The sequence below is a fragment of the Gorilla gorilla genome, chromosome 1 (genome assembly GCF_029281585.2).
Source record: "Gorilla gorilla gorilla isolate KB3781 chromosome 1, NHGRI_mGorGor1-v2.1_pri, whole genome shotgun sequence".
In the NCBI taxonomy this organism is placed as follows: Eukaryota; Metazoa; Chordata; class Mammalia; order Primates; family Hominidae; genus Gorilla; species Gorilla gorilla.
This window is the reverse complement of record NC_073224.2, coordinates 121,990,129-122,061,882: the sequence shown is the minus strand read 5'-3', so window position 1 is coordinate 122,061,882 and position 71,754 is coordinate 121,990,129. Positions and strand designations below refer to the sequence as shown.

At 45.7% G+C, this 71,754-nt stretch overlaps 1 protein-coding gene, 1 long non-coding RNA gene and 1 pseudogene across 5 annotated transcripts; 2 read left to right on the top strand and 1 right to left on the bottom strand.

Annotated features, from left to right (window-relative positions):
- Positions 1-21,868: 21,868 nt before the first annotated feature.
- LOC101134393 (voltage-dependent anion-selective channel protein 2-like) lies at positions 21,869-22,725 on the top strand (annotated as a pseudogene).
- A 12,450-nt stretch (positions 22,726-35,175) lies between these two features.
- TENT5C (terminal nucleotidyltransferase 5C) lies at positions 35,176-57,601 on the bottom strand. 4 transcript variants are annotated; one of them, XM_004026430.5, is made up of 2 exons: positions 57,414-57,601; positions 35,176-40,716 (listed from the first exon to the last, which is right to left on the bottom strand). In XM_004026430.5, exon 2 carries the CDS (start codon positions 40,687-40,689, stop codon positions 39,514-39,516), a length of 1,176 nt encoding a protein of 391 aa, XP_004026479.1. In that variant the 5' UTR covers positions 40,690-40,716; positions 57,414-57,601; the 3' UTR covers positions 35,176-39,513. The 4 variants fall into 4 exon arrangements, with proteins under 4 accessions (XP_004026479.1, XP_018876439.1, XP_063551974.1 ...); XM_019020894.4 differs by lacking the exon at positions 57,414-57,601 and adding an exon at positions 56,393-57,283; XM_063695904.1 differs by lacking the exon at positions 57,414-57,601 and adding an exon at positions 56,619-56,788.
- Positions 56,988-66,750, top strand: LOC134756796 (uncharacterized). The gene is made up of 2 exons (XR_010129985.1): positions 56,988-57,137; positions 66,574-66,750. It is a non-coding gene; the product is annotated as an uncharacterized lncRNA (long non-coding RNA).
- Positions 66,751-71,754: the final 5,004 nt, after the last annotated feature.

Below are 71,754 nucleotides of genomic sequence, written 5' to 3'. Positions count from 1 at the left end.
CCAGCCCCCCGCAAATCTCATATCCTTCTCACATTTCAAAACACAATCATGTCTTTGCAATAGTCGCCCAAAGTTTTAACTTGTTCCAGCATTAACTCACAAGTCTCAAGTCCGAAGTCCAAAGTCTTACCTATGATGATGAGTTCTTTCCACCTATGAGCTGTGAGATCAAAAACAAATTATTTATACTCTCAATATACAGGAGTGGTACAGGTATTAGGTAAACATTCTCATTCCCAAAGGAAGAGATTGGCCAAAAGAAAGGGGTAATAGGCTCCATGCAAGTCTGAAACCCAGCAGGGAAGGCATTAAATCTTAAAGCTCCAACACAATCCTTGATTCCATATCCTGCATCCTGGTGTGAGAGGTGGGCTCCCAAGGTGTACCCTGCCACTGTGTTTTGCAGGGTACAACCCATGGTGGCTGCTGTCACAGGTTGGAGTTGAGTACTTGCAGCTCTTCCAGGAAGAAGTTACAAGCTGCTGGTGAATCTACCATTCTTGTATCTGGAGGGCAGTGGGCCCCTTCCCACATCTCCATTAGGCAGTGCCCTGGTGGGGAGTCTTTGTGGGAGCTCTAACCCCACATTACTCCTCTACATTGCCCTAGTAGAGTTACTCTGTGGGGGTTCGGCCCATGTGGTAGGCTTCTGCCTCAACATCTAGGCTTTCTCATACATCATCTGAAATCTAGGGGGAAGCTGCCAAGCCTCCTTTACTCTTGCATTCCAGGCGCCTGCAGATTTAACACCATGTGAAAGCCACCAAGGATAGCAGCGGCTTGCATGCTTCAAAGTGGCCACCCAAGGAGTGTCTGGGGCACTTTGAGCCAAGGCTGGGGCCAGAGCAACCAGGATGCAGGAAGCAGTGTCCTGAGGCTGCACAGGGCAATGGGGCCCTGGGTCTGGCCCAGAAACCATTCTTCCCCTCCTAGGCCTCTGAGCCTATGATGGGAGGGCTGCCTCAGAGATTTCTGAAATGCCTTCAGGGCATTTTCCCAATGTCTTGGAAATTAGCACTTTGCTTCCTTTTGGTCTTGCTAATATTTCTAGCAAGTGGTTGTTCCACAGCCTGCTTGGATTCCTCTCCTGAAAAGGCTTTTTATTTCTCTGCCACATAGCTAAGCTGCAAATTTTCCAAACTTTTATGCTCTGGTTCCTTTTTAAATATAGGTTCCAACTTTAAGCATTTTGTTACTCCCACATCTGATCACAGGTTGTTAGAAGCAGCCAGGCTACTCTCAAATGCTTTGCTGCTTAGAAATTTCTTCTGCAAGACACCCTATATCATATCATCACTCTTAATACCAACTTTCCACAGATCCCTTGGGCATGAATACAATGCAGCCAAGTTCTTTGTCAGGGCATAACATGGGTGACCTTTAATTCAGTTCCCAACAATTCTTCATTTCCATCGGAGACATTCTCAGCCTGGCTTTCACTGTCCATTTTTCTATCAGCATTTTGGTCACCACAACTTAACAAGTCTCTAAGAAGTTCTACACTTTCCTTCATTTTCCTGTCTTCTTCTGAGCCTTCCAAACTCTTCCAACCTCTGCCTGTTACCCAGTTCCAAAGTTGCTTCTGCATTTTCCAATCTCTTAATAACAGCACTCTACTCCTCTGTACCAATTTTCTGTATTAGGTTTTTCTTGCGTTGCTATAAAGAAATACCTGAGACTGGGTAATTTATAAACAAAAGCTCATTGTTCTGCAGGCTGTAGAAGCATGTCACCAACACCTGCTTAGCTTCTGGTGAGGCCTCAAGAAGCTTACAATCATGGCAGAAGGTGAATCAGGAGCAGGCACATCACATGGCAAGAGCAGGAGCAAGAGAGTGAAGGTGAAGGTCCCAGATTTTTAAACAACTAGATCTGATGTGAATTAGCTAAGTGAGAAGTTACTCATCACCAAAGGGATGGTGCTAAACCATTCATGAGGGATCCACCCCCATGATCCAATCACCTCCCACCTGGGCCCACCTCCAACACTGGGAATCACATTTCAGCATGAGATTTGGAGAGGACAAATGTCCAGACCATGCCACATGTTCTCAGTTTGTAATTGCAGAAAAAGTTGTTGGCAACATGCAGCAGCAAGTAAGGAATCTCAGTGGATGAATCTTGTGCTCTTCTTGATCCCAGGAACAAATATAGGCACCAACAGTGGTTCTGCAGGTCATTTCCCTTTCCAAAGGCTGTCACCTGCACCTCCCAACCCATTCCCCGGCTGTTCTTGCCCAGTCTTTTCAGAAAGTATTTTCCAGGTACCTGACATAGCTGATAGTGAAATGAGCTCCCTGCTGCAGAAGTAACTCCCTTCCTAATCCCTAGAACTGGTCAGGACTGGGCTGTACATTTAGAAGCTTCAATCTAATAGGGTTTTGCAACCCTGCTCCTGGCTGATACTTGGTGCTGATTCTATGTGTGGGGTACTAAGAGGATTGGAGAAGGCCAGGTGTGGGGGTGGCCATGACCTTTATGGCTCCCTTCTACTCTACAGTATTGAAGTTATCCTACTGGTTACAGAGGGAAAGAGGCTAGTCCCTCCCATGTGGCAGGCAGGAAGCATTGATTTCATGTATGTCACTTCTTTTCATCCTAACCACAACCTCATGAGGCAGGCATCAGCATACCACTGTTTTTTGTTTTTTGGGTTTTGGGTTTTTTTTGTTTTGTTTTGTTTTTTTAGACAGAGTCTCGCTCTGTTACCAGGCTGGAGTGCAGTAGCATGATCTCAGCTCACTGCAACCTCCGCCTCCCAGGTTCAAGTGATTCCCCTGCCTCAGCCTCCCGAGTAGCTGGGACTACAGTCATGTGCCACCATGACCAGCTAATTTTTTTTTTTTTTTTTTAGTAGGCACTAGGTTTCATCATGTTGGCCAGGATGGTCTTGATCTCTTGACCTCGTAATCTGCCTGCCTGAGCCTCCCAAAGTGCTGGGATTACAGGCATGAGCCACTGTGCCCAGCCATACCACTGTTTTACTAATTGGGAGACTGAGACTCCAGTGATTAAGTCTCTGCCCAAGGTCACACAGCTTATCATTCATGTCCAGTGAATGACATGAGTGACTTCAAAGGCCATGCTCATCCTGCCACACCACTCTGCCTCCAGAAGCAGGAAGAAGGACACATACCTGGGGAAGATTTTGGATGGCCATGAATTTGTAACTGAATGTATGACAAATATCTAGAGTAATGAAAGGAAGATTGAGAAAACAAAAATACGTTAAGGAGATGTAGCAGCTAACACTTATGTCTCCAAGCCTCACGTTGTGGGACACACAATTCTTTACAAACTAACCATAACAGAAGATCAGAAACTAGAACAAAAGGCTAGCGTGTGGGCATGAAGACGTGTGTGTGTGTGTGTGTACGCTGCACACTCACACATGAACATCTGCATAAGCACATGTGATGGTGGCTCCTTATACACATGAGGGTATAAATGTGCATGAACAAATCCACATATACATGTTTCAACAGGTAAGATTTTAATTTATTTAATTTTTCAGTAAACGGAATACAAAATGAAACCAAAAGTGCTCCTACTTGTATTTACAAGATAGTTGTAAAGTTATTTTGTGACTTGAAATATTAACATCTGCGTTTTCAAAAACACTTCTTTAACCATTTTAAGTGCATGAAATGGCAAATTCTGAGTTTTTAGGAGCTGATCACAAGGACAGGCACATCATGACTTACCCAAATGAGTGGTAATGAAACTCTTGCTAGTCAGGTTCTTGGAACATTCTTATCTAAGGATTGCATGTGCTGAGGACGAGAAACCAGACCTACCCAGTGGGCTTTGGAAGGGGCTGGCTGAGGGGAGGGGAGACAACCTGGTAGACTGAAGGCAGAGAACCTTCCGCATTCTTTATCTGCTTCTTCTGGAACTGCCGGAACTTAGCAGGACCCGGGGGCAACCAGCTTATTTTTGGGAAGCACTTCAAGTCATCTGCCAGTGTGCACAGGTGAGAGAAGAGCTTACTGGCTCAATGAAAGCTGCAAGCATCCCCAGAGGGAGCCCAGGAGGCCTGCAGAACAGTGGTAAAAAGGGCCACCTGTCAGGCCTGAGGCCAAGGTTCCCGCGCTCTGGCAGAGGACTTCCTCCCCAGCCCCTCAGCCACCAAGAAGCACAGACTTCTCTGACTCCTTTGAGCAGTGAGGTGCCTTCACTGCTCTCTACCTCAGCAAAGAGAGGGGGCCTCAAGTCTGTCCCCAGCTCCAGCACACACTGTGTATCCCCAGCACCCAGCCTCCATGGCTCAGCCCACAGTGAACACTCAATAAACAGCTGCAGAATGAATGAAGGCATCTAGCCCATCCTTCCTGCTCTGCCCAAAAATAAGGTTTCCAAGGATAACTCGAAAGGGATATTCCCCTTTTCACCTGCTAAGCCATCTGAGGAAGTACAGAATCTACTGGACACTCAAGAGGAGAGGCACTCTAGGTAGATTAAATTTCATTCACAGGTATTTATGGAGTGCCCACAAGACTGCACATGTAGGTCTAGGTAGCACGTGGGTCTACACAAGTGGGTCTAGGGAAATACAACTGAGTCATAGAGATGGTAAGTTGGTGGCATATCCCTGGCAGGCATCAATAATTGATCACAGCCTCTTTCCTGCAGGGCCGGAGGTGGCCTAAGAATTCTGTCTCAGCAAAGTCCTCCAGGAAGCTCCTGCATTGACCAGAATTGGCACTCAGGATGAAACCTATTTGCCAACCTGGTAGTTGGTACATGCACAGGATGGGCTCCTCCTGTACTAAGTTCAGCAAACTAGGCATAAGCAAAAAGCTCCTGGAGCTCTGGAAACTGCAACTGGGGGTAAAACAGACACCTGGAAGGGTGAAGGGCCCTTTCCTTCCTGCCTCACTGACGTGGGCCACCTGGTGCACTGGTGTTGAGAGCAGGATGCTTTGCAGCTCAGGAAACCCAGAAACCCTAATTGTCCCCACAGAACCACAACACACACTGAGGCCCCAGCACAGGGTCTCTTTCATGCCACGATTAGCTTCCTCTGAGGCCAGCTTCAATCCTCTTCACATCAGGACCTTGAGACCCTTCTCCAAGTCCCTGTCATGCAAGACTGCAGGCTGGTGTACCTCCTCCTCCCTCTGTATCCCCCACACCCTCAAACACACACAGAGCAGGCCCCTCCTTGGTGCCCATCCCTTCCCATCCTCACTCAACAAATGGCCTCCTTTCATTGACCTGGTTGGGTAGCCTTGCGCCCTTCCTGGAACCTGCTGGATGTGAAATTGTTTAGAAACTCCACACCAAGCTACTCTAGGGACTTATTTTCAGCCATTCCTCTCACCAGTACAGCTCAGCTTCCCCTCATGAACATGAAGCCTCCAGCAGTTTTCAATCCCTAGGGTATGTATTTCAGATTTCAAGGGCAATGTGAACAGCCAGCAGCCCAAGGGACATTTGCCAAGAGCATCTATCCAGGGGATCTTGTATTACCAGCAGAAAGCCAGAAGCACCGTGCAAGGAGGAGACAGGCGACACACTGGCTTCATTTGTGCTGTGCTGCCACTAATGTCCCCCAAATGCTCTCTATTATCCTTGTAATCATCCCCAAACATGCACAAAGCCACATGGTCAATGCAGCCCACTGGCATACGCTTTCGTCCCGGCAGCCATGATGTCCTGTTGGGGAAATAGGTTACCACATAAAGCACCAAACACCATCTAGCAGCACCTGTGCCCTGAGCCCAATCAGCAGCACAGACACTCCTAAGATGACACAAGTTCTGGGAAATATATTGAAAAATAAAAATTGATTGATGTCTTTTTCATCTTTGTAGCCCAATGCCTAGCACATGGTATGAGCTCAAAAATGTGTATAAAATGAGTGAATAATTTTGTGAAAAAATTTTTTAAAAATTAAAAAATAAAAATAATTAGTATTTGAATCAAACATCAGTTTAACTTTCTCATGTAGTTGGTATTTCTTATATTTTCTTTAACAAAGTAAAATTGAGTTTTTTGGGCCAAAAGAACAAGGAATAATTAGGTAAGATTTTTTCATTTAAAAAAAAACAGTTAAACTATTTTGTTTTAAATAAATATTACATTACGAACATTGAGTTTTAAGCGTTGCCTTAAAGGTAACATTCTATCTATTAGACTCTGTGATCTGGGGTGTTTTTTTTTTTTTCTAATGATCTGAGAGACTCGGCTCAGAGGTAAATCCAAAGAAACAAATGGAAATTTTGCATGGTTTTGTCTACTTCTGTGACAATTCACCGACTCACACAAAACATCAGCTATACCTTCCCCGTCTCCCAGTATGGAGACTGAGCCATTTGGATCATAGAACAGGATCAACAGCCTGATCCATCTGCCAGTGGGAAAAGTGGATGTTCCTGTTGTCTAAAAGAATCAGACCCTCCCAAAAGGGTCAATACAGCAATGCACATATTCTCTAAATATGGCATGTAAAAGCCTGTCACCTGATGTTTCTTTCCCTGCATTGATTACACTGTACCTTGTCTCTGCCCTCACTTGGATTCCCAGTCAAGGGAATCAGCTTACCCATTGCTTCTTCCGGGAAGTCTTCCCCAGCGCCCAACTAAGTCGTGTCCTTCTTTACACTCTTTGCTATTAGTCATCACATTGGCAGCCCCAGCAGTAACTGAGCTATAAGCTCTGCAAAGACTTGCCTGTCTGTCTCACCAAGGCTCAACACGATGCCTGTCACATGGCGGGTGTTCCAAACTAGTCTATGAATGAATAAAGGAAGGAAGGAACATTCCCTGAGAACTAGGCAGTCTCTTCCAGATTTTTAGGCACTAGGGTCTCAATGGTCAGACACCTTTAGGCTCTTTTCAAACACATGCCTTCCCAAACAGACTTGTCTTCTGTCCCATAAAGAGCAGAATCAGATAAAAATCTGCTCGAATAGATTTTCAGCATTTGAAAATTTCAGCATTTCAAATCCTCAGCATTCTTCTAGAACAGCGGAATGGGCAAACAACAGCTCATGAACTAAAGCTGTACTGAACCATGCTCACGCATTCACGAATTGTCTATGGCTGAACTAAACACACTGCAAAGGCAGAGTTGAGTGGTAGCAACAGAGATGGTCTGGACCCCAGAGCCTGCAAGATTTACTGTCTTCCGCTTTTCAAAAACTGTGCAGAGCCTGGCTGTAGAACTTCAAAGCAGTTGAGGGTCAGAAGAGAATTCAGGAACAAACAGAAGTGTAAACACAGTAGCACTTGGGTGTGAGGGGGCCCCCAGATGCAGACTGCCCAAAGAGGGTGAAGGTTCGAGCTGGGACAGCGGGGGTGAGACTGTCAGAAGAGGTAGTCTGTAGTTGGAGTCCCAGGAAGGAGCCTCTGAAACCGCCACGTGTGGTGAGGAGTGTGTGGGTTTGACACAAGATAGACCCGGGCTGAATCTGCCTTCATGGTTTGCTGGCTGTGTGATCTTGGGCAGGTTTTGTTGTCACTCCGGGCTTTGGCTTCTTCAACTCTACAAGACGCCGCCTACATCACAAGGTTTCTGTGAGCTTTTGATGAAATCAGCAACAGAATCAAGTGCGTCTCTGAGAGCTGACGCAGCACAGTGCTTCAGAGCCTGGGCTCTCAAGGTTCTAGCTGAGGTCCAGCTTCAAATTCTGCCTCTAGCTCTTGGGGCCTCTGGGTCCTGAGAAGTGCCCAGCCCCTGTGTGCCCATTTCCTCATCTCGCACGTGAGGAGGGTAAACACAAATGTTGTAGATCACTAAAATGTTGCTTATAAAATGAAGGGGTTAGTCTAGATTCAGTGTTCCAAAACCCTGAAGGAACAAACTCTGATGTGATGAGAATCTCTCAGGAACCTGGTAAAACATCCAGCTTCTTGAGAAGATTTTTAGAGATTCCCTTAGAATTCTGGAGACCTGGAATGGGCTGAGGTTAGAATTTGTCTTTTAAATGGGTACTTTGGGCGATTCTTGACATTAAGGTGGTCAAGAGCTCAATGAGCTCAAAGGTCCTTTAGAGCTGTAAAGTCCTGAATGCTCTGGTCCCACAATCCACATCAAGTGTGTGTGTGTGTGTGCGTGTGTGTGTGCACGTGTGCGCGTGTGTGTATATGTTTTGAGAGGGAGAGAAGTTGTGTCTCCGGACTGATTTAACTGTCAACTGGGCACTCAATTTCAAAAAGATTTGAGGCTGTTAGCTTGACGTTGCATGATCATCTCACGTCCTGGCAGCCAATCTGCAGGGGTGAGCTGTTTGTCTCTTTCTCCTGACTCATGTTTGCTTATCTCCAGAAAACTCTGCACCTTCCAAACGGGCACTGCCCCAGGGCCTGCAGCTGGAGTGTCCCAGGCAGCCATTCTCGTAGGCAGCGCTTTCACAAGTTTCTAGAAAATTCACCATTTTCCCAGCCCCACTCAGCATGGGTAGGGGCTCCACCAGGCCATGTGTGAGGGAGTCAGCAGCCAGAATGTGGAGTCCAGAGGCGGGAGGGGGCAGGGACACACACCAGAGGCAAGAGGCTGAGCTGGTAGGGGTGGTAAGAGCACTTGTCTTTGGAATCAGAAGCCTACTCCCTGAGTCCCAGATCTGCCAGTTACAAATTGCATGCCTTGGGCAAATTACTTTACATGTCCAAGTCTCAGTTTCATCATCTATAAATTACCTGCGCAGAAGGCACTTCTGAGAGTTCAATGAGATCATGGCCAGCCTGTATAGTAAATAGTGAAACTGCCCCAGCTCACAAGTGGTTACCATCTCCATACAGCATTGTTTCCCAGGTCTCTTGAAAGCTACACCTGCGTACCACCAAGTTTCTAGACTAAACCCAGTTTTTTTCAGACACATGGACTGTGGAAATGCAAATACTGTAACATCCGGAGAGCACTGTAAGTTACCCTCCCTTCCTGCCTGTTTTCAGCCTTATCAGTGAAATCACTGAATCCCCTAGGCCTCAGTGCCCGGCCTCAGGGTTTGTTGAGACAGGGAAGACCCAGAGGGAAAGGGTAAAGATTGACCCAGAGACTCAGAGGGTAACAGAGCTGTCCTGGGCTCAGGGAGCTGCAGGTGGGCTCTGCAGGGCATTGGCCGTGTGCTTGTGCACCTCTGGGTGTGTGTGTGCTTTCCTTTGTATGTAATTAGTTGTAAATGCACATATTGGTATGTGTGTGTAGCAGGTGTCCACACTGTCTGGGTGTATGTGACCCTACAGAGTATTTTTTCTCCAGAAGTCTCCTCCCTAGCTCATCGAATTGAAGCCCACACACTAAAAACGGGAGGCTGTGGTTTTGATTCTGGCTGTCCCCTAGTCCCTGCCTATCAGGCTACACGTGGGGACTGCAGGCCCCGTGGGTGGCTGAGGAAATGAGTGGGTGAGTGGGCCTCGTTGTGGGTGCTCCGCTGCCTCTGCCAAGCTCCCTAGCCTCCTCCCCCTCCCCCTTCAATTCAACAAGGCTCTCACTTGCATTATTCCGTGAAGCCTTATGAGAAACCTGTACAGACACTAGCATTAAAGAGCCAAAGATTGCCAGAGCCAAAAGAGATCTTAGAGATACATAGTCCTACTTCCTACTACAGAGGAGGAAACTCTAAAGCACAGAGAGGTGAAGTGACTTGCCCAAGGTCACACAGCCAGTTGCTGGTATTCTCCTTTATTCATGGACGAGCATTTGTTTGCATTCCTGCTATGCATCTGGAACTGTGCCAGGTGCTGGAGAAGATGCCAGGAAGCCTAACTCAGGTCAGGAGCCAGAGGAATTATTTAGGAAATGACATTTAAGCCATCACTTCCCAGAAGGGTGACTGACAACAACTAAGTCGGAAGAAAGGCCCACGCAGGGGAAACTCCGCAGGGAAGGGCTCCAAGGTTTGAAAGAGCTTCACATGTTCAAGGAGGACAGGAGCGAGGGTGTGACGATGGGGAGATAAGTAGAGGCCAACTCGTGCAGGGAATGTGAATGTTATCCCACACACTGAGGGAACATGTAAGCTGGGGAGGGCAATAGTTTTAAAAGACCATTTTTCAAGAAGACACTGGCGGGAGCAGGAGCAGAAGTAGAGATGAGCTCTGTGCTATTCCTCCTGTGCTGTCACAGGCACAACCTCACTACACCTCACAACAGCCCTAGGAGGGGTGCAGTGTGCCCTCTTCTTCCAAGAGGCCGGGGCCTGCCTAGAGGCCGCTCAGCTGGCAACCTGTGGAGCCAGCACTCCAGTTTCACACTTTTGCCCGCTAAGCCTTAGTCCCTTTTCTTTAAATTGTCTCCCATTTACTCTTCAGCCCCCTGGAATAGGGCTTTGTCCCCTCTGCTCCCTGCACCTGACTCTACAAAGTCACAGTGATGTGCGGCATCCATTCGCCTGTCTGTACAGGACTTGATGCTGCCAACCGCTCCTCCCCTGGCTCCTAGGACATTGCATTGTCCTGGTTCTCCACCCGCCTCTCTGTCCACTCCTCAGCCTTCTCCGGTTTTTCCACCTTTGCTAATTCTCTCTGGGTAGATGCTCCTCAAGGAATCTGTCCTGGCTGACTCTTGCTTGCTTGGGTGCTTTACACCACAGAGGAGGCTCCAGTTACCATCTCCTCACTGTGATTCCTAGCTGTCCATCCCTAGCTGGCCTCCTGGTCTGGAGCTCTGAAACTATACTGGTAATTATCTGCATCCTCTTCTGGAAAGCAGCATGACCAAAGACCCCAGACCTTCTATCCATGTTTTCTTCTCTTAGTTAATGACATCACCGTCTACCAAATTTCCCACTGCAGAAACGTATTCCCACGCCTCTCCCTACACATCATTTCTTCCACATCTAATCTGTTATATGTCATCCAATATTACTTTCTAAATCCTTTTTCAGTCTTTCTTTCCCATCCCTATGGCCACTACCCTAATTCATGTCCTATCAACCTCCTTGGCAAGGTATACAGGGCCCCAGGGGTGAAACTAGGATGAAGGGGCCTATGCCCATTCATCATGGCCCGTCATAACAGGAAGCCAACTCAGAGGCATCAGGCCTTCTTCCAGAGAAAGAATGTCATCTCTGTGCAGGGGCGGCTAAGAGAAAGCCAGCTCTCCCTAACCCAATGAGACCAGCATGTGGGTTTGCACAGATCTGTCCTGGGTAGGTCTCCCTGCCCCTCTCTCTCACCAATATGGCACTTCCCTCCCCAAAGGGACCCACCACTGCCAGCCATGCCCCATCACATGTTCACACAACTCACGGTTGCTTAACCTGGTGGACAGATTCTAAGATGGCTCTCAATGCCCCCTGCCTCCTGGCATGTAGGTCCCTTTGTCTGTCTCTCTGTTGACTGTGGGCAGGACCTATGACTTGCTTTTAACCAAAAGAACACTGCAAAGGTGGTAGGATGCCATTTCCATAATTATATTACATGAATTATAATTTCAATCTTACTGAAAGACTCTCTCTATTGCCTTCTTGGCTTGCATCCTTCAGTGAAGCAAGTGCCACTTCAGAGGGCTCCATGTGCGAGGAACTGAGAGTGGTCTCCAGTTGACAGACAGAGTTGACCCTCAGTCTAACAACCTGCAAAGAAGTGAATTCCGCTAGCAACCACATCAGTGAGCTTGGAAGTGGATTCTTCCACAGTCGAGCCTCAGATGAGAGCCCAGCCTTGACCAACACCTTGACTGCAGCCTTGAAAGCGACCCTGAAGCAGAGAACCCAGCTAAGCTGTACTCTGATTCCTGACTCTCAGAATATATGAGATAATAAATGCATGTTGCTTAAAAGTGCTGAGTTTGTGCTAATTTGTTACAGGACAACAGGAAATAAATACACTTGCTGTCACTTACGTGTGAACAAAAGGAGGTGAGCTCTTTCTGCTGTAAGCAGGGGCATATAACAAACAGATGTGCACCAACCTCAGCACAAACCTCAGGACCGCCTCATCTTACTGGCCTTACCTGTACATTTCCCCTCATGCCAACTTCTCTATCATTCCCTGTACCTATATTTTCTCTGCTTAGAATGAATATCTGTCCCCTTTTCTTGGCCTGTGAAGTCCCTTTTATCCATCCTGGACTGCCTGAAATGACATTCCCTCCAAGAAGCCCTCTGAGATTGACTCTTCCTATGGGATCTCATAGCTCACTAAGTATCCCTCCACCCTGAACCAGCTACAGGATCTTGTGGCTCCCTGCCCTGAGGTCTCACTCACCACTCAATGCCCCACACCTCATTGTATTCATCATTTTACACCCAGGGCCTATTAAGTATACGATGCAATAACTGTGCACTGAATGTGTGAATAGTTCAGCCTCACATACCTCCTCTACCAGGAACATCACAGCCTGCAAGGGAGCTGTGTGACCATCCTGAGGGGAAGGCAAGGCCTTGCTGTCACCATGGTGGCCTGCTTTAAGAGTCTTATCATATGATATTTATGTAAGAGAGGGAGCTACCTTGGAAGGAGAGCAGATCTGGGTGAATGAAAGGCCCTTTTGTTGTGCTCAGAGCCAGGATGGTTTTGGATATGCAAGATATGCAAGCTAACCTGCACTAGGACAAAAGAGGAACCGGAGCGAAGGGAAACCAGAGAGGGGGAGCAGAGAGCCAATGAGATGCGGGGCACTGGGAACGACAGAGGGGCCACGGCCCGTGAAAAATCCCCAATGGAGGGCAGACCAAGGACCAGGGATGTCTAACGTGCAATTTAAGGTTGTTGGCATTGCTGTTAGGGCTGCCAGATTTAGGAAAAAATTCAGGGATGGGGGGTTGGAGGCAGGGAGAGACATACAATGAAAAAAATTATCCATTGTTTATCTGGAATTTGAATTTAACCGGGTATCCTGGGTGTTATCTGGCAACGCTGAATGCTATGACATAAATCTCTCCTCCTACAGACTTACAGTCACATCTATAATTAACACCATGTCTCGTACAATTTAGGGTGTTTTGTGGAATTATGTAAGAAGCTAAATTGGGGTTCTGGGCTCTGGGACCATGGGGTCACAGAACAGGAGTAGCACAGGGGATTCAGGGTAACCCATGAACTGAATTAGTTCTGTGGAATCAGGAGTTTAGAGCTGGAGGTGACCATAAAGGTGTCCACAATGGGAAAATCTTAGGAAAGCCTTGAAACTTTCCAAAGCCAGAGAGTAAGGACTTGGAGAAACCTTACTGAGACAATCTTATTGAGGACTCAAACGGGGAGTGCCCAGCTGTCTCTTCCCATCCACCCCCTGCCCCTGCCAACCCACCCACTAGGAGAGTCTGGGATGGAGGAGCCACAGCACAGCAGCAAAGCTCTTAACCTGTGGCTGGGGGAGGTCTGGAGGAGTGGTAGGGGAGAGGTGCCTAGATGGTCTAAGAAGGGTTAGAAAAGCCCCAACAGGCTCACAAATGCACAAGTTATGTGTGTACATCTTCCTAAAAAGAGTGGCTGAAATTTTCCACCAGGCTTATCAGAACCCCTGATGTGAAGAGTGTTGGTGGGGGCAGGTCAGCACTCTGCTCCCCTCTAAGATGCGAGATGGCTCTGGCAGAGGAGGGTGGGCAGCTCTGGCTGTGCCACTCCATCAGGGTACAACTGGGCCTGGCTGGCGGCTATTTGAGGAGAGACCGTCAGCTCACAGAGTGGCCCAGAACCATTAGCTTTGAGGCCTCACAGTTCCTCTGGGGCTGAATCTCTTAGGGAACCAGCCTGTGTGGCCCCATTGCCTCTGGGTAGTATGTACAGTCATGGTGCTGAGCTCCCAGCAAAGTACTGAGTATATCACTAAGAGGCAGGGCACTCCCAGCCCCAGGGTGCTTCGAGCCTGAGTACACCTGAAGAAACAAGCTGCAGCTCAAGCTCTGAAGCCTGGGATGCCAGGTTCTGACCATAGGGCCCGGCCTCAAGTTCAAGTCTCATTTCTGGGCATCCCTTTACTCCAACTATTCCACACTAACCCATTCTAGCCACAACGGGCATCTCACTTTCCTCTACACATGCCAGCAACATCCATACCTCATGTACTTGGTGGCAGAATTAAGATGTGACTGCAAATGCTTTAATACTCTTCCCCTCATGAGGTGGAGCCCGATTCCCTTTCCCTCCAGTGTGGGCTGACTTTAGGACTACCTTCTAACATGGAATAATGCGGAAATGACAGCAACTTCAGAGACTAAGGCATAAAAGGCATTCTGGCCTCCTGCTTATTTTCTCTCTCATCATGCACTCTATGGAAAGCTGGCTGACACATCACACAGATACCCAAGAAGCCTCCAGAGAGGCCCATGTGATGAGGAGCTGAGGCCTCTGGCCAACAGCCATCAAGGAACAGAGGCTTTTGCCCATCGCCCCAGGAGAGTGCTTAGAAGCAGATTTTCCAGCTTCAGTCAAGCCTTCAGATGGCTGCAGGTCCAGACAACTTCTCAGTAGCAATCTCAGGGGACATCCTGGCCAGGTCTACCAGCTAAGCTGCTTCTAAATGCCTGGCCCACAGAAGTGTGAGGTAATAAATGTTTACTGTTTTAAGCTGCTAAGTTTGGGGGTAATTTGTTACACAGCAATAGATTACAAATATACACATGCTCTTTCCTGGACTGACATAGCTTCTCTTCTCTACTTTCTTTTCTTTTTTTTTTTTTATTATTATACTTTAAGTTCTAGGGTACATGTGCACAACATGCAGGTTTGTTACATACGTATACATGTGCCATGTTGGTTTGCTGCACCCATTAACTCATCATTTACTTTAGGTATATCTCCTAATGCTATCCCTCCCCTCTCCCCCCACCCCATGACGGGCTCCAGTGTGTGATGTTCCCCACCTTGTGTCCAAGTGTTCTCATTGTTCAACTCCCATCTATGAGTGAGAACATGCGGTGTTTGGTTTTCTATCCTTGTGATAGTTTGCTCAGAACGATGGTTTCCAGCTTCATCCATGTCCCCTTCTCTACTTTCTTTTCCTTGGCCTTCAAAACACAATGCAAATGCCACCCCTTCTGCATCACCTTGCACAGTGCTGAAGGTCTAATTGGCCACTTTTCACCATGGGCTAATTAGGCAGTGTGCGTAAACCCCCACTACAACCCCTACTGCCCTACTGTATGGAATGAGAAGCATTTACTTACTGCCTCTCTCTCTCTCTCTCTGTCTCTTTCTCTCTCTCATTGAAACTGGAGCTCCTTGAGGGATTAGGTCTTGTTCATCTTTATATCACTAATGCTTAGCACAATAGTAGCACTCAATTAATATTTGTTTAATTAATTAATTTAATCAATTAACACAGAGAAAGACTGCATAGCATAGTGCCCAACCTCCTATTGTTCACAAATATGTTCATTTCTCTGTTTGAGTTCAGTGAAAAGGGAGTCAGTACTCATAGATAACTGTCTACTTCTCTTTTCTCCCATCCCCAGTAGTGATTTGTGACCCTTGTGTTACATTTATCTTCTCTCTTCTCCAGTAAGAGAGGAATTTGGAGTTCTGATGAGGCAACCTAGGTTCAAAAAAGTTAAATGACTTTCCCAAAGACATGGAAATGATACGCTCAAAATCAGTTGCAAGTAGAAATCCAATAACATGGCTGAATCGTACAAACATCCTGCTAAATGAAAGAAGCAACTTCTACAAGAATGAAATTATGATTTCATTTCTATATAGCTTAAAAACAGGCAGAACTAAACTATAGTGCTTAGAGATACATACACAGGTGATACACCTATTAGGAAAAGGAAACAAAAGAGTACCACAAAGGTCAGGATAGCGGTACCTACTGGGGAAGACGAGAATGATGCAGTGGGGGCTCTTGAGATTTCTCAAGTACTGGCAATGGTTCATTTGGCAAACTGGGTGGTAATACGAAAAAAAAATGAAGCGTAAATCTTATCTCATTAATTCAAAAGTTACTTTTTAAAATGTTCATTCTGGCCAGGCATGGTGGCTTACACCTGTAATCCCAGCGCTTTAGGAGGCCAAGGCGGGCGGAACACGAGGTCAAGAGTTCAAAGCCAGCCTGGCCAACATGGTGAAACCCTGTGTCTACTAAAAATAGAAAAATTAGTCGGGTGTGGTGGCAGGCGCCTATAATCCCAGATACTCAGGAGGCTGAGGCAGGAGAATCGCTTGAACCCGGGAGGCGGAGGTTGCAGTGAGCCGAGATCATGCCACTGCACTCCAGTCTGAATGACACAGCGAGACTCCATCTCACAAAATACATAAAATAAAATAAAATGCTCATTCACTTGGATCCGCCAGTCCAGAATCAGTGGGAATTCAAGATGAGGCATGAATTGAACCTTGAAGCTGTAGAATGGGAGACGCCTCTGCCCATAAGGCACAGTGGGACGTGGGCTGTTACGGGGCACTACTTCTTTTGGCAGCACCTGAGTTTCTCTTTCTCTTATTTTACAGAGGTTTCAAAGCATGGCCCTTGTTTCTGTAGCGGCGGGCCTCGGGCTTCCTGACGGAGCCACACGCAGCGGGGGCAGGACTCCGGGCGCCTGCATCAGCCACAGCACAGCTGCCCTGCTTCAACCTGCTCCCCGCATTCGGCTTCCACCAGCAATTTCATTTAGAGAACGGGTTTTGATGTGAAAAAGAAAAATGTCGAACATTCCTAGGGCATCAATTCTCCCTTAAATATTAGATAAAGGATTTGAAAATACTAAAATTACTTTTCCTTTTAAAAAAGTTTTCTATACCAGACTACACTAAGACAACTTCCTTCAGGCCTCCCTCTGGTCCTGAGTTCTACTCCGCTGTCCTCCATTCCTTCCAGCTATGCTCTCCCACTTCTGTGCTGCGGAAAAGGCTGCCTTCCTGGGGCACGTGGACCCATTCTAACATCGCTGGCACACCCACTGGTCTTCTGTAGGAAGCTGCGGCTCCTAGGAGGTAAAGTCCTCCGGTCTGTACAGGGCGCTGTTCATATCTGGGCCAGAGGAGAAGGGGCCTGGGGGCCAGCTGAAGCCACTGCAGTCTGGACTCCACGGGGCTGAGCCACGTGCTGCCAGGTCTGATGTCCCTGTTCGAGACTAGTCTGCGCTGGGCCTCTGGGTGTCTCCAGCTCAAGACCTCTGGTCTCTCCCTCGGAGCTGCTGGCTTCCAGAGCTGCTGACATAGGAGTTCTTCAAGCTGCAGGCCACCTGATACCCGCCAGAGCAAGCTGGGTGCAGTGAGGACCAGTCATACGACTCTGCCCAGAGCCAAACTCAGTGAGCCAAGTCCCAGGGAGCCAGAATGGAAGGGGCCATGCCCAGTAAGGCTGCCCAGTGGGGTGGGAACATGGGTCCAAGCTTACTAGCCCAGCTTCTCACCTCTCAGGGAACCAGCATCCTCCAGAGAAACCTGCCCATTGTGCCCCTGAGACTAAATTCAAAGTCATGGACAAGATGGATTATGTAACCAAAGGCAACTGTTCCTCTTGGCCTCACTCCAGAGCTTCATTATTAAAAACAGCTAAGACCATTCACTGAGTTATTACTACATTCCGGACATTCTGCTAAGCTCTTTATATACATATTTGAGCCAATCCAAGCCAGTCATACCTAAATTTTAAGTACTATTTTCTCTATTTTATCAGTGTGTTAGTTAACCCATGGCAAGGTTAGGTAACTGTCAGGGTCACTGTCAATACAGGTGAGCCCAAGTCTGAATGGCCCCATTCAGTCTATGGAAGAATCAACTGCAATCATACTGCTTCATGCTCAGGGAAGCCCACTGTGGCTGCCATCTGTGCACCTTTAATGTCCCCCACCACCATGCCTCCCCCAACCACGTTGTTTCCAGTTCTCCACTCTTCCCTGTCCTCATCAATCTCCTGTGACTCTTATTTTCTAGGAGACACCTCCAGAGTTGCTTCTCTGCAGGCTTTCATGTAGAGCAAGTGCTGCTCCGACAAAGTCCTCAATGGGCTCACAAGGAACCTAACTTCGAGGGGTCTCAGTTTCGTACTCAAACTTGTAGGCCCATCCACGTTCATGTCTGCATTCATGGCCACAGTCCAATATTTGATGATCCTAGTGATATCTCTAGGGGGCCAAGAATAGATAAAATTGTGCTGTGTGCTCTGTATGCCTTGGATAAATTCCTAATCTCCTTGTGTATGTTTCCTCATCTACAAAATGGTGAGAATACTTGTACCCACTTCACAGGGCTGTTGTAAGGATTAAATGAATTAACACACACAAAGCACTTTAAACAGTGCCAAACTCAATAAGCATTCATTGTTAGTGGTAGTAGTATTGCCATTTTATTATTCTTACCAAGGCAGGAAAGTATGCAATACATTTTGGAAAGAATTCTATCATGAAGGTAAAATTTTTGAAGTGCTTATGATCAAAGGGCTCATCTTTGGGTATGTGAGAAACAAGCTGGCCCAGAGACTTGTACCCCCTGAGCTGCAGGATAACAGCAGGATAGCACCAGAAGGCCACAGGAGATAACAGATGAAGGTCCAGGGAGTCATCCAGTTACATGGTCTTTCTCAAGTTGCCAACATAAATCCCCTACTTAGGAATATTCCTTTTTCCAAATGGTTAGATGGAACTTTTTAATAAGAAAAACAGCATGATATCATAATCACTTTTCCAATGGTTTCATCTTCACCCACCATCCTACACCCTTGCTCTACTTCCCAAAGACAGAGACTGGCCTCTGGCCTTCCAGGAAATCAGACCCAGCCTCCACTGTGGATTCACTGACTGCTACCATTGCAGGTCCCAGTCTAGGGAGGGAGTGGCCAGATAACACGAGCCTCCTGGTGGCTCTGTCACAGCTTACCCAAACCATAGACCAAAGGGTTGTGCTTGCTAGATTTTATTTTTATCATGACCACAGCTGCTGTGGAGTCTATCTATTCTGAACACTACAGTAATAAAGATTTGTCTTTATTAATGAATTAGTTTAATTCAAAAGAAATCTTTAGACTTCCATCTCCAGCCAAGTTGAAATAAAGGAAACCGTTTTTATCTCCTTGGCTGAAAAAATTAAAAACGAGACAAAATATTGAACAACATTGGACATCAGGCAATGAAAGGCAGCAATTCCGGAGAGATGGGAAGCAAAGGAGGTGAGCCCTGTGACTGCCTCCGTTTACTGGCTGGAGAGAGTTTCCAGGCCCTTGAGATAGGAAGGAAGAAGCCAAGAGGATCTCAGTTTCAGAGATAGAGCTAGGAATCTGGGGAGGTCAAGGCCTCTAGAGGGTGCAGGGCAGAGTACCAGAGAGGAGAGAGCACCACTGAGAGGAAGCCCCAGAGGTCTGCAGGGGGTCTCCCTGGACTCTTCAGCTGAATCCTGATCCATGCATAAAGGTAAGGAACCTACTCAAGGTTGGGAAAAGAAGCACCCTAAAGGATTAGAGAGAACAGTCCACAGAGCCAGGAATTGTTCCTATTCCTACCAGCCAGAGTGTAAAACTTTATCATTCATAGGGCATCAGATAGAGTACTCAAAAGGGTCTTCCCTCAATAGTGGGGGAAAATTAGTCCACAATGAAATGCAGTTCTGGTCCTATCTAACAAAGCTTAAGAGACCCAAAGGATCAAACTTAACTACATCCCTAACAAAGCTCAAGAATATTTATAGAAATACAAAAATATTGTGTACCCAATAAGGTAAAATTTACAATTTCTGTAATGAATAAAAAATTTTCAGGCATGTATAAAGGCAAGAAGATATAGCCCATAATAAGGAAAAAAACCAATCAACTTAGACTCAGAACTGACAGAGATTATAGAATTAGGAGACAAGGACATTAAAAATATTATTATACTATTAGAACAGCTAAAATCCAAAACACTGACAACACCAAATGCTAGTGAGGATGTAGAGCAACGTTCACTGCTGGTGAGAATGCAAAATGGTACAACCACTTTGGAAGAGGGTTTGGTGGTTTCTTAAAACAACAACAACAACAACAACAACAACAAAAGCCTAGACATACTCTTACTGGATGATCCTGCAATCTCACTCCTTGGTATTTACCCAAATAAGTTAAAAGTTTATGTCCACACAGAAACCTGCATATGGCACATGGGTGTTTACAGTATCTTTATTCATAATTGCCAAAACTTGGAAGCAACCAAGATGTCCTTCAGTAGGTGAATGCATAGAAGCACAGAGGAACCTAAAATGCATATTGCTAGCTGAAAAAAAAAAATCTTAAGAGGCTATACACTGCCTTCACCTTAATCCCAACAAAAGTGACAGGGAAAGAATACAAAAGGCAAACACTCATAATTACAGTGAGAATGGAAGAAGAAATGGCAGACGGTGAGAGGGATCCACATGCTTTGGGGAAGTTGAGAAGCAGTTGGATGAGCGGTAACTGACTTGGCAGACTTTAGAACCCTGAAATCAAAGCTAGAAAGTGGAAAAATGAAAAAGAAGCAAGCCAATGTGCACCTCAAGCCTAAGCAGGGCTTAGGAATCAGAAACATCAGATATCTTTGAAAGCCAGAATGTGGGGGTGGACAGAAAACCACAGGATTTGTAAAAAGTCTTCATAAAGAGCAGTTATACCCCAAGCCTGTACTATCCAGCAATGGTACCTGCTCACCCAAGCGGAAGAAAGGAGGCTTACTCTCTGCAGAAGGTAAATTAGAAAGGCTCTGGATTTGGAGATACCAATAGTAGCTCAGAAGATGGTTGAGACTTTTGATTCTGAAAGTGGGATTAAGTGAAATCCACATGCTTTACTGTGAGTCAGGCTTGTACAACCAGACATACACACGGCTGACATAAGATTCCTCTTGGGGAAACTGACCAGCCCGGGAGACAATACCTACAGATATCCACATCTGGGGGTCTTCTAACAAAACATGGCTGAATACAGAGAAGGTTGGAAGACCGTGAGGTTCACGCATGAACTAGAGCTTCTAATTAATTTTTATGTGACTCATACCAAAATAAGTATGAGTAGCTAAGGATCACCTGCCTTCTGAAGAACACCTCTAAAATCAAAGACAAGGAATAAAACACATTAACAGAGAAAAGGCACTGGGAGAAAAGAGAGTACAAGGGCAAAAGAAAATGCCAGCAAAACTTACAAATAATATTCTCAAAGTGATAGAAGATATTGCACCTGTGAAATGGAAAAGGGAAGCTTAAAAGGGGTATATGTTCAAAAACAGGTTAAAGAGTTGATAGCAAAACTTAGAAATTCAATGGAAAGTTTACAATGTTTTTTTCACAAAAGTCACTCAGAAAGTTAAAGAAAAAGAGAAATGAGAGAGATGGAGAAAGAGAGAGAGATTCTGATTGAAAACCAGAGATAAACAGTAGCACTAGATTAGTCCAGAGGTCCAACATCTGAATAATCAAAATCCAGAAAGAGAAAACAGAGAAAACATTTTTAAAGAAATGGTAAAGGGAAAATTTCCCATAACTGAAGGATATAGCTTTCAGATTAAAATCACTCATGGAGTGCCCAGCACAGTGAACGTAAACATATACACATACAGACACATAGACACAGGCACTTACACACAGGCACACAGACACACAGACACACAGACACAGACACACATACAGACACAGGCACACAGACACACAGACATAGGCACTTACACACATAGACACACAGACACAGGCACTTACACACATGCACACACAGAGACACAGACACAGGCACATACAAATCATACAGAGGCACACACAGACAAAGGCACTTTATCATAGAATCCAGAACACCAGAAGTAAAGAGAAGACCCTCAAAGGGCAGGGGCTAGGGGAACAGGTCACATACAAGGATAAAGCATCAGTGGCATCAGACTTCTCAACAGCAATACTAGAAGCTAAAAGACAATGAAGCTCCTTCCCTTGCCTCCCAGCCATGGCAGGTGCAGCTCCATGAGTGAGTCCAGTGGCCTCACCTGCAAGTGGAGCAACAGCAGCAGCCTCACTAAGGAGACCACCAGATCACCTCTTCCTGAGGCCTGACCATGTCAACCTACCGACAGACCTGTACACAGCCAGTGTGTCTTCCTCCATCATACGCTCACCTTGTCAAAGCTCCCAGAGAGGGTTTCAACAAAGGATTTGGTTTTAAGTTAGTGAAACGAGGTAAAAGCAAAGTCATGTGGTGGCGTGGAATTCTTAAAGTCTGGTTCATCTAATACAGACACTGGTAAAGTTACTGGGATCTTGGAGTCCAAATATAAATGGTGCAAGTATGATTTGACTTTCACAGAAAAATGGAACACTGATGACACTCTGGGGACAGAAATCACAATTGAAGACCAAATTTGTCAAGGTTTGAAAATGATATTAGATACTAGCTTCTCACCAAACATAAGAAAGAAAAGTGGCAAAATCAAGTCCTCTTACAAGAAGCAGCGTGTAAAACTTGGCTGTGATGTTAACTTTGATTTTGCTGGACTTGCAATTCATGGTTCAGCTTGCTGGGTACCAGATGAGCTTTGACAGCACCAAGTCAAAGCAGACAAAGAATAACTTTGCAGTGGGCTACAGGACTGGGGACTTCCAGCTGCACACTAATGTCAATGATGGGGCAGAATTTGGAGGATCAGTTTATCAGAAAGTTTGTGAAGATCTTGATGCTTTAGTAAACCTTGCTTGGACATTGGGTACCAGCTGCACTCGTTTTGGCCTTGCAGCTAAATTTCAGTTGAAACCCACTGCTTCCATTTCTACAAAAGTCAACAACTGGTTGACTGGGGTCAGCTACACTCCACCCCTGAGGCCTGGTGTGAAGCTCACCCTATCTGCTCTGGTAGATGGGAAGAGCATGGATGCTGGAGGCCACACACTTGGCCTTACCCTGGAGTTGCAGGCTTAATCCAGATGAAAGAAACCTCTGGGAATGGATAGCAGAAGATTTGGCCTTGATGTATTTCCATTGTGACGAGCAGGCTTTTTCCCCCTGAGAAGGTGATCAAAATGAAGGATGATCTAAACAAGAGCTGTATTGTAAATCTTTAGACAGTTACTTGTTAGCTGCTTTCTAGCTGAATAGGCTCTCTCTCTCTCTCTCTCTAGTTACCAATGCTGCAGTCCTGCAGTTACCTGTACATTGTTTAGATGTATATAACTGTTAAATATGCTACTCACCAATCATGAAATAGACCTTTATGAAAACTGCACAGTTGTGTGCATGTTTGTTTTTATGTTCCTTTAAACGTTGAATATTGTCATTGCATGAGATGAATCAGTGGACATTTTAAGATAAGGTTTAATTTTTTTTGTTAAATTCAACCACCATTAGAATTACTTTTGGTATCCCAGAACATTACAAATCATGAATAAAGCAAGCATATAATTAATGGTTCCAAAGACCTGCCAGCGAGGGTCAAATCACCCTGGTATCTTGCTAATACTTTATTTTTCAGGTGAGCATTCTGCTCTTTGCCTAAATCTGTCCCTAGATTAGTTCCATGAACCTTTTAAGACTACAATAAGAGGGTACATGCTTTTAAAAAATTTTTATAATGAGGAAATGTCTCCACATTCCGAAGAAAAATGACTACTAGCCTAGAATTTTATGCTCAGCCAAATTCAAGAATTTTATACTCAGCCAAATTCAATCCAAGATGAGGGTAGAATAAAGCTACTTCAGACATACATGCAGGCTGACTGGGTGGGCCCTCCATCCTCTCAATCTACCCTGATGTGAGATGGTGAGGTGGTAGATGACGTGTCCCTGGGGGCTGGTTTTTCAGGGGACGGCAGGCAAGAGAAACATCTGCATACAGCGGCTGCTTGGGAGACAGGACCCCTGTGTGGGGGCAGGAACAATACCCCAAATACTGCTCCACTAAGGGAAGTTTGGAAGCCTAGGGGATACTGTTTGCTTCTCAAAATCACTAGGGGATGCTAGAGCCATCAGCTCCCTAATGACCAGGGTGCTAAATGTTCTACAATGCATGGGACAGTCCCTCAACAGAGAATTGCTCTGCCCGTAGTCCCAAAAGCACATCCTTGAGAAATCCTGAATTAGATACTTTCTTTGGCTTTCACTGTGAGGCTGCTTATACTTGAAGTGGGGCTGAGTGGGTGTAGAATGCTATGGGGGTGGGCTGGGTGTGGTGGCTCACGCCTGTAATCCCAGCATTTTGGAAGGCTGAGGTGGGCCAATTGCCTAAGGTCAGGAGTTTGAGACCAGCCTGGCCAACATGGCGAAACCCTGTCTCTACTAAAAGTACAAAAATTAGCCAGGCGTGGTGGTGGGTTTCTGTAATCCCAGCTACTCAGGAGGCTGAGGCAGGAGAATCGCTTGAACCCGGAAGGCAGAGGTTGCAGTGAGCCAAGATCACGCCACTGCACTCTAGCCTGAGCGACAAGAGCGAGACTCCGTCTCAAAAAAAAAAAAAAAAAGAATGCTATGGGGGTGAGTCGGGTGAGGTGGAGAAGACAGCTGAATTGGGGAGAAAGAAGGAGAGGGAAACTATTGAAACTATTCCAGGATATAAAATACAATGACTGACTAGAATAAACAGGTATGCCTGACATCCATGAGTCTACTGAACAGATTCTACTATTGAATTCTTTGTGGCTATGCCCAGGTTTGTAAAGGGTTCTGTAATTGTTCTGTGCCGAAGTTCAGGTCTACACCCTGTCAGCATGCCTTGCCTGGACCATTGTTGCAGCTGCCTTTCAGGTCTCCCTGTTTCCAGTCTCACCTCTGCCCCTTCATCCATGACACAGTTGCCACAGTGATCTTTCAAAACACAAACACGAATCTTTCGAAATAGTACTTGGGGTATTGTTCATGTCCCCACACAGGGGTCCTATCTCCCAAGCAGCTGCTGTATGCAGGTGTTTCTCTTGTCACTCCCCCATTAAAAGCTTTCAGTGGCTCCGCACTACCTCCCCATTCCCCAGGGAGTGTGCAGCCAAACTGGACTCATCCTGCAAGGTGCAGCTCCAAGGCCCCTGCTTTCTGAGGCTTCTTCCAGTCATCCCCTGCCAATGACACCCTAACATCGTCCTCCTCTGTCACAGTACTCATCCACAGCATGACACGAGTGTGTTTTTGTCTTGTATTTCCCAGGAGCTCTTTATGGGCAGGGACTATTTCTCATCCTTCCCTGACCTCCAGGACCTGGCAAAGTGGTGTGCACAGGATGGACTGAGTACTGCTGCTGTGCTCACTGAATAGAGTTGAGCCATTTCTCCCTCACAAGAAGGCTGAGTGCAGAGAAAGCCCAGGATCACTCCTGTCACCAGCATAAGCAAGGGTCCCACATCATGTCAGGCCTTCTCTGGGCAACTGAGTCCTTCAGAGCTTTTTTGAGTCACAAAGGCCACTGTGGAGCTGTGGGCAAGGATCCTACAGATAGGCCAATCCAATATCTGCATTTTGCAGATGAGGAAACTGGGTCCCAGCAAAGGCTGGTGCCTCACCTGAGGCTAGAAGGCTGCACACACCAGAATAGGACATGGTCTCCTGGTGTCCAGGCCAGTGCCCCACCAGCTCTCACCCTAGTGAAATGGGATTAATTGGAAACTGGTGACCATTTTTCCAGATAAAATGTGGGCTTCCTCACCCTATCCTCCCTTCTCACTGCCCCGGAAGCTATAGTGGAGGATATGGGGCTTGGAGGGATGGGAGATAGACTTGGAAGGTGATTTGAGGCTTCCTTTATTTGATTTTATTTTTTGAGGTGGAGTCTTGCTCAGTCGCCCAGGCTGGAGTGCAGTGGCGTGATGTCAGCTCACTGCAATTTCTGCCTCCTGGGTTCAAGCAATTCTCCTGCTTCAGCCTCCCTAGTAGCTGGGACTACAGGTACACTCTACCATGCCCAGCTAATTTTGTATTTTTAGTATAGACTCCACCATGCCCAGCTAATTTCTGTATTTCTAGTTTCACTATTGTTGGCCAGGTTGGTCTTGAACTCCTGACCTCAGGTGATCCACCCACCTCGGCCTCCCAAAGTGCTGGGATTACAGGTGTGAGCCACTGTGTCTGGCCCAAGACTTCCTTTTAACATTCGCTCTTGAGAGATCCTGAGCCTCATTCTACAGGCAATGAAGAGCTATTGAAGGTTTTTGAGAACGGGGTGACTTGATTGCAGCAGGGCTTTAGGCTGAAGGGAGAAGTGGGAAATGCAGGCCTCTAGGGACCTGAGCAGATCCACTGCCCCCGTAAGTGATTTGTCTTTGGCTTATGAATGCCTCAGCTAGTGGTGCACAGGGAAGGGGCAGAATGAGTCTCACCTGAACGGTGAGGTCTTTGCTGGAAAGTCTCTTGGCAGATGTAAAAACTGAAAGGGAAGATCCTGGATAAAGAACAACAGGGAATCTGTCCCTAGATTCTGGAATCTGAATTTAAGGAGGGTCAAGAGGTCAAGAACATGGTCTTGGAGTCATGGTGATAGTAACCGGGTCCCATCAATGGAGGCTCGGACAGCAGCCAACCCCTGGGAGCTTGAGCACAGAGCTGGGCAGCTGGGGGTGTGGACTGGGGCCCAGAAGACCTAGTTCCATAGGGAGTATCATGAGGATACTCTATATTGTCCTATACTTTGTGTTTTCTCTAGATTTATTTTCCTTTACAAATGTAGTAATGTATCTTGTTAAACATCCAGCTCGTCTCCGCTGGCTCTAGGAACCAAGGGTGCCTATGGGGATTTCTGTTGGAGGCAGTCTGCAAAGGAAGAGCAGCTTCCTAGACAGTGGAAGGACAGGGCCATTGAAGTGAGGGCTCCAGAGGGAAGAGCAGCTTGGTCACCTTCGCCTCCTGAGGGAAGACTCCCTTCAACACTGGGGATTTTATTAGGGGAAGTGAGAAATCCCTCATCACTGCCTGCTGTGCGGACGTCAAATCTTAGACTCAGTTTTGTTCTACTAACTACAAACCCCCCTGGTTTTATCACCATTCGAGCATAGTACTTTTTTTTTAAATCTGAAGTAAAAATGCGCTGTTCTAACAATAGGCAACTAAAAACACAAAACAAAACAATCTTTCCACCCCCAATCTAATAGTCTAAAAAAAAATGACAGGCAAATTGGTCCCTTTAATCCAGTCCACCTTTTGAAAATTGAATCCTAAATGTGGACATCTAGCTTACCGGTCTGATGTTTTCCTCATGAAGATCTGTGACATGTGTTCAAGTGTCCTCCGTCCCCTGGGATGTCATCTTCTAGGCTGGTCACCCTCATTCCGGCTGTAAGGACTCTCCCACTGTCCCTGTTCCCATCATGCACCTCCTCCTTAACCCTTAGGACTGCAGCTTCCAAACTCCAGGGCACCTGAGAACTATCTGGACATGATTCCCTGGCCCTTCCTCAGCCCTTCCGCAGTCCCTCTAAATCAGAATCTGAGGGCGGGATCCTGGGAGTCTGCATTTTGAACTAGCATTCTAGGTGATGTTAATCAGGCACCAGAGGACCACAATGAAGGTTGCTACTTTACTGATGAATCGCTTTGTTTAAGCACCCATACTCACATATCTAGACTACTGTTTATTAACTGTCGACATAGTGCTAGGGCCTTTACTAAGTTTACCTCCTCTAATCCTTATACTAACTGCAGCAGGTAAGCATCCCCATTTCTATAGCCACAGAAACGGAACTTGCCAAATGTCACGGGGTTAGGAAATGGCAGGGTAAAGTCCATCCTGCTCCCCAGCCCACTCAGTTCTCACTCTCAGTGCCTGTTCCCTCTGCAATGGAAAAGAGAGAAGCCCAAGAGGAAGCAAGCACTGGGGTCTTTTCGCAGCCTCATTCACTTCAGCCTCTCCCTCCCTAGGCAGTAGAGCTATCCTCTGCCTGTTCTTATTGAAGCTTATTATTTTTCAGACAACTTCCTTCATGGCTTAAGCATTCTTTTAAAAATAAATTGTTTTTAATGACTTGGGATGGGGTCTCGCTATGTTGCCCAGGCTGGTCTTGAAATCCTAGGCCCAAGCAATCCTCCTGCCTTGGCCTCTCAAAGTGCTGGGATTACAGGCGTGAGCCACTGCTCCCAGCCAACTTGAGTATTCTTGACTTATTCTTGGCAGAGTGAAGCCTTTTTCATGATGGCCTTTCCTTCATCTTTTCCCTTGCAAACCTGAATGGCCCGCAGATTTACACTGATATCGTCAGGGTTCTCCCTATCTCCCTTTGGACTCATCAAGGGTAAGTGTGAATGGACAGTTTTCCATTTGGAACGTCCTCTCATCAGGAGCATTTGGTATGTCTGGATTTCATTTCTCCAACTTCTGACAACCTGCATCCATGCTGCAGTCAAAGAGGCTGAGCTCCCGGGGCCAGGAGTCTGATTCCAGTGGGGCCGACTCTGCTGGCCATGCCTGGGGGTCCAGTGGGCTGCTGCATTTTCAAACAGTCCCTACCCACTGCCCCCTCAGGAAAGTGGTAAAGGGCTCTGCAGTCCACCCTCAGGACACCAGAACAAAGGGGGTCCTAAGTTAGCCTTGGGGGTGCACCTGGGGACTGTGGGCAGGAAGGATATATTGACACAACAATATGGGGTGCAACTTTAAATTCCAAACAAATTGTCCCAAGCTCTTTCAGAGGAGTTCTAAGGAGTAGAACCAGCCTGCCTAGCAGGTGTTCTAATATTTGGGGGCTCTATGAAGAACTGAGGAAGGAAGTCGACACGTGCTGGGAACATCAGAAATTGTGACCCTGATGGGAAGAGGAGATTCTCCAGTGGTGAGGGGCATGGCGGAAGGTGGGCCAACAGGACCATCTGGGACCAGAGGGCAGTGAAGCCCACGTGGTTGGAACTTCAAGGCCCAGCTTCAGAGTTGCAGTGACAGCAACTCATGCTGTCAACGGGCAACCACAACCAACCCTGAGGAGGTGCAATGGGGGAACCACTAAGGAGGCAGGTAATACCCAGCTCACAGGACTGGCAGTCTGCAGTTCTACCTTACTGAGGAACATGGTGGGGGCGGGAGGAAGGCAGAAAAAAACAGGGGGAGGGTCTTGCCCTGAGGCACCCTGTCCTCTAGTTCATGGGTTGGAAACTCCAGCCAGTGGGCCAAATCTGTCCTGCTGCTGGTTTGTGAACAGCCAAAATAGGCTGGATTTTAAATGATTGGGGAAAATCGAAGGAATATTTCACGCTACGTAAAAATGACATGAAATTCGAATGTCAGTGTCCATAAATACAGTTCTATGGGAACAGCCTTGCCCATGCATTTGTGTGTCATTGATGGCCGCTTCTGTGATACAACATTGGTGGAATATTTGTGACAGAGACCCGCAAAGCCTATGATATTGACTATTTAGGCCTTTGCAGAAAAAGATTGCTGCCTCTGGATTCAGAACAACCCTCATCATGTCCCCAGTAAGTTATTTCTCTAATTGGTTTCCACCGTGGTGGGGTCAGAAACTCACCCGAGCTGATCCCCCGTGGCTGGGCAGGGTCTCTCTCCCTGCCCTCTTTCACCAGGCCTGGACTGCTGACCTTATTTGAAGTCACTAAATGCTCTTCGGGTGGAAGAGGCACTTGTCTCACAGGAAAACACAACCATGTTAGGGACTGTGAGTGTGTCCCAGGTCCAGGGCTTGCACGGTGGAGGAACCTCTGAAACAGCAGCTTTGGAGGGAGGGCACGCCCCTGCCATGCAAAGTCCTCTTTGTTGATCAACACCATTATTAGAAATGTGCACATCCCAGCAAAACCAGCAGGTCACACATTTACAAAAGTGCCTGCCACACTACAGCAGGAGGGTTCTGGGCCTTTTCAATGTGCAGATTCTAATTCCTGGTACAGGGAAGTTGCTCAGTGAAAGGACAAAATGACTTCATTGTATAGAGTTTGCCACGGTCCTCCGGAGCAGTACCTTTCATTCTCTGCTTACCCTCAGCAGAGGAGTGGGAGAAGTGGGTCTGAAGTTCTGGGGATCTTCAGTGAGTTGGCAATACCTCGAGAGTGAGGCTAATGGGTTGCTTAGTAGGAATTATGATGATATTGCAACCCACAGGCCAATGGGCATCGGGGCAGTCAGCCAGGACAGAGCACTGGCCAGTGCCCTAGGCTCCCAGCCCAGCAGCTGGACACGGTCCACACTGTCTTGGCACCAGGTGTGAAACTGCCAGCCCAGGCAGCTGTGCAGGCTGTGGTGTGTTGCTCAACCTCTCTGAGCCTTAGTTTCTCTTCCGTTAAGTAGTGGGTGGAGTAGGGAGAGAGACTACTGCCCTTAGCTGGCAGGGCTGTCACGAGCATCGTGAAAGTGTGTATCATGCCCTTAACTGGCCTCTTTAGGTCTTAATAAATTGTAGCCAGTGTTTTTACTTCCTGATGTCCAGCAGAACCAAAGAATCTGTGGCACACATATGTTAATGCTTTAAATACCACTTAGACATTTCTCTTAACTCCCCAAGCAGACTGTAAACTCCTCTAGAGCAGAGGATATCAAGTAATAGATACCGTCTACGGGCACCCGGTACTGGGCTTGGAGCTTTATTAAAAAAATACCTGGCTTTCCTAATTCTTAGGAGCCCCAAAGCCGGCATCATCATCACCTGCATTGTACCCACAAGGACACTGGTCTTGGAGCGGTTTATGCAATCACAAGGGGAGCAGAGGAGCATGCTGAGCTGGAGTCTCCAGCTCCAAAGCTCCAGCTCTTCTGCCCCACTGCCTGTCTGTAAAGGGCTCCTCACTTTGAATCCCTTGAACCCTACTGGGCACCAAACTGCCACTCAAACAGCAAGCCAGGAACCTGGCCACAAGCCTCTGGTTTAACGTTTCCTAAAGGAGGGACTGTGCCCGATTCAGCAGCATCCAAAATTCAAAAGGCAAAGTCAAAGAAGAGTTCATTTCCTTTCAGTAATATCTAAAGTAGGATGGAAAATAAGCCTGCTGAAAAGCTGCCTCTTTTGCCAGAGCTAGAGAGAGAGAGGGAGCACCTCTCCTGCTGTTCCTGGTCAGATCAGGTGAAGGCCAAGGAAACTGATCTCTCACGGTAGGGGGAGGGGATGAAGGGCACAGGGACAACAAGGTACATGCAGTTGACTTAAGAGCAGGGAAAAAAACCACAGAGGAATGTTTTGTGTGGGATCCTGAGATAGCAGGGGATGTGAGGAGCAGAGGCTGCCGCAGACCATTCACAGCCACCCAAGCGCTGCTTCTCCCAGGCTCCCGCTTACCTGAGCCAATGTAAAGATTCTTTTCAAAAAAGTCTTTGCTAGCTGTAGTGTTTAAGGATAAGATGACCCAACTTCTACTATATTTAGTGCATGAAAAACCACAGGTGTTTGACTCCAGGAACTGCTTAGGGTTGTGCTATTAGTTTTCTGACTCCCCTCCCTTCTTGGTTTCATTGTTTCAGCATTGCAGGTGAGCTGGTTTCCTGACTTCTGCAAAAGCCCTCCTGCACTCCCCCACCCTCCTCTCCAGCCTGCAGGTAGTTTAAATACCCCCATAGTACATGGCTGCCTGGATAAGGTGTGGGGGAAACTGTGATGCTGTTTCCATTTCAATTCTAATTTAAAACGTCATGCCAACCACAATAGGCACCCTATTTTAACTTCGTCAGTTGGCTTAATTTTTAATTTTAACTAATCAATTTAATCAGTGGCTTTGTCCTCCTCCTCATTCCTCTTGAAAGGCTTCTGTTGGAAGGCAGGATATTTGGTCTCCCGTGCCTCTTCCATGTGCCACCCTGTAAAATGCAGGACAAAGACAAAATAGCATACTGTAAAAGAACTGACAGCTGGAGCCCTGGAGTCAGACACCCCAGAGCCAGGTGCTGGCTGCAGCAGCTGTATGACGTTTAGGTTTCCTCACCTGTAAACCTAATCATCTGATCTCAGACTTTTTGGAAGATTAAATGCTAATGCTTAGCACGGGACCTGGTGCTCCATGAGCATTCCCCAAACATGTTAACGAGCCTGCAATGGGTCCCCCCACACCTGATTCACAAAGGGAGGGTTGTCTGAGGAAAGCTGCTGGTTTGTCCAAGGAATTCCTTTCCTGGATAAGTGGAAACGGATCTATTACCAGGCAACTCAACACCTCTTAGGCCCTTGAGAGGGGGCTGACATAAAAACTAATATTTGCAGGGTGAGTTATAGTTTACAGAGTGTTTTCAATGTTGTAATAGTGGGGGAACCAGGCTTTGCAGTCAAATCTTTGTGCATGGGCTCTGTCTCTTACAAGATACATAACCCTGGGCAACTCAGAGGCGCACTGAGCCTCTGGCTCCTGTGTACAGTGGAAACACTGCTACCTAGCCCACGTTTCTGAGACCTGCAAGCTATGTATATGCAATGTGTACTTGGTCAACCTAAAGCCTTAGTCTAAAGCGAGGAGTTGTCATTCCGTTTTCTCATGGGTTTAGTTCCCAACAGGCCTCTTGAGAAAAACCTCATTTACTATCCATATGGAAGGGATGGATTGAAATGGCTGAAAACAGCCTGGCCAAAGTTGCTGTGGTGCTGCCCGTCTCCATCTCTCTCTCTCTCGAACACTATAGCCTCGGATACCTTTTTTCCAGGGAAGCACCCGAAAGAAAGGCAGCGACTCCAGCTTCTCATGCCTTTCCCTTAGGGACATTTCCCATTTTCGGAAACTTCCTAAGTAAAAGGTGGCCCTGGGATGGCCTGCTGTGGTGAAAATGCCCTGAGTTGGGAGACCTGTGATCCAGTCATGGCCAGAACAGGTAGCCTGTGTTGCTCTGAGCTGGGTGAGGAATGGTATGAAACCAAGCCTCCTGACAGGCTCCAGCTCCCTAGATTCTGGGCGGCACTGACAGAAACCTGCTTGAGAGAGTGATGACAGTCAGAGTACTGAGGAGTGGCCCACCGCCAGGGCAGCACATGCTTCTAGGCAGCATTTATCCCCAGGGAAGGACACAGTCCCGTGTTGCAGAAGGCACAGGGCCAGCAGGCAGGAAACCAGCACCGTGGCCCCAGGTCCAATGCCGTCACTTCGGACAGGAAGTCACTTGACTCAGCTTTTAGGCAGGGAGCAGGGGTAGACCCCTCAGCCCAGTCTGGGCACCACCGCTGACTTGCCTCTGACTCCACCTGCCATAAGTGCATGCGGAGCTGAAGGCCTCTGGAGAGGATGAGGCTCCAGGCCAAGGTAAGGTGGCAGAATGGCACCATCACACTGAGGCTCTGGCTGCTCAGAGGTCATATGGAAAACCCCCACAGGTCCTGCTGATGCTCTCAGCATCTTCCAGCTGATACTAACCCCAGATTACAACCAAGCGCATTACTATCCTGCCCAGGTGACTACTCGGACAGTGAAGGAGAAAAAGAATCCCCGCTCGTTTAGAAGTGTACTTCTGGAACCCTAGAGGTCCCGGGTGGCAACAACGGGAGCTTCATTCCAAGGCTGAGGAATGAACACTTGGGGATGGCATGAGAGGAATTCTACTAAAACACCAGAAGGATAGGTCTGCCAGGAGGACTGGGTGGGTGGGGAGTTCAAAATAATACTGCTGAGCGTGAAGACTGCAACCCTTAGTACTGACCTTGCTCAGGGGCCAAGAGCTTGTGTTCAATTGTGTTAGTGTCCGGGACATGACTACTCATTCCAGGAAGCTGGGCACCAGCACATCCCACACAAGTTGTCCTGCGTATAAATATTGGTCTGGACAATGTCTGGGACTGAAATGGTTTCTGGCACCAAAATGAGGCATTACAACACATTCAGGTAAATATCCAGGATTCAGCCTCTAAGTGGCTAATGGCCCAAGGACAAGTCCTCCAGGGAAAACCCATCCAGTTCAACATTTGAAGCACCATATCTATGCCAGTTATGTGAAAAGTGGGCAGAGAATGAAGCACGCAGGTGTTCACAATGTGGGTGAAGAGCTGATGCAACCCAGTAAGAACACGAATAGAAAAAGCAGGAAGGGGGAGGTGGCAGACATAGGGCCTGGTAAGCCAGAGGAGGTGAGGATTAGCTGAGATTTTAGAAGCCTGCTGTGGGGTCACGTGCACGGAAGAAGCTGTGTGCTCCAGAACTCCAAGTAGGCCAGCTTAGTATAGTAGGTCAAAGGATAGGAAGGTAGACTGGGGCTAGCTAGCTCCAGACATCTGCTCTTGCACAGACATGTTGAGTCTGACATCTGCTCTTGCATAGTAGGGTCTTACGCAGGTTTTAATGTATGGGAGGGGCCCAGGCACATCTGTTTTAGAAAAAGCCCTTGACAGAGTCAAGAAAAATAGAGACAAGACTCATGAAATAGCCCAAGCAAGAGCTGAAGGCAACCAAGAGGGCAGAGTCAAGGAACATTTCAGAAGGTACAAGCAGTAAAAATGGGGAGGAAGAAGATCCTGGGGATGGCTGATGGGCAAGCATAAGATCAGAAAATTGCTCTTCAATGATCCCAATTCTTGTAGTGAAAAGAGAAGAATGTCACTCCGGCCTTCATGAACAGTTCTAGATCCAGACAGTGTCTAACCGATGTGAGTAGATGACTAGAACAGAGGTAGTCCATCATAAAGCTAAAGAGGCCACTGACATGGATGTGGATGGGCAGAATGAAGGGAGGAGTGAAGAGGCAACATGGATAGTGTGAGCTGGCAGTCAGGGCTTAAGAGGAGTGAGGGTTACTTACTGAGTAAACATGCCAAAGAAGTGATTGGAAGGACTCCACACCTACCAGACTCCAGAGCATGCACATCCTTGGCTGAAAGGTTTGAGGAGGAGCAGGGACAGGTGGAGGCAAGGGGATGAAGGATTTTACACAGCCAAAGACATAAGTTTCATGAGGACAGTTAGGAGAATGCCATAGGATTTCAAAGACATTCCACAAAGAAGGGAGGCCACGGAAGGGGCAAGACTTGGGGTGGGCAGGGGTTGTTGTGAATTAGATCAAAGGAATGAGGAGGAAGGTTGCTAACCAAAGTCTACAGCATCTCTTTACACCCTTCAAACATCTATCAACCACTCCAAGTATCACTTGTTCACTTCTATACTTCTTTAAAAATGTGAAGAAACTACAGTAGTTGTACATGTATGGCTGAAGTTGTTTTCTTTGTTGTTGTTGAAGTGGGCTAGGAGCTAAAGGGACTGAATTAAACAAGGTGCCAGCAAGGGCGAACTGCAAGACTACACCTGCTGTGGGTATTAGCTGAAAGGCTGTGGTCAACAACCAAGCCTAGTTTAAGTTAGCTGGGCACCTTGAAAAAGAGCCCAAATATTAAGGGATTTGTGGTCTCCAAGGTAACCACACAGCCCTCCCCCCCCAAAAAAAGCATCTGTCCTTCAGAGAAGCATCCAAGGCTGATGTTGACAGCTTCCTATTTCTATTCAATGTTTCCTAAAACCTAAAATTCATCATTAAGAAACAAATCAATGAGCATAAATGACAAGTTTTATTTAAATTTTAAATATACCTTTATTTCTCAAACTCAAAGCTTTATCAAGTTCTAACACATTTTGCATTGACAAGTGATTTTATCTGCATCAAGTAAGGTTAGTGACCACTACGAAAGAGGAATCCCCAGACCTCCTAGGCACTAAGAAATATTTCAAAGGCTATGCAAATATAGAACAAAAAGCTTTCAATTTAGTCTAATTGGTATCTATTTTTCATCTATATTAATTTGGAAATAAGTTGCTACCTTAGAAAAATTACATTTTTATCCATTAAAATAAAACACCAGATAGGTTGAGTTTTTTTAAAAACACCCACAGATCTGTATTTAGCTACTTCCTCTTTAGTAGATGGTCATCTCACCTTCCTATGCAAACACACACGAGAATTTGCACCAACTCTCACTAGCCCAGGCAAAACTCCAAGCATTTTATTTAGCTTACACTTCAATTATTTTTTTAAAGTGATAGGTAAACAAGATTTAGGCACTTGAACACGCACACACACACACACACACACACACACAGTCTTTTATTTCCTGATCTTAACCTTAGAGTTCTCCACAAATAATCCTGAAAAGTTGCCAGATCTTTAAAAATACCTCTCCTCAACACCGCCCCCCTCCCCCACGACTTGGTCCTCTGATTTTAACTGGTTGAATTGGAATATGTTCCAAAGCGAGCTGTGAAATTCTAGTCTCTGCAAGATTAAGGATGTGAATCTAACCTTGGAAACTGGATTCTTACAAAGTCCACCCAGAAGGTTTTCCCTGAGACAGAGCCCTGGTCCGACACCCAGGAAGGAATGGCCTCTATGAGCGTGAGGGTCTCGTCTCACCATTGGATAACTACTTTGCTCTCTAAAAGAGGACATTTGAGCTAAGAATATAGCTGTATCCCAATACAAGGCACCAACCAGTACTAGAAAGTAAACTACAAAGGAGTTATTCCTCAAGTTAGGAAGTTGCTTTTGAGTGGCACCATTTCCCAAAGTCAACAAAGCAGTACTAGTTAAAATCCTAACGTACCATAAGGGTAAGGGGTTAGTGCAGAGGTGAAACTGAAGAATAAGCAGATTCAGGGTTTTAGCAATTTGATTATTAATGTGTCACCACAAAACACAAGTTCATACACAGCTTGCTGTGACTCAAACCCCAGTGAAAATCAAACTGGACAAAAACTGAAATGCCAAACTACATCTGTAGCATCTATCAGGAAGTAAGCATCATCTTCCTTACCCAACTCACCCCATCTGCCAGGTCCCCCAGGTGTGGGCCATGCCACATCCCACAGGCATCCCCATCAGGAACTCTGATTGGAAGGCATTAGTAATAGAGTTCAGTTTCAGCATTGAAATTATTGAATGAGGAATAATGTGTTACTGCCAAGGTACGATTTAAAGGGGAGACTAGAGCTCAAGGTCAGGCATCTAGTGCATGCTATTCTGCCAACGTGAGAGGAAAAGGTACTGTCTTCATCTCACTGATGCTCAACCTGACTCCAAGCAGCAGGCTAGGAGAACAGGCTGCAGACATGCCGAAAGCATCAGAAAAAGAGTCAAATCAGAGTCCCGAAACAAATGAGACTGCTTAAATTTAGATTAGAACTTGCATGTGAACTTCAGTGCTCTCTGCTACCGCCAAGTTTCATGTTACTCAACACACACACATACACACACACATAAAATAGGAACCACTGGACTCAGTATAAGTTCAGGGTACCTGGTGCTTGTGTGAGCATTAGGAAAGGCAGGTTTCAGCTAGAATTTCCAGGGACCTGAAATTCAAGGTTACCTCGCCTATTCTGAGGCTGGCAAAAGGCTCATAGAGCAAGTAGAGACATCACTAGCCCAGGGGTTGTGTTTTAAAAGTACAGCTTTGGTCAGTGCAGCTTTTAACCCTGATAGCTCTTGAACAGGTCTATTCTCAAACTACAAAAAGATCTGAGCTGACTAAAAAGGTCAGGTGAAGGGACTCTGAGACAACCATGGTGCAATGGTGGCAAAGACTGGGGACTGGGTCTTTCTCGCAACTTCTGTGCCTCCTTTCATTCTCAGAAGAGGACTATTACCAGATGGGGTTGGGGGGGGAAACATAAGCAGAAAGAACCCCAAGGACAAACTGGAAATTTAATTCCTTGATGCAGATCTTATCTTCATCTGGTGCCTCATTACCCTGGGCCCCAAGCCTTCTAAGTAGAAGAAATACTGATTTCTGTTAGGCAAGTGCTTATGTTGGTGGCTTCATCACATTTCAAAGCTTTGGTTAAACACATCGGTCATTTTTGTGCAAACACATGCCATTTGACCACCATGGCAGCTTTTTAAGGTCAAGAATGACCAGATAGTTTCCAAAGTTGGGATCACTCTTCATTGGGGTTCACTCTTCATTGCCCCACTCTTAACACTGAAGCACACTGGGTCCCCTCAATTAGAACCGGCCTTGACTCAAAGCCACTGAATTAAAATATAACTAAGGCTCACAGGGAAACAGGAGCTGATTACACCAAGAAGTGGCTTCTAGTCACCTAATGTAGCACAACATAGATACCAGCTAAGCCTTGAGTTTCAGTCATGGCTGATCCGCTTTTAAGAGGACCAAGACATCACATTCCAGAATAAACTTGAAAATATACTTTCAGAAAAAAAGGTAAACCACTCATTTTCTACTAAGCTCTTTTGCATTAGGATAACTTCATTGCTTAAAGCAAGGAGAAAACAATCACTCCAGGCTTTGGGTTTTCATAGCCAAAGGAAGGGGGTAAAAAAAAATCAGGAGCATGAATTTGATTAAATCACTTTAGAACCCAAGCTGGCTGGCAATATTGAGTGTCTCTGCCCTAAAGTGATGCTTTCTAAGGGATCCCACAAAACATTTCAAAACACATAATCTCATCTAATCTACTGGAAAAAGCCACAGTAGCCTAGAACTCTCTCATCTACTAAGCTTTCTTTCAACTACAGATTAACACTGTTTTCCTTCTAAAGTGCAGAATTATAAACAAGTCAAATCTACCAGAATAAGGAAGAGCATTCTCATTCACTCAATTCTTCCCAAATATACTGGAATGATTTCAAAGTGCCTTGGAAGCTCCAATGCACACAAGGCCAGACTTCATGCTAACCCCCCAGCTTCCCCTTCACACAGAGCACGAAGACAGCAGGTTAGATTCTAAAGCAGTTCCACAGGTCACTCAGTTCTACTGAAATTCCTGAATTGAGTTGCTGTCAAACACACCTGGAGAAGGAAGTCACTATTTTTGGAAAAAAAAAAAACGAAAAGAACAAAAACAAAAAATAGCTAAAGTACTCCAGAAGAACAGCTGTGTCATACTTGGAATGTGACCAAAATGGGTTTCCAATTAAAACATGGGAAGACCCTCATATGTCAGTTACCACAATAACTCTGGACTCAGCACAATCCTTAGTCTTAGGAAGAATAAAACAAAATTCAGCCATGAAAGAGCTGATGAGGAAAAAAGAAAAAAAAGGCAGGGAGCCATTTAATAAGAATTCTTTAAAGAAAAAAATGAACATTCATGTTTCCTATTTACAATTATCCCCTTCCACTACCACCACCACAATTCTAATTAAACATTATGTTCCACATTTTATTTTGTTTTCAAGTTACATTTCAAGAAAAGGTCATTTTTTTTTTCCCTCAGCAATATCTTGCAATTCCTCAGGATAGTACAGCATGTAAACCATAAACCACTTTCAACCAGATCTCAATTCTCCAGCTATTGGCTTTGGTTTATTGATGAATGACATTCTCCACTCCGCTGACAGGGAATAAACATAAGCAATTTAGTCCCTTGAACAAAAATTAAGTCACAAGAGCACCCTCATGTTTACCATTTTCTGCCTGACTAAAATTGGTACAAGAGAAGAGATTATCAGCACAACTTTCATGTAACTGCTAAGAATCCCAAGTGAGGGCCAACACAGCCTACCCGGGCTCAAGTGAGAAAACAAGTAGCTTAGCACTTCTCACGCGCTGCCCAAATTCTCCCAATCTCGATTACTGCACAGAGCTCAACCCCCACGTGCTAATGTTTGGGACGTGACATGTTAGTGTCTATCTTGGAAAGATGTGGATAGGTCATGCTTCCTGTAGCGTTTTCCAACGTGGCACTGTAATACGGGTCCTTTTAGGGTTGGCTCATGATACACCGTAGACCCATTCCAATGGGTACACAAAGGAAAAAAAAAAAAAAGCAGAATCAGAGCTGAGTTCCCCTTTAAAAGCCAAACACCTACATCTAGAAGGAGGCTCCCCTACCTGAGAGCCCTAGCCCTATTGGGGTTCCCACTGTGGAAACCCTCAGGTCTCAAGGTTAGTTACAGGGCAGCCAGGTAGGATAAGGCTGGCTGTAGGTAACTGGAGGATGGGCAACGTAGTAGTTGCTGAAGTTGCCATCACTGACGTAAGGAGCCGGCTGGTAGTAACAGGTGACATTGGTGGCATTGGGGATGATGTTTTGCTCTGCCAGCACACGCAAGGCCAGGAGGGAGATGAGGTTCAGGGTCTGCCTGCGTTCATGCCCCATGAGACACACGGTGCTCTCGTTCACCACCCTGCGAAGGATCATGAGGTAGTCGTACTTGCTTCTCTCTTCTTCAGCAAAGTGGTTTTGAAGGTAAGTCTCCAACTTCCTCTGCTGTTCAAGGATGTCCGGGAAGTCGATGAAGAACCTGGAGCACATGTAGCGCTCTAGAGTTTTGATTTCTTCCTGGTCTGTGGGCCTGAAGTCCCGCACAAGAAGGTTGCTGTACTTGAGAAGTCCCCCGCCTCTGATTTCTTCTGGGTTCTTGGTGGCGATCAGTCTGTTCTGCAGATGGTCAAAAGCTTCCTCAAAGTCCCCGTACATGCTCTCCCCAATCACGGTGGGGTGGAAGTGCTCAGAGATGGGGTTATTGGAACAGTCATAGAAGAAAAGCAAAGAATCCAGGATGATTTGGAAAGAGTCCACACTGAACTCAAACTGACGCCGAATGGAGTCGACAAACTTCAGCTCCACGTTCTTCCCATTCTTGTTGGAGAGGGAGATCAGGCTCCAGCGGTCAGTGTCCGTGCAAACCTTCACTAGCTTCTGCACATATGCCTCCTTCAGAGTGACTGGACTGATTTTGAGCTTGTTCACACCCTCTGGCAGGAAGTTCAGAAGGGAACACAGAACCACATCTCTAACCAGCTGAAATTCTGCCTCTGTTGGAAGAGCCACATGGAAGATTAGGTCCAGGTCTTTGCAGCCCAAGCCATTGTCTTTGACCAAAACATGGCCAGCTGCGGAGCCATTCAGCCGGACGTCCTGCACTTTGATGCCTGCCTCCTCCAGCCGACTGCGGACGGTCTGGACGATGTCCTTCAGAGTTATCTCCAAGGTTGGAAAGTTGCCTCGTCCGTGGATAGGTACGACTTCAGTCAGGACCTCATGCAGCCGGCTAACCTGATCCCAGTTGAGCACGCTGAAGGACATGCAATCCCTGGTACAGCTGCTCTCCTCTGCCATCTTCAGGGGATGTTCTGGCTGGGGAAACTGAAAGTGAGGGGTGAGAAACAGAGTTAGGATTCGCTTCTACATGGCAAAGCAGCTCGAGGAACTCACACTGTTTAATCTCTGAACATCTTCCTGTAAAATGGTGATAAATAGCACTTACTGCTCAGTGTTGCCGTGAGGACTCAATGAGTTAAATATGTAAAAAACAGTGACACTGCAGAGAAGGACAAAAACACACAAACTCATTCTATATTACTTTAGATTATTTCATAGTTTTGTTTTGTTTGTTTTTTTCTGGGTAAGGGTGGAGTGTGCTGAAACGGAGTGTGTTTCAAATGTTCTGAAAACAGAATGTTAGCAAACCATATAGGACCGCAGTAGAATTAGTTACTTCTCCAGCTTTCTGGCTCCCTAACCACATCTTGACCTGGTTGACACCTAGGCTGAAGGTGTCTTATAGTGAAAAAGAGAATGTCTACATTCTTCTAGGCTACAACATTCATACACAGAATATGCAACACACACAGATACAGACACACACACACACACACACACACACACACACACACACACACACATGACTTCCTTCACTCCACAAGTAGATGGATTCTCAACTTTGGGCTACAGTCTCACCAATAAGTGGGAATCCAACCCCTTCTACTAGAATAAAGTATATTCCCTTAGCAAAATTCCCATGTTCCTTTCATTTATAGGAGAAGTCTATCCTAACAAGTACTTGTCATCTAGGGTAGAACCAAGGACTTGTTTTTATGACAAAATTTCTAGTCAACAAAAGGTTAGGTCACCTATGTAGTGGAACCACTCTTCCTAGCAAGGAGGCCCAACACAGGACATGGCCAACTTCCCCCGGGCAGTGTGCGCCTTCAAGTGTACTTGGAAAACAATAGTACCTTAAAGCTACCCAAGGAGAATAAAGTTGGCAATGAGTACTAGGAGAAAAACACCACTTCATCTGCTAGGACCACAAAGTTTCCCAAGTAATTTTCAGCTATGTTATACTTACCAAAAAAATAAAACACAATGGATCCCTGGAAATCCTAATATATAAAAACAAATACTCATATACTAAAATGTCAAAGTGCCTGTAGAGCCACAAGTCGAATATTTGCTAGATGGATGTAAAACCCAGAACAAAGAGTCAAGGCGCTGTCCTCAGATTTCACTGTAAACAGTTTTCCCACCCCCTCCGCCTTTCTGACTTGCTAGACCCACATAAAACCCATCCCAATGACTTCTGCAGTTTCATTGTTTGGAAGCTGCTGTGTTTGAATACACATCGGCATGCATTCTCCTGGGGTTCCAACATGGATTTCTGGCCTTGCACCGGTGCCAGGGATCTCCTATGGTTGTTACTTGGTTGTCAGGGCATTGCTGGGTACATGGAGATGAGCTCTTCAGGCTCTCCCATCAAGAAGAAGGTGAAAATATGAGCTATCAATACAAGGCAGTGTGTTGTGTAGACAACTCCAGTGGTGGAAATAAAATGTAATATAAAAGTAGAAGAAAGGGTGTCCCTGGTTGAGGTGAACAGGAAGGTCACGGAGTTCACTTATGGAGAGGGGACACAAGCCAACAGAAAGACAACATGAGCTCTTGGTTGGGGCCGAGAGGCAGAAAGCAGTGGGCTGAGTATGTGATCACAGCAGGCTCTGCAGGACCAATCTGGGGATGAGTGCTCTATTGCTCGCTACAGAGTACTCGTGGAGGGGAAGACAAAAGTGCCTCTGAACAGCGTTAAAAAGTCCTAGGCTATCTAGATCATCTACAAAGCACTCCTAGGTTATGGATCCCAAGCAAAATCTGTGATGAATAATGTTTACTGTGACTGGCATTTGGTTTCAAGGCAGATTTGGGATAGTAGAGTTCTCTTTTTGCCATGCCCTTTAAACACTTAGCAGTTCTTTGTGGTCTCCCATGATTAGCACACAGTACATTTGTGTCCACTGTATGTGCCACGCCAGTGGTCCCCAACCTTTTTGGTATCAGGAACCAGTTTTGTGGAAGACAATTTTTCCATGGACCGGGAAGAGGGGAATGATAGTTGCAGCATGAACCTGTTCCTGTTTCACCCTCAGATCATCAGGCATTAGAGTCTCATAAGAAGGGCACAACCTAGATCCCTCACATGCTCAGTTCACACTAGGGTTCATACTCCTAGAAGCATCTAATATGCTGCTGATCTGACAGGAGGCAGAGCTCCGGTGGTAATGCTCGCTCACCTGCCACTCATCTCCTGCTGTGCGGCCCAGTTCCTAACAGGCCACGGACTGGTATTGGCCCGTGGTCAGGGGGGTGGGGAACCCTGAGCTACACAATTAAGTTCTAATAATTTCAGAAAGTTATGGTGCTGGCTTTACTGTGACCAGAGCTAGACTATGATTTGGTGGCATGGGTTTTATAGATTTCAGGTATGTTGGTCTACCTGAAGAAATACAACTCACTTGCTAGTGTGAATCACCTGTTGTGCTTTCAAAGCTCATCTTTATGACACAGGCATGAGAAGTCACATGGAAACCAGAGGCTGTAATGCAATCAGTACTTGAGATACAAGCAAGAATTTTTTTAAAATCTCCAGCAAGAACCTCAATAATGTTACAGAGGAGAATAACTGTAGGAATACATTCTGACTCAAGTCTTTTTTTAAGGAGTTGTTCAAAAAGACGTCATGTAGGATTAAAGTCAGGACAATGCCTATGCTAGAATGGTGGTTCTGAACATTAGAGGAGGGACATCTGAGACTAGCGATAGCCTGGAAGCTATGAGCCTTTTTTTGGTGGGGGGAAGTACACAGGGTTGAGAGTTTTCATATATTTTAAAGTATGTGAACTTCTAGTAGACTCAAAGTTAGAATTTGTTTTAGACAGAATTTGTAAGGTTCATATGGTAGGAGAGGCAGAAATAGCCAGAAAACATTGTGAAAAATAGGAATGATATGCACTAGCCTGTAACAGATATCACAAAACCACAATAATTGAAACAGCATGTTATTGGCCCAAAAAGACAAATCAATGGAACAAAATTTTTTAAATCTAGAAACAAAATCAGATATGTAAAGGGATTTAGTATATAATTAAAGGAGGCATTTCAGAATAGTAAAGTAAAGAAAAACATCTGGATGGTTATCTAAATTATCAAAAAGAAAAAAATGAAAGGGACTCCCTATTTCATGCCAAACTAAGATCTAGATTGGACAGATCAAAGACTGAATGTAAAAGCATGAAACTCTAAGAGTACTGAGGTGGAAATGCATTTATATATACTTATACAGAGTGGGTAGTTTTTTTTTAAATAAGTCACATAAAACCTAAAAGCCTCAAAATTGCTATATTTGACTATATAATTCAAAAACACCATAAAGTCAGAAGGCAAAAGTAGGAAAAATATTTGTAACATTAGGCAAAGTACTCATTTCTGTAATGAATAAGGAGCTTCAACAAATCAGAAATACCAGAAGAACCCCAACAGAGAAGACACAAAGGACACAAACTACATCTCAAACACATATTACAGTCACAACCTTACTTAAGAGACAGGCAGATTAAAACCTCAACGTATCATTTTTATCCATCAAATGGGCAAAGATCAGTAAGTCTGATACGTGGGAATCAGACACCCTCTAGTATACTGCTTGTGGGCTCTCTCCGGACACAAGACACTTAATTTTAAGGAGATATACTCTTTGACATAGGGATTCTACTTCTGGTAAGTCTACTTTGAATTATATCCTTAGTATATTTGCAAGTATACACAAAATATTCATTGGAGATTTATAAAGCTATAAGTATTCACCAACAGAAGACGGTTAAATGATCTGATGTGTGTATAAAACAATACAGAAACGCATGCAGTTGTTCCTACAGATTGGAGCATTCAGGGTTTGTTTTCGACAATTCGAGATGACAATTCAAGACAGCTGTTCTTTCTGTAGGACTGTGAAATGCTTATCAAGACTCATTAATAGAAAAACAAGTTAATAGCAAAACTGTTAACAGCAAAACTGTTAAAGTCTGTGCTTACACAAGCATATAAAGTCTCTGGAAACATACGCAGGTAGTAGTTTTAGTCTGTACCAAATACTTCCTCTAGTTTAGGGGAAGTAGATTCAAAGTTAGAAGAAGAAAACTTATTTTGTGCCCTTTGAATTTGGAATCTATATATGTATTAGTTGAAGAAAAATTAAAACCTTATGATCCTAAAGCTTCTCCCTTAGGAGCCTTCTATTCACCTGCTGCCTTATTTAACTTCTTCAATCCCCTTTTTCCTTCCCACCCCTCCTGTCTACATTCCACATTCTGCATTCCCACATCCATGTGACAAAATTAAATACACTTGGAAGCTTCACCTCCAAGATGTAAATGCTGATCTCTACAGATAAGGGGATGAACAGAGGAAGAGAGACTTTTTTCCTCTAGAATGCCTTTCTATCAAGTTTCTACTCATATACTTTTTAAAAGAAGATGCTCATTAAAAAAAAACCTCAGACTCTCTAAATCATGCAAATCCATCTCCTCTCATCTCATTCTATATTAACCAAAAGAAATTTTTTTTTTCAGTTTCACAGAATTGCTATTTCTCATTTCAAACATGTAGCTACCCTTGTGATACTGTTAAGTTGGTTGCTGGCTACAGTTGCAAAAACTTTAACAAACACTTTTTTCAGAAATACAATATGCCTGTGGTTAGCATCTTCCATGACAACTTCTTCTCATACATATATGAATATTGGAGTTAAACTCTACGGGAAAAAGTCTGTATAAAAGCACAGTGTGGGACATGACAAATGCCAAGTCCATGGCGTAGTTTTTCACTTTCTCAATTTACCATGATTTACATAGAGAGGAGTTTAAGCCACTGAAGACACAAATTTAAGCTGAGTTCATACTAAGTGCTTAGCTCATTAGAAGAGCATAAAATAAGTCACTTGTGCCTATTAGAAAGGGATTCTTCATTGTCCCTCACTCGTCCAAACAACTTCAAATACCAAAAGTACATTTTAAAGTTACTTAGACAAACATTGGTATTACTAGAATAAATCCAAGTCATAGGCCCTCAGTGTTTAGGTAACACAACAGTGCTTAGTCCAACAGTTTTTAGTTTTAATTAACCACGTTAAATCAACACTGATATAATCCCCATATAAAAGAATCACGTGGAACACACATTCCCAATTCATGAAAGGCCCTGGTTAAAGGCAAATTCTAGTTAGCAGAATTAACAAAATAGAGAACAAATTAATTTGAAGCCTAGTAAATTCAAACTAAAGTGTTTCATTTCCCTTTTACTGTTTGAGAAACAGATTCATTATATTTATACAGTAGAAATGGGGAAAGGTGGAAACCATAATTTGTTCCTGCAGATTTGAGAATTCAGGGTTTGTTTTTGACAATTCAAGATGACCAACTATCTCAGGTACTTTTGTACTCCCTTTTCTTCTATTATCTGACTGCAGTAAAGGTAGAATACACACACTGAAGGGGGGGAAAAAAAAGAGGTTTGCAGAGATAGCAGCAAAGGAAAGGAAAAAACAAACTAGGCCAGAAGGTTAAACCAAGGTCCCTGAGAAAAAGTTTGATGTCTAATCGAATCATTTCCCACTGCCCAGGACAGAGCTGCTCAACGCAGATTGGTCTGAAAACCTACGTTTGAGCACTAAAAAGAAAAAAAAAAAAAGCTATTTCTAGTCCTGCTTCATAGCTTATCTAGATCTCTGGACTAGCCAGTGAACTCCAGAAACACGATGAAAGTGTGAGGAACCCAAGGTGGGCGAGCGGGAGAGGCAGGTGCATGAGCTGGAGGGGAGGTAACTGTGAGCATTTATAACATTTGCACACAGTCAATTCGGTCAAAGCAACATTAATTCTTATTTTGCGCCTGGCATTAGACACAGAAACCATCCACAAGGTTCTTAGTATGTGTGGAGACATACATCTATCAAGTTAAGGACTGCATATATCTAAGTGTAGGTCTGTGACCTTTAACATGAAAGCTATGGAAGTGATTGTCTAGAAAATTTCAGGAAAATGCTGAGGCTTGAACTGAGGCTCTCAGCTATTGAGGGCTTTCAGCAGTCCAGAGGCAACTAAGTGTTACCTTCTTCTGACCCTCCTGAGGGTTTATGAATACAAAAGAAAATCAAACACATTTCAGCCTTCCTTTGGGGACAAATTCTTTTTCACCATTTCTGGATGTTACCTCAAATGTGTGGTTCTTCCCAGTAAAACTTTCTAACCCAAGGTAAGAGCTGGAATCTTGGGCAATGGGCCAAGGCTGGTGACAGACTCCAAGAGAAGTGTGTATCTGGAACAAAGACACCTGCGGGCCCTGGATCCTGGCCAACAGGGGACCCGTGCACCTGTGGCTCTTCCCACACACCTTCCACACAAACTCCTCCCCCGTGTACAAGAGGACACTTTAGACAAAAAGAGACCATTCCATTACAAAACCTAGAGAATGTAAGCAGAAATAAAAGTGGTGGCAATACACTTCATACTATCCTATCCCACTTCTTCCCTTAACAAGAGTGAATGACAACCACGACTCCAAGTCTATCTCTTCTTTGCCTGTGAAATGAAGGGTGTAGAGGTGTGTGTCAAAGCAAATGAAATAGTACTTAGTATGAGCCACTTCACTTCAATTCCCATCTAATCCTCATAGGAACTCTAAGGAATCTACAACTATTCCTTTTTCACAAATTAAGTAATAAGGTTCAGAAAAGATTAAGCAAATTGACCCCAGGTCCTCAACTGCAAGACTAGTGTCTGGGAACTGCTGACTCCCTTCTACCAAGCTCAAGGTCTGCCATGGTGGATGGGAGGTGGACACGGAGTGACAAGCACATGTCACAACCCACATGTGCACTGGGATCACCAGTTCTCATAGCCACTAAAGTGATCTTTTCTAAAACAGACGTTATTGGTCCTAACAAAAAAGGACACAGCAAACTTCTGTTCACTATGTAACCGTGAGACCTATTCTTTCCATTGCCCCGTCCCCACCATACACACCAAAGATAGCAAAAAGCTGGAATGAGCCTTTACTCTCTGCTTTTGTGCAGATTCCAGTTAAGCAAAAGATGCCAGGTGGCTTAGAGGTGCCCCTCGCCACAGAGACACCAAGGAAGATAATATATTGCCACAGTGTGTGGGAAATGCCACTTCTCAGTGGGGGAGCACATCGTTTCATAACATAAACGTCTACTTCTGCCCACATCCTTTTCTCTGGCAGGTGCTAATACATGCAGAGCCCTCCAAGGGCTTTCTTCACATGGCGGCAGCCACAGCCATGGCCAGGGGACACCACATGTGACTAGATGTTTAGCCAGGTACCCTAATGAGCCACCAAACTCTTTTACAACATCACAAACAGGCAGTAAAACAGTGCTTTCAGGGCTCTATCTGGATCAATCATTTGATTCCTATAACAACCCCATAAAGAGATACCATTCCTCCTACTCCCCCACTTACAGATGGGAAAACTGGAGAACAAAGAGGATGTGCAAATTGTAAACTGTCCAAGGATGCACTGCTGGTGAGTAGCAGAAATGGAATTTAAGAGTCTTCCTAAAAGGTGGATAGCTTTGGTGGGGCAGGGAGCTTGAAGAAGAGCTGGTTGTGCTTAGATGGTCAGAAGAAGGAGATGACAGTAAGTAGAAAGAAAAGGAAGGAAGGTATAAAGATTTTTAAAAAATAAGATGGTAGGAAAGAAGTTTGGCTAGACCGCTAAGGCCACCTGAGTGAGGTAAGGCCAGATGGCAAATTCTGAAAGCAAGGGAGAAGCATTTAGAACTGAAGTATCTAACAACTGTCAGCATAGAAACTGCAGGCTGGAGCCACCAGAACTGAATGTGATTAAGTGTAAAAATGCTAATCGTTATGCTACTATTTGTTTTAAAGGAACAATGGCTGGGAGATGAAGGCCTAGGATCCTAACTTCCCAGGGAGCTCCAAGATGCTTGCTACATTGCAGAACAGTGGTGATTTTAGAGAAACCAAGTCCAGAAGAGAGAGAGAACCCAAGAGTGGAAGGTGCTGGACAGTCGCCTTGCTGAACTAGTAATAAGAGGAAAAATTAATGGCACAGGAGGGAGATTATCAGGAATGGGCTGATCCTGATCCAGAAAACTAAGGCATGCTGCTTTGCTCATGGAATAAAGGAACAATTACTGAGACTCCTCTGATGGCTGGGAGATCAGAGTGTTGATAGGCTGATGAAGCAATAGAACAGGACACTAGCTACAGTCGAGACGGCAACCTTCTCAGATCAAAGAAGCCAATAACCCAACTGGAGCTACAGAGAAATGGCTGATAAATTTGCAGGCAGTGACCAGGACTTAAAGGGCCAGCCCAGGAAGGAGAGCTGGAACAAAACTGAAAGCAGAAAGTCTGGAACGTACACAGGACCTCATGAATGCTGAACCTGAGACTGGACACCGTCACTTCCCCCACCTGCATGTAGTTTGACCCTTGAGATTCTTTCACCCATAAGAAAAGAGCCAGGCGCTTCGAATGACCATGGACCTTGGTCATTTTGCTTGGCATGTGCAGCAGCAGATAACCGGGCAGAAACGAGAAAAACCAGGGTCAACATGGATATGGCCTTCTGAAAAAAATCCTCCTCTCTTACTCCTTGAATTCCTTGGGGGATGAAGGCCAGAAGTTATCTAGGAAGGGTTTGGAGGCAGTCTAAGGAAGCCTTTTGTCTGCCAGCTCCTCCCTAGGGCCAGACCCCCCCACATAGGGAGGGGGCCACATTCTGGAGACTCCTCCACAGCCCCAAACACATGAAAGTTACAGATAACAGACACTCGAGTGTTTCATGTACATGGAATAGCAGCTTAGATTATGAATGGCCTGAAGCAATAAAAACAGATAAAATAATGCTTTACTTTTTAAAAGGCCAATAAAATATATCCTATGCTCACTATTTTTCCAAGATGTTATTTTTACAGTTGCCCACTTAAATGCCCGCAACACATTCTACCTGAGTTCAAAGAAGTAACAGCCCCAGGCCACAAAGCTGTGCCCAGAGAAAACATTTCTAAGTCAGTGACACAACAAACCCCACAGTTGGTCTTTTCTCACTCTCAGCTCCATTGCATTCAGCTAGCGTCTCGTTCTGTTTTCTTAAGGTTATTATCATCCTCCAGCCATTTACCAATGATGTTTACTAGAGTCAAAAAATTTGGTTAGATTCCCACGTGAGCTGTGGAAAGCAGCCCTGGACTGAAACCCAGGCAGGCCACAGAACCAGGCTGTGATCTCCGCTGTTTAAGGGGCCTCCATGAATTCTCACTTCCCACTAAGAAGTGAGAAGCCAACACACAGTCTGAATGGTTACCACTGGGCTCCATCCATAGACACCCACCAACGACAACTCCAAACAGAAAGCTCTTTCCCACCTTTGAAAATAGGATGCTTAGGCAAGTGTGGGTGGAGAGATAACGCTGGAAGAACTAATGCTGTGGCCGCAAAACAGCAAACAGAATCAAAACACTGGCCTAGATATTACAGCAGGGATGCCACACAAGTTCAAGTGTTGAAAGGAATACTCTGACGTGGTTGCAAATGGAAATATTAACAAGGTCAGGACACAGACATCTTTAGATGGAAGCAGGGCATAAAAGCCTTGGTTTTTTTCCAAGGTGTCAGCATTAAGTGCTACACACACAACTTGAAATGGAAATAATCCTTGTTGCTACTTGGTAACCACCTTCCCACCATCAACTGCTTCTTTCTAAATCAGAGGTGTTACTGGTCTGAATTCATTTAAAGAGCTCCCCAAAGAGAGCCTGCCTTTCTGTTTTAGAGATTGCCTAGACTGAGAAAAATGAGATGATTCCTAAGGAGGAGACTGCTTACTGTAAGAGTGACTCAGTTTACATGTAATCCACAGGGTTTAAGAGCTGACAGCCTCCGGGTTTCATCAAAGGCTGCTTCCACAGGCTACTTTACCATCTAACTCTCCAGCCTACAGCTTTAAACAGTTGTCCAAAAGGAAGACCTCAGTCAGCTAAAAGTCCTGTCTAATCACTAGCAGCTTCCCTGCCCAGGCCTTATCAGGAAAGGGACAAGCAACTCTTAGTTCCTCAAATGCCACCCTTATCATACGTTAGACCATAAACACACCCCATTCACAAGTGTCTAAGTGTGAGCTGACCTCCATTTCAGAGCAGATGCTAATTACGTGCATAGTTCCATTCAGGTTTTTGTTTTGCATGGATCCTTCCCTTAGGAGTTGGCATTCAAGTTGCAGGTTCCGGGCCTCCAGGTACTGCGCATAGCAGCAGCTCATGTTTAGCGTTCAAGTAATTAATGTGCTGTCACTAGACAGCTCAAACACCTTTGACTTGAATGTTACTTCCTCTTGCAATTTCACTCAAATTTTAATTGTTGATAAAACTTAATTGTTGATAAACTGAGTCCTGGTCCCCTGCCAGTCTCAGAAGATTTTATCGGCAGTTCCTTGAAATTCTATTGCCTTATGATTATCCTCTAAGAAACTATAAAAAAAAAAAAAAAGAATGAGCACTGGGCTAGGAATCCAACACCACGTGTTTTACTGTCAAGTCTGACGCACAGTGTGAATGACTGTCAGTAAGTTGGCCATAACTGACTTTCCTTTCACTCTTTCAAAAATGTGCATGCCTACTATGTTTCGAGCACTGCTCCAGGAGCTTGTGATGCACTGGGAAGAAAGAGACAAAGATCCCTGGCCCTGTGGAGCTTATATCCTGCTTCATACTCTCCTTCCATAACTTTCTGTTGTTAAATCTTGCCTCCCACACATGCAGAATCAGAACTTGAGAGTGAAATATTTTTGCTGATGGTCTAGACTTGTGCTGCCCAATACAGTAGGCACTGCTGTAAGTGCAAAGACACATACTGGATATCAAGGTCTCAGTATGATAAAAGGAATGTAAGCTATCTCATTTAGATTTTTTATATTGATTACATATTGAAATGATGAAATTTGATACAGTAGATTAAATACACTTATTAAAATGAATTTCACTTTTTTTTGATACAGGGTCTCACCCTATTGCCAAGGCTGCAGTGCCGTGGTTCGATCGCAGCTCACTGCAGCCTTGACTTCCTGGGCTCAAGCAATTCTCCTGCCTCAGCCTCCTGAGTAGCTGGTACCACAGGCACGTGCCACCACACCCAGCTAATTTTAAAAAAAATTGTTTTTATATAGATGGGGTCTTGCTGTGTCATACAGGCTGGTCTGGAACTCCTGGACTCAAGGGATCCTCCTGCCTCAGCCTCCCAAAGTCCTGAGGTTACAGGTGTGAGTCACTGCCCCTGGCCAAATTTCACCTACTTCTACTCTTTAATGGGACTACTAGGAAGTTAATTGTGTCTCTCATATTTTTATTGGAAAGCACTGATCTAATTTATTGTCCTTATTATAATGAAGAAGCTGAAGGCTGAAGAGGTAAAGGCTCTGCCAGGACCAGAGCCCAGGTCTCCCCACAGCTAAAGTCAGCCTCAGAAGCAGAGGAGGTAAAAAGATGACAAACAGCCTGGGCACAGGAGATAGCAGTGGTGCTAGCTCTAGCTGAGCAGCTGTGAGCAAGCCTCTAGACACATATCAGGCACTTGATGAGTGTACGCGTCATCTCTGCTTCTGGATCAGTCCTCTTTCTGCTACTGCCGTGCTGCAGTTATTCCACAGGAATGACAATTGAAACTGCCCAAGTCCGTATAGCACTGGCTAGCTGTGGATATCCTAATGCCCATCTCTAACTACGATGAGCAGAGGGCAACGATGGACAGAGTTTGTTTGGGGATCCAGCCAGGAAAGGTGGAGGGTTACCTCTTCTATCTTCATAAGGGCTAAACAAGTTGAGAGACGCTTACGGCAACGTAAGAGGGTGTGGGCAGTTCCAGGTTCATGGATAATTTTCTTCTCAAAATGTTTTTATAGGAAGCTAAGTATGGTAACAGTATGGGACTTCGTGCTTATTCAATCAAAGATAAAAATTTAAGAACTAGAAAAGAAGGTAGAAGGAAGAACTGTAAGAAAGTATTGGCCAGGCATGGTGGCTCACACCTGTAATCCCAGCACTTTGAGAGGCTGAGGCAGGCGGATCACGAGGTCAAGAGACCAAGACCATCATGGCCAACATGGTGAAACCCCATCTCTACTAAAAATACAAGAAATTAGCTGGGTGTGGTGGCGTGCACCTGTAGTCCCAGCTATTCAGGAGGCTGAGGTAGGAGGATCGCTTGAACCCACGAGGTGGAGGTTGCAGTGAGCAGAGATTGTGCTACTGCACTCCAGCCTGGCGACAGAGTAAGACTCTGTCTCAAAAGAACAAACAACAACAACAACAAAGTATTAATGAATCGAGGTGTGAAATGAGCGGGTCCCCAGATGGAATAAGGTCAGTCAGAAGCCTGTGGGAAGGGCCTGAAGCTGGATTCAAAGTTTGGTGAGAAAGGAGTATCATTCCTTTGTGCAGATATGAGTATCTGTTCTGTGAGGCAAAGAAGGGCAGTTAGGGAGACTCTGCCATGGGGGGTGGGGGGTGGGTCAAGAGTAAAGAGTCAGAAAGGCACGGTCTTGAAGAGGAGGTTCAGCTTCCAGAGGTGCAGGCAGTCCCTGTGCGCTTGGATGGAGTTCCAAATGCACAGACTGTAGAACTAGCCAGAGGCAGGGGAGGCAGACTCACTTACTGCCCTCATCAAGTTGCTGTCTACGGGCCCCTAAACCAGGTCAGTGATGACAGTGGGAAACAATAAAAAAGAGAAAGAATCAGCAGAACTAGCAACTGAGTGAACAGAGAGAGAGAAAAGGCTGAGTGAGCCATGTGAGGCTGGTGTCAGGGAGGGTGGGAAGGATGGCAAGTGCTTAAGGGAGTGGGTCTGGAGCTCAGCTTGAGGAGTTTCAGCTGTTGGTCAATTAGCTAGTCACTGCCCCTCAGCTCCAAACCTATACCCCTGTGGCCTCTACTTAAAAGAGGACTCAGCCACTGGCCTGCCTGCCTCGGTCCACAAAGAGAACACCCACTTCAAGTACGCCTCCCTCTTTGCAAGCCGCCAACCGAACATGTATCCAAATGACAGAACACCTTCTGTGTGCCAGGCCAGCTCTATAAGCAGGCACTGGGGAGTCAGCAGTGAGCACAGATTCCGCTTTCCGGCGCTCATATGCCAGTGGCTGAGACTAATGAGAGAAATCGGAGTGCCTCGACTGCATGTTAAAGCCAGCCCAGCTCCTCTCACATCCAGAGCTCTTCCAGAGGCATTTCCAAACACCATTGCCTTGGCGTCCTCAGCACCTGGCACTAGCTACTGCCTAGGAAGCACTTAACTACTTACTGACTCAATCACGGTTATCCAAGAAATAAACAACACTCCATGCAGTTTTGTGACCAAGACTCCAAGACTTTAGTCTCAAGCTATGACACTAAAAAACATCCTGCAGGGAGAGAGTTGCTTAACATCAGCAATTTTTTTTTCATATTTTTTTTCTGTTGTTCTAAGAAGTTTTCAAACAGTTCTAGAACAGACTGTAGGGGCCAGCTGTACAAAATCTATTAATTCTAAACAATTCTTAAGGCTTCCTTACCTAGTTGAACTATATAAAGATGCTTCCTCTAAACTATTTGAATTCCAAATGCAAGCCTCTTTATGAGGCCTGCAATGAAAGCGTAAAAACGTTTGAGAGATCTTACGGCCTGAAAACATCACAAGAAATCAGCAGTACTAATGTACCCAAGCAGCTTTAAACACATGAACATTTCTTTAAACACAGAGGTGTCTGCTTCATTGTAATACAATTTATGCCATTTTAATGTACTATAGTCAAAACACGAAGATGGCAGGAAGCATTTTCCTACAGTGCCTTGTTTACCTCAATGACAACACAAAAAGCAACAGAACTTATCTAACCCAAGTAATGTTTTATTCCAAGTAACCTCACATTCCACATTACTCCTTAACTCCTAAACACACACACATGCACACAAAATAGCAGATACACCCAGAGACAGGTGTGAAACCAAGAAACCCCAAAACATAAGTTTAGCTTAACTCATGAAACTAGTTTTGGGCTTCCACGACTTCTCTCAGTAATGCAAAAAAAAAAAAAAAAAGGTTCAACTCATCCACTGAGAGCCTTTGGGTTGCCATTTCTTTAGTAGGTAACTCCATGAACACAACATCGATCAGAGACAAAAGATGAAGACAAGGTCCCATGTACTTGAGCAGTAAAAACAACAAAAAAAGTTTTTTAAATGAAGTTTTTAAATTTTCTATCAAATGTGTCTGGTTAATGGTACTGTGAAAACAAGAGCACTACAGCCCACTTTTAAGTTATTTTTACTGCTGCGCTGTTCCTTGGACTTTCAGAAATATGAGGAATTCTGTTCTCTGACCGGCAGCGCAAGATGTGCATGATCTGCCCTGGCCTTGAACACGGGGGAATGTGGGCTGAATGTGTGCACTATGGGGAGATACAGCTGAGGGGGGACGGGCCTCTGGAACTCGGGAGATTTCAGTGGCTACTTGTGCTCACAGTAGAACAGAAGAAACCAGGTAGAGATAGCCACAGGTGCACAACTAAGTCATGCTCACTCTGACAAGCAGGCTAAGAGCCAAATCCTTTCCTTCAGAGTTACATGAATTTAATCCCTGGATACAAGGTAGGTATTGTGGAAAAAACAGCATAAGAAATATGGCTGTTAATTCTATGTGCTTACTGAAGTTGCTTATGAAATTAGGGATCTTTGTTTTGGTAACAATTTAGAGGCCTCCTGGCAGAGTTTTTTTTTTTTTTTTTAAACTTTGTTATGGGAGCCCCCCACCCCCGCATAGCTACCTGAACAATTATATACAATATACCAAAATCTTCCTAAAAACTCTTTATTGAGAATATATGTACTCTAAAGCTATGGGTATACCTTAAGAGAAAAAGTTTGTTATCTGAAATAAACTAAGCTTGACTCCAGAGATCATTTTCCATCTTCACAAACAAGAATGTCAAAGGACAGAACCCCTGCAGCCCAGCTCAGAGGTTTCCCTAAAAGCCCAGAGAAAATTCAGCATTCTTTACTCCCCATCCCCCTCCCCCCTTTTCCACTGCAGGGCCTAAGGTGGCTGGTCTCACACCCTCAATAATACCCTTGGGGATTTAAGACAGTAAAATTCTGGGTAAGCTCTCCTACCACTCTTGCGGCTGCCCAACTTACTTCCTGGCTCATTTCCTTGCCAATTTACTCACGTTGAAAGGTTGCTGTCGCCAACAACGGTCACCCTCTTTCCTGCACGCAGAGGGCAGCTGAGCCAGCCAGAAGTGTACTTTGGGAGGATCTAATCACCCTAACTTTATTTCCTGGGCTGGTTCAGTCTCCTAACCCACCTACAAAGTAACCTGAAGACCAAGTTGTCACAATACAAATAATTATGCACATAGTATTTATAAAAGCTTTCTTACTATAAGTGCATTTTAAGCACTTCATTTGTATGCACTTTATATCTCCGTAAGAAAGCAAACATGTTAAAAAGGAAGCAGGCCCCTACCCTACTTAATTAAGCCAGGGAACTGGTTAGAGCCCTACAAAAGCCTACCTACGGACAAAAAAGGGCGAAGGGGAAGGGAGCTGACACTATCCCTCCCGCAGGGTCCAGCCCTAATAGTGGGTTCTCCAGAAGCTCGCCAGGCATTCATTTCTCCAGGGGAGCGCCCTTACTTGGAGGTAGCGCTGCTTGGTTTTCTCGCCCGCCAGCGTTGAGTTCAGGTGTGCAGGCTACCAACCTGTATTCTTCAGGTAAGTCACCCTCCTCTGACTCGCCTCCCACCCTGCTCCCTCCTGCCTCGCGACCAGTGCGAAGGGAGTCCCCGAACTGCGACACCTCCCGGGGCAGCCGCACCGGTATCCGTCCGAGTCGACCCACTTGCCGTGGCTTTTCACCTACGCAGTAAAGCAAGTTTCATTTTCAAAAGGAGAGGAAGCAGGTTTCACAGACACCGCATTCCCAAGAAGTTTCTGAGAGACGCGCAGCGCACAAGTCACTGGCTTGGATCCCTTTGCTGCTCATGGTGTCCACAGTCTGATGTGAGCGCATTAAATTTAAGGATCTCCGCCCTTCTCCTTAAAACTCAAGACTTGGCAATGAGCCTAGGAAGCGCCCCTCCCCTCCCCAACCAGATCCAAGCCCCGGACCGCTGCGTCTCCAGCTGCGCCTAGTGAAACCGCCGAATTCGAATTCACACTCGGCGGGCCGGCGAAGGTGTGCGCGCCCGCGGGAGCGCCGGGGCGAGCCCGACGGACTGCAAGCCAGGAACGGAGGCATGGGTGGCGGGGGGCGCCGTCTGATCCAGGTAGGAGCGGAGGCGCCGATCACACACTCTTCAGACGCCCTGCCCGCGCCTGGTCAGCGCGCAGCCTGCAGGACGCGCGGAGCAGGAACTCGCTGGAGTTTGCCAAGCCCCAGGTCTCTGGAAAGTTGTAGCTCCCTTTCGGAGCGTCTCTTCTGGCCCTTTGGGACGGGTGTGTCAGGGGCGGGGGTCCTCGAGGGAGCAGGAGGGGAAAGGAGCACCGGGTCTCAGCACCTGTCCGCAGCTCCCCTCGGGTCCGCCTGCCCCCTACCAGGCTGGGCAAAGACCTGAGCACCACTTAGTGGGGGCGGACCCCCACTAAGTGAGCTCGCGGCTCACTGGGGCTGCTGCCGCATCGCCGCACCTTTAGAGGAGGGGGGTCGCGGACTCACCTGGACAATGGAAGAGGAGGCGACAGAGGCAGGTCCTTGGCGTGGGCAGGCCCCAGCAGGAGCGGCGCGACCTCTACAGCCCCCAGGCAGCGGCACAGAGTGAGCCGTCCCGCCGCCGCCCCCTCCGTTCTTATACGGCGGGACCACGCCCCCGTCCCCGCCCCTGAGCCGCCCTCCCGGGGGAGCCAGGGGCGGGGCGTGGCGGAGCCAGTCCCCTCGGGACCCTTCCGCCCGGCCATGACGGCGGGGGCGGGGCGAGGGCTGCCCTCTGATTGGCTCTTCGGGTGAATGGTTGCCAAGAGACGAGTAAATCCTCAGCGGCGGGAAGGGGCGGGGTGCACAGGGAGGCAGCACTGCGCAAGCGCAATAGAGGGGGCTGCGTCGACACACCCTTAACTTCGGAGTTAGTGGGACACCTTTCTTTTTGCTTAGTACGCTTTTCTGCAATTCCTGCCGCATAACTCTCTCTTCCCCAGGCTTTTCCCATCTCCATCCTATTCTCTCGCAGGCCGGTTTTTCTTCCGCCTCTCTGGGGATTTTCGCGTTGGTTCTCCCTGCCCCCAGGAGTGAGGCGGGTAACGCCCACGCCTACCTCCGGTGTGTGTTTTTGAAGTCGGAAAAAACTTAATGGTTTCTGGGCCCTGGGCACCTTTCTGATTCCCCAAGCAAACTGGGGAGGCGAAGGCGTGGTCTTCGGGGAGAGAGCGCCGGCGGCTCTCTGGCCCCGGGGACCACCTGTGTGCAGTTAGTGGGACGAAGGGCCTCGGGGAGTCCATCGCCAATGTCGGCAGCCGCAGCCGCTTCGGCCCCATTCGGAATGCCACAGCACTTGGTCCAGTGTGTTATATAACATGCAGGCAGGGCTTGGACACCATCCATTCATAACATAGCGAGTGGTTTACAGCCCAGGTTCTGAATTCAGACTAATCTGAGTTGAGATCTCCATTCACCACTTAAACTTTCTGTAAGGCCTTAGGCAAGTAACTGAACCAACCCTCCAACAACCTGCGTCTCCTATCTGTAGGACAGGACTAACAATGGGACAGCTCTGTAGAGTTATATAAGTATTAAGAAAATACGTGGGAAACAATTAGTGCAGTGCCTAGTGCCTGTTAGAAAGTGTGTGGCAAATGCTGTATGTATCAGATAGTAGCCAATGTTGGACAATGTTATTTATCAATAGACATTATTGTACTTGTATTGATCGTTCACTAGGTGCTGGGGGAAAAGATTACTTTCCCAGATGCAGTATTTACATCTCCTCCGCCCTACTCTTCCATCCCTGCCTGAAATAAGTGTGGTTCTCCTGTCTGTCAGACTATGAAGAGTTCTCAAATATGTCTTTCCCAGAGAGGGAGAGGAGAGTGAGTATCCAGGAACTTTAATGGGATAGGACATCAATATGAGTGTTTATAGGGAAAGCCAGTGATCCTATTGTTAGACACGAAATCAAGACATATGATCTGATTTTTTTGTTTTACTTTTTGTTTTTGAGGTATAACATTCAGTAAAGCACACAAATCAAAAGTGTCCAGAATGATAACTTTTTACATATGCATACACCCATGTAACTGCCATCCATATCAAGATGTGGAACCTTTCCAGCTCATTCATGCCCCTTCCCATTCAGTATCCCACAAGGGTTACCACTATTTTAACCTCTATCACCATAGATTAGTTTTACCAATATTTGAACTTGCTATGGATGAAATACATAACACGTACAATTTTATGTCTGGCTTCTCTTGCTCAACAGTGTGTCTATGAGATTCATCCATATTGTTGTGTGTAACAATGGTCCATTCTTTTTCACTACTGTGTATTACTTCATTATATAAATATTCAACGATTTGTGTACTCATCCTACTGTTGGTGGACATTTGAGTTGCTTCATGTTTCTGCCTTTGATGAAGCTGCTGCAGACATTCTTACACATGTCTTTTGGTGGACATAGCATTCATTTATGTTGGGTATATATATATATATATATCTAGGATTGGATTCCTGGTTCATAGAGTGTTCACATATTAAACTTTAAATACACTGCCAGTTTTTAAATTCGTATAACAATTTAGGTTCCAACCAGTGATATGAGATTTCCAGTTGTTTCACATCTTTGCCAGTATTGGTATTTTCAGTCTTTTTAATTTAAAAAATGGGCGGGATATGTATTTCATTGTGATTTAAAATTGCATTTTTTTGATGATCAAGGATGTTGAGCAATTTTTCAGATGCTTATTGTTCATTTCAATACCCTTTTAATAAAGTGTCTGTTCAAGTCTTTTGCTCATTTGTAGGGAGTTGTCTGTCCTAATGACCTATAAGAGTTCTTTACATATTCTGAATATGAGCCCTTTGTCCAATATATGTATAACAAATATCTTTTCCCAATCTGTGTTGACTTTTAATTATTCTAATGTTATCTTTTGATGAACAGAAGCACTTAATTTTAAAGACATTCAAAATATTAATCTTATCTCTTATGACTAGTGTTTTGTATGTCCTGTTTAAAATAATCCTAAACCCATAAAAATAATATTCTTTGTTTTCTTCTAAGAACTTCATTGTTTTAACTTTCACTATCTGTAAGGCCTTGGGCAAGTAACTCAACCATCCTTCCATAAACTTCCAACCACAATAAAGTTAATGCAAATTATTACATTGGCCTTTCAACCATTTCTACTCTTTCAGTGCCTCTTGGAAACCATTAGTACAGTTAGTCTCAAGGTAGAACACAGGACAGAAATTCTTAACCTAAAATTTGACCCAGCATGGTTTAGTTCCACCTTTTCCTGGGTGAAATTTTGTTCAACTTCCTGAACAAAATTAGGCAATTCTATGGTAGGTGAGAGGTGAGAGCTAAGAGCAGAAAACAAACTCACTATATATGAGTTTCTCAAATATATATACATGTATATATATATATTTTTTCTTGGGCCCCTTTGTATTCCTGATGCATTAATGGACTTTTCTAGAATTGTGTTTCAGGGTTGTTTTTGTTTTTTTTTTTAATACACTGTGTTCTTTCTGCCTCATAAAACTGGCATCCGGGAGCTGGCAGGAGTCTTAGAAAGTGGCCAAGTTCTGCCCGTTGGACACGGAACCAGATATTCAAACTCTTCTTCCTAGATTATCGGTGCCTCCTTCTTGCCAAATTCCAGCCCCTGCTGAGCACATCCAATCAGAATGGTTTAAAGACCTTCTTTGTATTCTGAATGATTCACTGGATTCACTGATTTATACCTAGGGAAACCGAGGGACAAAACAGTCTTTAAAATGCAAGCGTACCTCACTTGTAGTGATGATCCTGAAAAAGTTTTACGTCTCAATAAATTCTGATTTTAATACTTCAGAAAAACAAAGAAATTCCACCATAGTCCTACTGTAAGTCAAGAAAGACCTTTTGTATAGTGTCTAGTTATCTCCTGATCTATCAGTTTCTTTGAGCAATTTCTTAAGTCTTGAGTTTTTTGTAATAAAAACATTACAAATGTTTATTCAAATGCCCTCATCTAAATATTTTATCTTTCTTAAAATGATTTTTATGTGAAGTTCTTGTCCACATTTAACACACATGTAGAGAAGTACACAGCTCATAAGAGCACAGCTCAATGAATTTTCACAAACGGAATGAACCTGTGTTGCTAGCATACAGATCAAGAAACAAAGGAACATCAAAGCATTTGTGGACATATTTTATTTTATTTATTTTATTTTTTTATTTTTTTATTTTATTTGGTCTTTTTTGATGATATTATGTGTATCAGCAGTTCTTTCTTTTTTTTATATATACTTTAAGTTTTAGGGTACATGTGCACAACGTGCAGGTTAGTTACATATTTTAAAACCATCACAGTGGCATTGTGTACATCCTAGTGAGTTTCTGGTGGGGCAAAGACATGACTTGGCTTTTCAATTCCCACCTACAACTCTCACCAGTAAATCTCTCTCTCCTCTCTGGCTCCTGCAGCCCAATATTTTTCTCGGGTGTTGCAGAAAGAGAACTGGGTTTGGAATAAAATGGTGTAAGTTTTATTTGGAGCAAAGTCCAGAAGTAATGGAACTTAGAGCTGGTCATATTTGGTGGGACAGGAAGAGAGGAAGGGGCTGCATCTTCAGGCATGGCTGTAGCAGCAGGCTCAAGTACAGCATGGCAGCAGAGGCACTGCCAGCAGAGCAGCATGAAGGGGTAAGGTAGGGATCCAGAAGGGGGATGGTGGTGACAGTGGCAGTGCCAGGGAAAAGACGATGCCAAATATAAGCGGTGCTGACTTTATCCCTCCAATCTAGGTGTCTCTAGACTCCTTTCCTGCCCACCCCACTAGCAGTATGTCCCTGGAGAAAGGATGTAGGCTTGAATCAGACGGCAGGCAATCCTTTTTTCAGGCAAGGTGAAACCTTAGACAAATGGCTTAACATCTCTGAGTCTGAGCTTCCTAATCCAAAAAATGGAAACGCTAACAGCAATTAGCCTACCTGCTTCATGGGGTTGTATGCTGATCAAATGAAGTAATGATACATATGAAAGCAGTCACCCCATTCACAAGCTGTGTCTCGTTGCCAACCTCGTACCCCTTTCTCATTTCACTGTCAGGACACCTTGGGAAGCAAGTCAGATGAGAACAGAAAAGGGTAGATTCTGAATACCTTGCTGTGGCTACCATCACTTCTAGAGCCCCAGATTTCTTATCTAAGGATTAACATTTTTTCAAATCTCCCTTCTGGGAAAAGGGATTTCATAAAAATGCAAATTGTGAATGGATTATTTCATTATATCTCATGACCAACCACTGGGTCCACTCTGAGCTTGCCTTATATTTAGGCCCAGGATGTCTTTCCCACCATCCTGCCAGAATGCCTGAAGCTCCCAGCACTGGAGTCCATTCCTGTTGGGGAAGAGATTCTGGTCATTCCCACATAGCTTGCCAGAGGAAGAATACGGCCGACTGCCAGGGATGGCGAACTCCCCTAACACGTGTCATTCTCAGTGTTCAGACATTGGTCTTCCAGTCCTCATATCAGTCTTGATTCTTAGTTGTAGGCACTCAAAAATGACTCTGGCTGATCTAAGCAAAATGGAATTTATTTCAAAGATATTGGTGAGCCCACAGAATTAGCAGAATGCTGGAGAACTTGGCCAATTGGCTCTGCTACCAGAAACAAGGTTGAAAAATCATACTGTGGAACTGGCCCAGGAAAACACCATGAAGGACATAGGCAGCCTTGCCACTCCTGCCTCTGGAAACTGGATGTAATTGTCTCTGCCACCACACTGTCACCTGTAGATAGTCAGAGTCTCTGTGAACCTGTGTCCCTGCTTCTTCCCATCACTGGTTTCTGATTCGAACCTAGAGTGGGTGGGATTCTCTCAAATCAGCAAAGACCAGATGGTATGGCCAAGCCCTGGCTTGGCTGCAAAGAAGGCTGGTGAACAGATCATCTGATATTTTGAGCTTTAACTCTGGGAAGTAGACTTTGCCTCTTAAAGGTAGAGGATACTCCAAACAGAGGAAGGAGGTTCAGATGCTGGATGGCCAGAATACGCACATCTCCCTTCCAGCCTTCCGCCACGGTCTCTTGTGAGCATTGCCTAAACAAATCGGCATTATTTAATCCAGCTAGCTGTGGGACACAGATACAGTCAGGATTCCGAAACCTCTGCATCTGAGGGCCAGAAAAATGGACTCTTGGGAAGCTCCTAGGAGGAACACCATCCAGCTGACGTCGCCCTGCCAATACTTTCTGCTTTTGGCCAGGTGACACTTTTCCTCTTTAGAATTCCTAGAATAGGCACTCAGTGAATATCTGATGGGGAAAAAAAGAGAAAAAAAAGAAAGGAAAGAAAAAGAGGCCTTGGGTAACCACCCCTCCCTCAGGTCCCAGGATCCATCCCTGGCTCTGTGTGATATGGTTCACTTCACTGCTGTGGGCCTCAGTTTCCCCATCTGTTAAAAAAAAAAAAAAAAAGACCCAGCCTGGCTAGCCTGCAGGGCCTCCGGCTCCAGCAGTGAGCGTCAAGGAGCTAAAGGGTGTGGGGCTGTCCCGCCCACGGTGCTTCATGGGGTTGGCTGCACATAATGACAGTGTCCCAGAGCTGGCGCTTGTGTAACAGGCAGATTTACCGAGAGGGGACGACTGTTTGCTCAGCAGCCGAGAAGTCTATAATTAGACTGTCACAACATCAGCAAAAGTACAGGATCAATGTAATCAGAGAAGAAATGGAAAAGAACACGGCATCAGTAAAATCCTCCAGTGGTTCCCCATGGTTTCCGGAGCACTAATCACCCAGGCGAGGTTCAATGTCCCGCTTGTGGGTTTCCTCCTGGGTGATGACCAGGTTGGTTTAGGCCTACTCTGCCTGCCCCTCTCAGCAGCCTGGTTCTCCTCCTCCTCTCTCCCTTCTCCACTCCCTCTGCTCACTGAGTCTTAGCGATGAGGGGCCAAAAGAAACAGGACTTGCACCCCAAACTCTGTAGCCCAAGCACCTCTATTCCTCATGATGTGCGTGGTGGGAGGAGAGGGGAGGGAGGAGAACCAGTCGCTTTAAAATGCAGATTCCAGGGCCTCATCTCAGCCCTATTGAATCAGAACCTCTGGGGGAAGAGCCCTAGTCTCTGCATCCTCAGACGATTCTATGCATGCTAAAGCTTGGACACTGCCAGGCTAAGCCACCCTCCTGCTGGTGATAGACTCTCCCTCTTGTGTCTATTCTGTACCTGGTGTAGTTAGAGCACAGTCAGGCTGCAGCAAGATTCAGGGCAACCCAGGTTAAAGGGCCTTCCCAAAGTCAGGGAATGATAATGGGCTGCTTATTTCCTTTCTAATCACATTAAGAATTCCAAGGTGCCAACATGTTCCTCTCACTAATCCTCATGGCCTCTGAGCCAGGGGTAGTGTCTGGTGTCATTAGTTTCTTTCCACCAAAGTAGATCTGGGCTCAGATCTGTCCCCAAAGGACTGGATCTGAGGGCTTCTAGTCTCCCCTGAGTCTGATCCTCATAGAAACTGTTCTTCAAATCTGTGAACTTTTACTTTATTTCTTTAAAAAATTTTACATAAATATTATCAGATTATTTATGTAATCAGATATTGCAGAGAAGCGAAAGGAAGAGATAAATCATGACAAACCCTACAGCAACCGTTCTGTTAATATGTTGGTGTTCATCCATCCACACGTGTGTGTGTGTGTGTGTGCACTCACACTCACACTCAGACTCACACATTCTATTCCTGTCTCAGTCAGGGTCTCCGAGGAAACGAAGGGCACACACTGGAACAGGGGATTGAGGAGAGCTAGTGGGGGCAAGGTTAACGGAAACCTTAAGGCATGGGTGGCCCCATAGGACTGACAACCAGTGGGGAACCATTTCCACCTAGGCCTGACGGGATGAGAGGAGAGAAGTTACCAGAAATGGGGAGACTTACTGCAGCTCCGGGGAGGTGCCGCCTTTGGTTGAAGATTGTGGTCACCCTTAATCTGCTCCCAGCAGGGAGGGAGCCAGAGGAGGAACACCTGAACTCTTCTTGCCCTCTGACTGCCTGTGTGTGCCTCCCACTGGCAGAACCCAACCAGGAGTCAGCCTCCAGAGACCCCGCGGAGTTAGAATGTTGTCTAGAGAGGGTGTGGATAGCCAAATGGAGACAGTCTCAGTGCGCTTCTTATGTGTGTTTATGAGTTTCCAATACAGTAAACAATAATGAAAGTAACTTAGATTTTAAAAACTCTTTGTATTCTCAGTAATTGTTAAGAGTATAAAGGGGTCTGAAGACCAAAATGTTTGAGAACCATTGCACTACTCTTTTCCTGTGGGGTTTCAGAGCAGGAGGATCCTATTAGATTATGGGATCAAACTGATTGTCACTAATTCCCTTGCCTAAATCATAGATGAATACGGAGCAGATTCTACATTAGAAAACTACAGAGTCTGCAGGAACATGGAGAAGTCATCTGGCCCTTTTTTCTTGGCTTTGGGGAGGGTGACTCCAAGTGGGCTGTGGGCTTCCCTTCCTCTGGCTGCCTCGTGCGCTTGCTGGTGGCCAGGATGGCCCTGCCAGTCTTCTCCAAGACCCCTGGGCCAAGCCCACATCAGGTCAAGGTTGGAAATCTTCCAAGGAAATTGAGAGTATCTAGTTTGCCTCTTTAAAGACCACAACAGTAATATTTATCCTCTCATTTGTGATGGAGACTGAAGTTTATGGTTTTGCATTTTTCAGTAGAAGAGTATAATTTTGATTATTTGTCAAGAATTACAAACATGCTTGTAATATGCCCTAGTTTTTTCAGTCTATGAAATAAGAAGTAAATAATAGCAATTTGCTTTTTAATGGTAGATATTGGGAGTTGTAACAAATGAATTTTAGACACTCCTAGGGAAAGGCTGGAGTAGGATACTATGTAGGGTATAAAATAATTGGTGTTCCTTACTTAAGAGAGAAAAATAGGAAAATGTATGTCATGGGCACTCTAGGCTGGTGCCCAGCATCCATGTTTCCTTCCCTAATTGGGGATCCAGTTAGCCGCTTGAGTAGAACTGACACCGCCAGCCCCAGGGCTGGGTCCTCACTGGCCTAAGCCCATCAGTGTAATTCCATCGCCCTGTGATCATTCAAGGATGAGCAGGTATCTCATGCCTGCACTCAGTGGTTGGAGAAAGAGAAGCAGAGAGCATTCATCTTGTCTGGGCAGGATGCTGGAATGGCTGTGTTGTTTTGCTGCCCTGAGAAAAGCCAGAGTATGATGAATTCTACACACTGGCAAGGGCAGAACCAAAAACTCAAGGACAACCAAGCCAGGAGACCATACTGCCCCCAGCCTCTCATCTTCCAGAAGCCCATAGCTCAGCTCCTTATAAGTGTTTAAGCCAACTTAATTGTATTTTCTGATGCTTAGCAACCAAGAGTGTCTGATATAATTAAATATATTTTCCAATTCAAATACTATCAGGGAAAAAGTGGGACTACGATGTTGACCCAAGAAAAACTGTCAAATCTGACCAATTAAGGACAACCCTGATTTTACATCATCGACACTGAAGCTGACCTCCCAAATGACGTCTTCTTTGACTTAAAGTCCCCCTACTTGACCTTCTACATAGGCATTTCCTGTAACGATTTTGTTTTTCTTTCCAAATAAACTCTCCCTCCCTGTTTTACTGTGCAGTGACGAAGCAACAGAAACTTCAGCCTCCACGATCGATGTTTCTCAAGTGTCAAGGAAAATGGAGCTTAGGAGGGCAGCCCCACAAGCATCGTGATGGGCATTTAAGCCAACGCATGTGCCAGGTCCTAGAACAGAGTAACTTCCCCATCTCAACACAATAAAATGGTGATATGAGAATACCTGTCTTATGCGGATGTTGTGAGGATGAAGTGGGCTAATTCACACACAGGAAGTTTTCAGAAAATGTCAGCTAGTATTATTCAGGAGGCTTCCCTCTCTGGGACTGAGATTCTTCTCCTGAAAAAGGAGGGAATCTTCCAGAAAATCTCCAGGGCCCCTACCAGCCTGACATGCAGCTCTTGGCAGAGAATGGAGCTGAGGCAGGAGCTTCTTCAAAGACCCTCTCATTGAGGAGCAAGGGACCCTGACCAGCCATTGCCCACTGTTCACCACGTGAGGTCACAGGGACTGTCTGCTAGGCGGCCCCCAGGCCCCTCAGGGAAGACAATGATGTTAGTTTTGTTTTTGTTTCGTTTTCAGTGTAGAAATTGTAGCAGAGAAACACAGGGCAAGTCCACCCTGATCATCACATACATGGTATATCAAGAGCAGGGCTGAGCACGCAGTCTAAGACATTGTGTCATCCTGTGGGGCTCAGGCTCCTCATCCATACAATAGGGTTACCCTGCCTGTCACTTGGAGTGACCATGAGAATTACATAAGACAACCTGTGTGACCTGTGAAAGTGTGTGTCCCATCACAGCACCTGGTGCATATCTGTTTTCCTTCCTCTTTTTGGAACCTGAGGCCACCAGCTACCACTGTAATGAGGAACAGAGTTGGACAGAGCTCTACCTTAGGTTGCAACAGAATAAGCTCTTGCAGCTGGCTTCAGATAATGAAGAGTTTTTTGAAAGTTGCTGGGGTAATGAGGAGACAGGAGTCTCACAGGGACCCCGGACAAAAGTAAGGGAAAGCTGACTTTATAGGACTGAATCTGGGGACTCAAATATGTCCTGGCAAATCTAGGAATCCATTTTTCTCATGGCCCTCTCAGCAGCATATTAATGATTTCTGATTATTAATAAGACCTAACTACTTTCTTTTCTAGAGTCTTCTTCCACCACAAATTTTCAACTCCTTTGCTATCCTTTTTTTTTTTTTTTTTAAGACAGGGTCTCACTCTGTTGGCCAGGATGGAGTGCAATGGCATGATTACATCTCACTGCAGCCTTGACCTCCCAGGCTCAAGCGGTCCTCCCACCTCAACCTCCTGAGTAGCTGGGTCTACAGGTGTGTACCACCATACCTGGCTAATTTCTTTTTATTTTTTTGTAGAGATGGGGTCTCGCCATGTTGCCAGGGCTGATCTTGAACTCCTGGGCTCAAGCAATCCCCCAGCCTTGGCCTCCCAAAGTACTGGGATTGCAGACGTGACCACCACACTCAGCCTCCTTTGCTATCTAAAGTTCAAACTCCCAGAGAGAATCCAACAGGGTAAGCTGGTACCAGCAACTTTATTTGGGAATGAAGTTTGTTTCTGGCAGCTTCTAGGTTGGGTGTCTTTCATCCAAATGTGCTCAGTTGAGGGCATGGGGGTGGATCAAAGGGCACAGAATAAGGCACAAGTGATTAAGGTACAGCCCAGGGAAACTTCTCTCAGCAGAAGAGATGCCAAAAGCCCGAGGGTTCACGGCTGAATTGAGCTGTCAGCTCCATGGACATATCCGTATCTACAGGCAGCCAGGTGATGCAGCTATTACTTGGCTTTGGCCTTCCCTCCTTTCTCATTGTTTTATTTTGGGGAGAGCCATCCCAGGCCAAAGATCCTCTCCAACCAAGCTGGTGACATTCTCAAAGCAAAAGGAACTACTGTGCTATGAGTCTGTGAGCTGTTATAGCCTGTCTTCCCAGTGGTTCATTTTTGTATGAAACAGTAAAATAATCACAGGCCTGGCACTTGCAGACCGTACAGGAAAGGTTTTATAACCACTTTGGCCCTCACCTGTGCCAAATTAGCTAAAGCAGAGGGTGAGATGCCGGTTGCGGCCTGGCCTCTGCGGGTGCAGGTTTCCTGTAACAGCGTTTAGAAATCTATTTCTATTTCTGAACCATCAGGTTCACAGCCGTGTAAACCTGAATGAGGTGACAGCTCTCTCTCATTCTTGCTTGCTGGGGGAGATGGGCAGAGGGCAAGACAGAGTAGAGCGCTGAAAGTCGCAGCAGTCAGGGGATGACCCACCCTGAGTGCTGACAGAAGATGCTCTGATCACTGTGCTATATCTGGACAGAGGATCCACACTGAGGACAAGGCTGCCCTGGAAGAGGATGGAGGGTCTCGTCTCCAGGTGTCAGTCACCCAGATACAAGGCATGTCTCTCAGATTGGAAACAGTGCAGAGCTCCCAGGGAGGAAGTCCTTCCCCTGAGTCTTGACCTGAAGGGTCAAGAGAGGCCCATCTGTGAGCATTAAGTATATTCCTCCATTGAAGACATTGTTCTTCAAACTTTGAGACCATTGGAACCACCTGGGGGCACTTGTTATAAAGGCGCATTCCCATGTCCCGGCCCTATTCAACCCCTTATTCTGTAGCTCAGGGATGGGACCCAGGGGTCTTTGATTTTTATAAGAAGCCCCTGATAGCCCACGTTCTGCAGGAATGAGTGTTAATTCTAATGTCCTGAAGAAATGCCAGTTTAGGCAGTTCCATTCAAAATCTTCATTGATAAACAAGTCAACCCTAACACCCCTCAGGCCCGGGCATACTCACACCCTCCTTCTTTCTCTCTCCAACCCATCTTGGAAGCCCCCAGTGCTCCATATGCCTGTTTGCACAGGCTATTCCTCAGCCAGGAGCACGTCCCCCACCTTCACATCACAGCTGTGCACATGCCCATGCAGCCACCGTGAGTGCTCTTAAGTCTTAGACTTCTGGTTTTTCAAATAGTCTTCCAAAAACCCATGTCCATCATTGGAGAAATAGGATATTCTGCATTGCCAAATGTCCGGGCACACTGAGAGATGGTACAAATTAGACGCTTCATTGATTTTATGCACGTTAATCTTTGAAGATGCCTACTTTTATTTATTTATTTAATTTTTTTAGAGACAGGGTCTCACTCTGTCACCAAGGCTGGAATACAGTGGCATAATGATAGCTCACTGCAGCCTCAACTTCCTGGGCTCAAGTGATCTACCCACCACAGCCTCCTGAGTAGCTGGGACTACAGGCACGTGCCATGATGCCTGGATAATTTTTTTTTTTTTTTTTGAGACAGAGTCTCGCTCTGTCGCCCAGGCTGGAGTGCAGTGGCACGATCTCGGCTCACTGCAAGCTCCGCCTCCTGGATTCATGCCATTCTCCTGCCTCAGCCTCCCGAGTAGCTGGGACTACAGGCACCTGCCACTACGCTCGGCTAATTTTTTGTATTTTTTTAGTAGAGATGCTGTTTCACCATGTTAGCCAGGATGGTCTCGATCTCCTGACCTCGTGATCCACCCGCCTTGGCCTCCCAAAGTGCTGGGATTACAGGCGTGAGCCACCACACCCGGCCTGGATAATTTTTATCTTTTTTGTTTTTTGTAGAGATGGAGTCTCCCTATGCTGCCCAGGCTGGTCTCACACTCCTGGGCTCAAATTATGCTCCCAAAGTGCTGGGATTACAGGTGCTAGCCACTGCACTCAGCCTGAAAATGCCCACTTCTATACTGAGCATTTGGCAACTCCCAAACTCTGCTCAACATAATTTAATCTTTGGAGATGAAAAAATTACTTTTTAATCTTCCAAAGCTTTGCTGTCCTTATTATGGATAACCATTATCATTATTTCTGAGAATTCCTAAATGGGCATTTCTAATAGTTAGAATTCAGGGTAAACCAGCTTCTACTTCATTGAGCTTAAAGCTCTGGAAAGCATCTAAGAATTATATCTGTCCCACACAAAACCAGCTGGGGAACCTGGGTAGAGAGAAGTTCAGAGCTGTGGGTTCCAGTCTTGGCTCTCTGTAACTTGCTCTATGTCTTGGGTAAGCTGCTTCTCCTCTCTGAGTTTGGGGTTCCCATTCGCACAGCAAGGGTGTTATCCCTAGGTCCCAAGGCCCTTCTGGCCTTAGTCTGTATCTCTTGAGGGGTGGGGAATTGGTCTTCATGGTTCTGTGGAATGACACTTGGTCTTTGTTCTAGTTTAACGGGTTAGAGGGCAGTTAGAACTGCCCTTGCTGCCAGTGATCCAGTTCGAAATACGTTTTTATTTGCTTTGCACAGAACAAATTCCCCAGGGCAGCCATCCAAGCGGAGTGGGGTTGGTGGTAATGGAGAAAGCCTGAGATGAGGACATAGCTTCCTGGACCGAAAAAACAATAGCCGAGTCTTCCTGATGCCAGGACAGTGAGAGGAAGAGTGGACAGCTCCTCTGGGCACCCACTTGTTTGGTCACAAGGCGCTAAGCAGCAGCCTTGCACGGTCACGTCTGGGAGGGCAGGGCTGGCTTCTTAGCAGCTGTCATTTCCAAAGTGGCACCTGGCAATGTCAGCCTGAGGGTCTGGCTGGGAAGGTGGCTTGTCCCTTCATCTGGCCTGCCTCAGTGGGCCCTTGTCACACTGATTTGAGGAAAGGCTTTGGAAGGTGGATGATGGGGCCTTCTGAGCAAAGCTAACCTGAATCCTCTGTTGGGTTTGCCTCATCTCCACACTCATACTTTTGCCTGTTTCTTCCTGACTGAATCTGGCCATACACTGGAGAAGTTGCAGCTGAAAGCGAGGAGAGACTGCTTGGTCTGGTAGCGATAGTCACAGTAGTAGCTAACAATTATTAAGTGCCCAAGTGTGCTGGGGCCTGTACCCAGGGCTGTTTCCTGGAGGTAGGATCTATTGTTTCATATGGAAAAAAAGTGAGGCTGGAGCGATTAAATGACCTATTAAAGCCTCAGAGCTAGTAAGCTGAGGAGCCAGGATTCAAACTCAGGCCAGGTGGCTCCAGAGCTGGCCACTTTTGAACAGCAGTGTGTTTTTTAGGATGACAGTGACCCCTGGACAGCTCCTGGGTAGCTCTGGCACCCTCCTTTCCCCCGCTTTTCCCCCTCCTCTCCCCCTCCTTTCCCCCTCCTTTCTTGGAGCTTAATGCTGAGCCCTGGAGGGAAGCAGACCTCTACCTGGAGAAGTTTCTACTGTTTACACAGTACA

Coding starts and splice junctions, on each gene's coding strand:
- TENT5C (XM_004026430.5), bottom strand. CDS start 40,689: ATGGCAGAGGAGAGCAGCTGTACCAGGGATTGCATGTCCTTCAGCGTG.